This window comes from Medicago truncatula, chromosome 8, assembly GCF_003473485.1.
Source record: "Medicago truncatula cultivar Jemalong A17 chromosome 8, MtrunA17r5.0-ANR, whole genome shotgun sequence".
NCBI classification, from domain to species: domain Eukaryota; kingdom Viridiplantae; phylum Streptophyta; class Magnoliopsida; order Fabales; family Fabaceae; genus Medicago; species Medicago truncatula.
Window position 1 is genome coordinate 28,933,136 of NC_053049.1, and position 57,517 is coordinate 28,990,652.

A 57,517-nucleotide genomic window follows, 5' to 3' on the forward strand; every position below is an offset into this window, starting at 1 on the left:
CATTTATCAGTTTGATGAAGGGTAAAAAATGAGAAAAGAAATCACACTAAAACAATCTATATCCCTTTTTCTTTTTTTTCTTTTTTTTGGACAGAAAGTATACCCCTTTTTTTTTGTTAGGCAAAGGAAGATGCAGCCAAAGAGACTACATCCCCAAAAAAGATTTCATTAAAGGGAAAATAAAGTTACAAAAAATTTGAGGGGGGACATATCAACCAAAAACCCCAAAAATGAGCTATGTAAATCTATAATTCGGAAAGTCTGTCTTGTTCCTAACAAATTCAACATTAACCTGAGGAGGTATAGTGTTGAACCAAGAATAAGAAGGCAAAGTTAGACCTAAATTGACAAGTTGATCTGCACAATGATTGCCTTCCCTATATATATGAGAGACCTTAAAGTTAAACCTGCATAAAAGAAAGAGACAATTATCCCATCTGTTTCTTAGAGACCAAGGAACAATCTTAGATGATTTAAAAGCCAAGAAAACAAGCATGGAGTCTAATTCCAACCATAAGTTAATCCAATTTTTGACATCTGCTATTTCAATAGCCACCATAGCTGCAATAAATTTAGAGTTTAAAGCAGAAGTGATTCCAAGATTAATTGAAAAAGCCCTAGAAAATTTGCATATGCATTTCTAAAAATCCCTCCAGAAGATGCCAAACCAGGGTTGCCTTGAGAAGCACCATCTGTATTGCATTTAATCCAATTGAAACAAGGAGGGAACCAAAGAACTTCCTTGATGATGTGCTACTTAGGAGAATTAATCTTAACATTAAAATACTTCAAAATCACAAACTCAACAATAGATGAACTTGCTGCAAGTTTTGAGTTGTTACCAGAGATAGATGTACCAGAAATAATAAGATTAATAGCAAATGGGACCAAAATTTTCTTATCATTGAATCTTCTCTGATTTTTGCAATGCCAAATAGTATGAAAGCAATGAATTATAGCAGATAAAATCACCAGCTTAAATTGTGGAGATCAGTTTCTGTCTGAAATTCTAATGATGACTAGGAAAGATGTGAAGGTGCAGTTCAAGTTGAGAATTGCAGCTAGCTAAGACCATAATTGAGATGCAAAAGAGCAGTCCATAAACAAGTGTCGAGAGGATTCCTGAGCAGCACTACAGAGATTGCAAATGGATGTAGTATGACAGCCTCTAAGAGAGAGGTTATCATCTGTAGGAAGCTTGTTATGCAACAGTCTCCAAACAAGCAAGGACTTAGAAGGAGGGATAGCAATGTGCCAAATGACTTTGGCCCAACTGATGTTCTGAGGCTGATTGGAAGTCAGGAAGAGATATGCGTCTTTAAAAGCTAAATTTCCATCATGAGAGGCTTTCCATATTAGTTTATCTTCTTTAGGGACAATAGGTATAGTAGTCATCAATAGTTTTTGCTCCAAAGCAGAATATGCAACCAAAAAAGCTTGAGGAACATTCCAATTTGAATCTTTGATGTAGGTATCCACATTAGATTGCAGAAGATGATGTAAATTCTGAGGGATGTCCAGAGCAGTGATTAAGGGGTCTCCACACCAAGAGCCAGTCCAAAATTTAATAGACTAGCCATTGCCTATCTTCGAAGAAACATCCTCCTCAAGAGTGTTAAATTTGTGTTTAGCACCACTCAAAACAGAAGATGAAATATAATGATTAACAGTGTGATTTCCTCTCAATACTCTACTTCTGATTAATTGTGCCCATTGTAGATCAGACTGCATAATTTCCCAGCAATTTTTTAAGTTACCTGCTTCATTGAGATCATAAAGTTTCCTAACACCAAGTCCTCCTTCTTTTAATGGTTTACAAAGCTTGTGCCAAGCAACAATTACAAGTTTCTTTTGGTTTGGGTCTCCACTCCAGATGAAGTTTCTCATCCACTTTTTCATATCTTTTAACAGTTTGACTGGCCAAGAGTAGATGGTAAGATAGTGGAGAAGCATACTTTGAACTACACTTTTCACTAACTACACTCTACCTGCAATAGAGAGAAGGGATGCTTTCCAAGCTGAGAGCTTACTTTTTACTTTGTCTGCAAGAGGTTGAAAATGAATGTATTTTGGCTTGCCTCTAAAAATTGGAACACCTAGGTATGTAAAAGGGAGAGTTCCAATTTGAAAACCAATTTGAGTAGCAATTTGATGAAGTCTTGAATTTAAAATTGATCCTGAATAGATTGAAGACTTTTGGGGGTTTATCATCTGACCTGAAGCTTCAACATATTTCATAAAAAGTATATCCCTTTTTCTATTCTATATATGTAAGATTATTATAACTTAATTTTTTTTTTATAAAAGTATAACTTAGAATTTCAATCACACACGAAACAAGCAAACTATTTATATGTTTTCTTAGGCAAAAAGAAAATTAAATTAAATAAAACGAAAAAAGCTACAATATTGGGGTGACATTAAACCCGATCCAGGTACAACTCAAACGGGGATACATCGTGATTAAACAGACCATGAGGACCAACCCTAATATATCCTTACAAAAAATTCGCTAATCACGATGCAATCGAGCGAACCTGCGTACGGGCGCGAAACCCAGTTACAAAAAAGATGAAGAGCAAACAACTGTAAAGAACGATTGGGGTTTAAATTTGACGAATGGATTGACCGCCAACACAAAAAAGTGGTTATAAATTATTCATCAAAACTTGAAATTTGATTCGTAAGTGGAACAATTTTCTATCTGACTTTATTTACTTTTCAACGAAACTTTGGATTATTCTATTGAAGTTTTAACACAAAAATTATTTATACATTTCATTTTCAGTTCTTCTTTTCAAATACGAGATTCATGGACGAAACCATCCTAAACATCACCTTGTTTGCATCGGAAGAAGTCTCAATCTCGAGTGTATTTTCCATGTAAACTTTCTCTTCAAGATCGCCATTTAAGAAGACATTCTTCATTCTTCACATCTATCTGAATTGTATTGAGTTTTACTACACATGCGAACGTCGCCTAATAATTAATCTGCGTACCTTTGCAACCAATCATGCCTTATATGTTTTGACGTTGTCGTTTGAGTCTTATTTAATGATAAAAATCTATTTACATCTTACTTGATGGATGTTTTCTTGATGGCAAATCAAATAACTCACCCGTTTATGATCCTAAAAATCTCTTTATGCTTAATTTTATTTTTTAGAGAAATGTTTTTTTTTTTTTTTTTAATTTGACCAATTTGGAATTTAGCTTAGGAAATAATTCACTACTAACACTACATAGCTTAGGTTCACATTAAGAGGGTAGCATAGTGCATAGATCACATGTTGAGAATTGTTCTTCCCACATTTGATAAGGTTGTGGCACACGAGTAATTTATTTTTTTGCCGTAGTTAACTGCTGAGGAATTAGAAATTCGGCTGTAGTTAACTGCCGAGGAAAACCTCGGTAGTTAACTGCCGAGGATCTTCTGCTACAAATCTGGCAGAAGCTCTCTCATCTATTATTCATATCATCTTCTTCAATTTTCTCTCACAAATCTCTCTAAAAAACACATTCAAATCCAACCAAATTTATTCAACAAAATCACAGGTAAGTAATTATTATGCTTTTAACTTACATTTTAGTTGTTATAAATGTTTTTATTTTTAGTTTTTGAGTACATTTATTATTTTTTTAGTTTTTGACTAGATTTACATGTTATAATTAATTTTCAGGGTGGATGTTAGTTGATTAATGTTGTTAAAATATTTGCATGATGTTTATGTTATAATTTAGAATTTTAGGGTTATTTATTATTTTGTTGTTTTATATTTATTTTTTTATTTTAGTTTTTAATTAGATTTACATGTTATAAATCATTTTTAGATTAGATGTTAGTTAATTAATGTTATATTATATGATTAAACATAAGTTGAATGATTTATGTTATATCATATGATTAATTTTTTTATTTTAGTAAGAGTATATGATTTATAATTTTAGGGTTATTTTTATGAATTTTAGAGTCTATGTATAATGTGCACATCAAGTGTTTGATGAAATGTTTGAATGAGTTTTTCATTGATTGTTTTTAATTTCTTATCGTGTAGATTTGAAACAATGGCCGGGTGGATCGACGTTCATGCGCAATTCAACGACGGAGAACCTCAGAGGTTGAAGGTTCGGTGCCTTGGTGTAACGTTAAGAGATCTCAAGGATCAACTGACTGAATTCAACCAAGAATTCAACCCCAGAGACACAAGGAGGGTGGAACACCTTCGGTATAAACGTCCAACGCTCGACGAGGGGAGAGTTTCATTCACTTGGGTGGAATTAACAAACGACGAAAACGTGACGAGCATGTTTTGGGAGCACAACATGTTCCAGTGGATCGATATGCGGGTGACGTTGCTGAGATCAACTGAAGATATCATCAACAACTTGATTCCGCTAGAAGATCGTCATTAGTTAGGGTAAGGTGTATTCCAACTGCAACAATTGTCATACCTTTGAATGAGATAAATTCAAACCTGCCAAACAACAGGACTCAAACATTTCGCTCGACATTTATGTTTTTCCTTTGAAAAGATTAAATTCTTGTTAGGCTAGTTTAGATGAAGGTATTAAGTGTCAAGAAATGGACCTCATTTCGTTGGCACTTGAATATCATCATCTAAAGCAAGCCTAACAAAAATTTATTCTTTTCAAAGGAAAACATGAATGTCAAGCGAAATGCTTGAGTCATGTTGTTTGACAGGTTTGAATTTATCTCATTAAAAGGTAAGACAATTGTTGCAGTTGGAATGCAACAACTGTCTTACTCTGGATGGGGCAATTCAAACTTGTTAATCGGCAGGACTCCAGCATTCGATAAGCGTCTTGAACGCTGATATTCAAGTGTCAAGGAATGCACCTCATTCTTTTGACACTTGAATACCAGCGTTCAAGATGCTGATAGAATACTGGAATAATTAACTAATTATCCTTCAAAATTCCACAACATAATAATTAATACTTTGCAGCGGAATTTATTCAAGCATATAAAACAGTCTTATTCTTGGGCACGAAGGCCTCATCATTAATATCTCATACAAATCCAATCAACATCTTATTTATGAAAATTCATTAAGCAATACGTAAGGAATAGAAAAGCATGCAACAAAGTTCTCATCCCGTTACGTATCAGAGCACCTAAAGACACACGTGGAAGATAGTCCACTCACGACAGCAATCTAACAACAACTTATTCTCGATCACCTGCAAGTTACTCATACGAAGAGCAACATTTCCAAGCAGAAGAGGTGAGATTTCACATTCAATAATAATAAGCATATAATTCATCAAAAGCATTTAACGTCTTAAACTTCATCAATTAGTAACATTAAATTTTCTTATAATATTTCATTAATAACTCAATAAACTTCTAATCATTATTAACTTCATATTCATCGCATTATATACATCATCACTTAGCACATAATAATCAAATCATAACCATCATCATATAACATCATAAATCATCACATCATAAACATCATCTTATAACATAAACGACACATCATAATCATCATCTCATAATAACATAAACAACACAACATAATCATCATCTCATAATAATATAAACAACACAACATAATCATCATCTTATAATAATATAAATGACAACATGATCATTAACATTCCATGGTTTGTCATCAACAACAACTTCAACGAATCGACGACGACAACGTCAACCTGTCAATACAACTACGTGAGAGTACACCACCTCTTATAAAACAACAACGTAAGACTCCAATACTTTGGAACGACAACTTACAACTTAGCCAACTTAAACCAACATCTGCAACTTGATCAATATTCAACTGCAACAGAAACAACACAAGCAATTCACAACATAACAATATTAATGAAAAGCATCAACAACTTAAACATCATACATTTTTCACATAAGACATATAATTATTTCACATAACCAACAACATTAATCATCTTAATTTCAGACTCTCTGAAGAACATTAATATTATAAACAACCTCGTTTCTACCCCCAAGGACCAACTTACAACATAGGTTAAATACTCTTAAACACCTTAATTGAACTCATAATACTTCTAGTTTTGATGTTTGAAATTATTCCATAAGTTTTGGATTAACTTAGAAATGGTTATGCTGAATTTTCATAAGATTTCACTAAGACCTCCTTGGAGTATTTTCATTATATCTCAAACACCAAAAATCATTTTCAAGTCAAACCAATGCCACTGGAAAGCTAACACAATTATCTACAACTTTCATGTTTACACCAAAAGCCAATTCAAAACAGAAACGTGTGAAAAAGATGCAAGAACGCGAAACAGGGGATGCTGTCAAAGTGCAGCTCGCGAGGCGAGCAAGTTTACTCGCTGTGGCGAGTTACGACGGACAAATCTACGGGAACAGACCAGATTTCACTCCAAAAGCCCCAATTTCATCAACCCAAATTTGATAGGAAACTCAACCTATGTTTATTCTACAGCCTGAACTTTAATTCTTATGTTAATTCATTGAATTACCTACTCTTTAACAATCAATTCCAAACCAAAACCTAATATTTCTCTAATAATCAAAATTACCACCTACATCATGTTAAATCCAGTTTTCAGAATTAAAATACTTAGAATTAGAGAAAGTTAGTCCCACCCTTACCTTAGTATTGATGATCGGCGATCTTTCTCCCTCTTGGTTCTCCTCTTCTCTTGTTTTCTCCCTTTTCTCCAAAACTGGTTGTACGTGAAAAATAATTCTAAACCTAGTTTCTCCTATTTATCTCTTCCCATCTATTTTATCTTATTTTCACTTAATCCACTAAACTCTCTAAATTCTCAAAACAGCCCCAGAATCTTAATCTTATTTCTATTTTCAAGATTTATTATATTAAATAATAAAATAACACTACTTAATAAAATAACAACACACCACATAATCATTTAAATCACATAAATACTAAAATAAGCCACTTAATAAATCACATAATCATATAAATATATTTTAAACCTATTAAAATAATCAAATAATTCAAAGAGGGCGTTACATGCCACGTCATAGACGATTTTTCTTTGTTTCTATCATCACCCTGAACGTTACCTTGATTCTGATTTTGAGACATATCTACATTAAAAACAAATGGCGATCAAAACCTAACTAAACAATAATGCCATAAAATCATAAAATCAAAAACTAAACATAAACTTAAACTATCATCAAAACCTACACCTAAACCTAAACAATTATAACAATTCTACAACGATTCATCAAAACCTAAACCTAACAATTCAATAAAAGTTCTCTAACAATTCTAACCATTCTAACCTAAACTATCCTAACATATCATAAAATCAACAAATCAATATAGTCGAACCTATATAATCGAAATTTAACAAAAAAAAAAAAACAATTCAACCGCAAAACAACAATGCAATAGGATTAAAAAAACTTACTTGTTTTTGTGATTGAAATTGGCTGAGAATGACTTGAAATAGCTCAAAATCGCACCTTGGAGATCAAAAAATGTAACAATGGAGTTTTGGAAACTCCTATGCCTATTCTGTTCTTATAACATTTTTCTCGGCAGTTAATTGTCGAGGTTAGGTTTTCCTTGGTAGTTAATTGCAGCCAGATTTTTAATTCCTCCGCAGTTAACTGCCGAGAGGGTAAAACCGTATTTTACTCGTGTTTCTCAGTCTTATCAAATGTAGGGACAGCGATTCTCTCACATATTTGCATAGTTCTGCCTGCACCAATGCTGCTTTTCACTTCATCTTCTTCTTTCCCAACGGTTACTCTTTCTTCCGTTACAAAACCACTACCCTCTAAAACCCTTATCCTACGCACACCCTTCCTTATCCTGCGCCACTATCTCCAATGCCAACTTTCTTCTTCTTCTTCTTCTTCCCACTTTGCGAAGCCCATTTCCAGAACAACCCTCACGTGCATTCTCGGAGACTCGCAGAAGCACGTGTACCCTGACCCAATTCCCGAATTTGCAGAATTTGAGACTCAAAAGTTCAAAGTTCAACTGTTACAGAAGCTTTCGGACTCGGAGGATGTAGATGAGTTTGGTGATGAACTTGATGCGGTTGTTCACGTTTGTGGTCAGGTTAATATCGTTTTTTCTTTTTTCTTTCTAAGAACAAAACTTTGTGGGTTTCTTTGAAAGTTTACTTTGAAAAATATGCTTGCATTCAATGCTTTGTAATGTTCTAGTTGAGTGCTAGATGCTTGAGAAAAAACTTGAACCAAATTTGTGATTGATTCATTGGAAATATTATTAGAAAAAAGGTTAAATATGTTGTTATTCGCTATAAATCAATGACACGGACAACAGCCACATCAATACTGGTTAAAAATTTGAAAAATGAGTTAATTGAACGCAATCACATGTATCATTGTCTCAAATTTGATTTTAGTCTCAATAGTCACTTTTTTCGGGGAGATAAATTACAAGAATGCATGCATCTAGTCATGTGAAGGGATTAAAAATATGTAGTTTTGTAATCTGTAGGGATTAATAAAGGGATAGACGGTGTTTAGCAGACGAGACTAGTCTCAAAACTGGTGAACTAAACTTAAAATTTGAGCTAGGAGAGGTGTTCATATTTAATGTTTATCAATGGACTAAAAACAAATAAAAAACGTTAATTTTATAGAGACTAAAAATATAAGGTTAAAGATGCTTTCGCCCCCTACCACTTGGGTGAATTATGGTTTTCCCCTTGTAATTTTTTTGTTGTAATTCCACCCTTGTAATTCAAAGATTCATTGCTTTTAGACCTTCAAGGCATTAAATTATGAGATTAAGGGTACTTTCGCCCCATGCAACATCAGCTGTTTTGTACAGTTGGATGCCTCAAAGGTCTAAAAGCAAATAATTTTTGAAATACAAGATTGTAATCCTAAAAAAAATAAATAAAATATAGAGGATAAATCAAAATGCGCTCAAATGGTAGAAGAGAAATACTTATTGGGCACAACCCCAAATCAAAAGCATTTGGACACATACATAAATAATAAAATTTAAAAGAGAAATAATTTAGTTACATCACTTGATATTATTTCTCTTTTAAACTTTATCATTCATGTGTGTGCCCAAATAATTTTATTTGGGTTGTGTCTATGCAAGAGTTGCTCATGGCAGGGGCAGAGGTGCATTTAACCCAAAAATATACTTAATCATAAAAATAGTACGATTGAATTATGTAGCACATGTGTGCAACTTTGTTGTTTTCTGTTTGGTCCATTCGAAGATACTGGTTATATGATTCAATATTGTAGAGTCAATGATTGGGTTTTTAGATTTTAAGTAAGATTTGATTGTGACAGTTCTATAATAAAGTTGCTTACAGCTTACTTATTCAAATCCGGCTGAAATCTAGTCTTTAACATTAAAATGTCTTCACTTTTCGTTTTCATAGCAGTTGTGATGTCAATATCTTGTGATGTTTACACATTCACTTGTATAAGTACTATTTTATTGAAAGTTTAACTGTTTAAATAATTCATGCATTTAATGCCATTGCTTTCAGTAAACTATTTTAGGACATCATATATAGTGTAAGCTGTTGAGGGCGGCTTGGCGCAACGGTAAAGTTGTTGTCGCGTGATTGAAAGGTCATGGGTTCAGGTCTTAAAAAGAGTTTCTTGTGTAAAAAAAAAAGAAAAAATAATAGGGTAAGGCTGCGTACAATACACCAATTGGTGGGACCCCTCCTGACCTTGCGTATGAGGGAGCTTTAGTGCACCGGGTTTCCTTTTTTGTATATTAATACACAAAAGTCAATTAGTTTCTCTATCTCCCTCTAAATGTGAGGCTAGTTGTCCAGCCCCCAAATTAGATTTAGTTGCACGTTGAACACTTTGTTTTGACTATGACTCATATTCACTTCATTGTATTTTGTAACCCTGAGAATTACATTATTGAAAAACTATAACAACCACCCTCCTTTCGAAGACTTAGGTACAATGGGCCGAACTCCGTGATCAATAGTTTGTGTTTTTGTGTGCGTTTACTTATCAGTTCACTTTAAATCGGATTTACTCTTTAAATCGGATTTACTCTTCGAACACTTTGCATTAATTTTATCAATCAACATAAAAGTGTGCAATAACTATCACTATTGTAGATAACATCCGACTTTCTTTATTTATAATTTATATACATTTTTGCTGGAAATCAGTTGACAATTTGACTCAGTATGCATCTGACCACTCTTGTGTTCTTCCTTATCTTTCTCTGTTTGTACAATCAGGCTATAAACAAAAGAAAATAGGTCTACACTTTCCTGTTTTACGCATTGAACATGAGAAAAGTTTTTGTTGATTAAAACAATAAATTACTGCAGTGTTAGTAATGTATTGTAGTGTATACAGTAAAAGATGAAGCCTTGAGACTGAGTAACCGATATGTGTTCTATGGTAGACCAATACTTGAAAGTCACTCAAAACTTTGGCACGACAGTCACCACATTTGAGTAGAAGTTTAGGGTCTTCCACGTCCTTACGGCTGAGACAGTCATCTAATTGGTGTTGTTTTGAGAAAAACAAAAGAACACAAACATAAGTTGAGTTTTGAATACTAATTTCTGTTTCCGAATCGACACCGATTGGGTCATTATCTTAGTCGTGAGGGCGATTAATGCTATGATTTTGTACTTCCGAGGAGTGTTCATCGGTTGTTGTTGGAGTTTCAAACCACTTAAGCATTGATCCACACAGTAGATCATATGAAATCTTTTCTTCTCTAGACATCGCGTGTATTCCCTTTGAATCAAATAGTCTTTTTGTGAAAATAAGCAAATATATAAAAGACAAAATCATTTGCTGCATTTTTTTTTTCCATCAAAGAATTGTGCCGTGTTTATCGCCTGCAAACTAACAATGAAGTTGAAAGATATACACTTAATACTCTGATAATAGTTATTGTGTTTGTAGCCATTAAATGATACTATTTGATAGCAGCACTGGCTTAATCAGTTTCATAAGAATTCACCTTGCTTGCAAGTTAATGTTAAGGGCATTCTTGTTGATTGATTATTGATATGTCAGGTCTGTGCAAGTTTTTATTGGCTACTTACACGTTTATGGGTTATGACTTCATGGGGTACTTGTTTGTTTCAAGAGAAAGAACTGGTTTTATTTTATGTCTCTTCTTTATTTTGTTGTTAACACAAGCAAGTAAAAATGCATTATCTTATTTCTGTGATTGATCACGAGTAACTAGTGATGAATGTTTCCCAAGTCATTATGGTTCCAAACTCTTTAAAATCAGGTAGATAAGTGTCAAATTCCTTTTGACTGCCGCTATCCGCTACAACTGCAGAATAGAACCAAGGACCAACTCTGGAGACGTGGGAAAGTCAAAATTAACCAGAATATTTATTACCTTCGGCTATAAAGAAACTTCTTTCCTTTCTTTTCTAACCTGAACTAGAATGATACAATTATTAACCAGCTTAGAAAGAGGAACAAACAGAAAACTCAGCACAATTTTATAGGCACCCTATATCAGATCATTTTGTAGTTTTCTGACAGATTTGGCACAAAACAGACCATGTTTTGACATGCAACCTATATTTGATGCTTCAGACTTTAATCTATTGTGTGCATGTTTGAATTGGTGGTGAATTCGAAAGAATCATGGTGCTGCCACCCCGATTTTTGCAAAAATTACACTTTGGAACTTCAACAAAGCCCCTGATGGTAAACCATGAATTTGTCAAATTCACCGTGATTCAAACTATATTTTACTTTGAACTAATGATTAAATGAGTCGTAATAGTAACCATTCTTTGATGGAAAACAGATATTTAGTGAGTTTTTGCACAAGGAGTATGGAGGTCCTGGGACACTGCTGGTGACACCGTTCACTGATATGTTTGTAGCTTTAAAGAAGAAAAAATTACCAGGAGCACCTCTGGCAGCCAGAGCATCACTATTATGGGCACAAAATTATGTTGATGAAGATTGGGAAATTTGGAACTCAAAACTGAAATGACTTGTACTTTTACATTTTTCTCTCTTTTACAATGTAAAGATTTATCATTTTCTTGTAATATTTTTGTATGCTTTAAATAAAAAGAACTTCAAGTAGATTTTGATTTTGCATTCACTATTTTTTTTCCTTTCTTTCTTTTTGGTGCTATACAAACTTGTTGTAACTGAACACGGTTACTGAGATTGTGACTGTAATGGAAGAGAAATGAATAATTTGAGCCTCTATTGAACTTCCTTTCCTATGCATGTATCAGGAGTTCAACCTGGAGGAGCATCCGACACAAGAGGCAATGAATAACGTTCCGAGACACGGTAGTACACATTTCACAAGGTATACAACCACTCAACCGGAAAACTCTGAGATGCTTTGTAAAGACGGGCGCCATGATTTTGGTCTCGGTACAGCAGGATTTACTGATACTACCCTTAGCCTCTGTCTGTCTGCTCTCATTGCCTGCAGTTATAGCATCGGTTCTCATTAACAATTTTTTTACATAGTTATCAAATCCTGGTCTGATAATAGTTTATGTTGATATCATTATTCATGAAATAGTACTTTACCAAAACGAAAAACTAAAAATGACAGATGAAGATCTAAAAGAAACAAACCTGATACATCCTTCCTGTGTCCAACATCCCTTCACTCTCACAGGCTGAATTTTCCTTTTCCAGGTGCATCATTTCTACATCCTCCACTGTCTTTCCCCGTGCCTTCCTCTTCTTTGCTTTCATTACCTTCTCAACCTCTTCCAACCAAAACACACAACAAATTTTCAGAAACGCAGACCAACACAACAACACTGTAAACATAAAATAAAAAATACAAGGAGAAAACAAACACAGACCATTGAAAACAAAGAAACTACCTTGAGTTGTGATGAGCCTATAAGCATGTCCTAAAGTGAGAGTGTCATCAGGCTTAAGCAACTTAACACGAGTGAAAAGCACAGGCTTCTTCACCTCATTATTACTATTCTCTCCTTCTTGTTCTTGAGGCAATGGCATGATGAGTGACACATAATAACCAGGATTTGCTCTCATGACATAACTTGCACTCACTGACCAATACAATCTCTCAATCTTCCCACTAGGGTGTTGGATCACTAGTGCTGCAGCATCTATTGTTTGACAATTCCCCATTTCTCACTCTCTTTCACAACCTCAACAAAATATGAAACTGTGCACTAATGAAAATGGGTATATTAGCATCCCATAGGGTCTTCCTTTTTAAGAAGGGCTACTCAACTAACTTATGGTTGTTATGAAAGTCAATTTAAAGCCAAGTTTACATCAATATAGGTGGTGTATAGAAGAATTATTGATTGGGGACCGTGTGCTAATAATTAATATCAAATCTAGTAAACTAATGTAACAAGTTATGTGATATTTTGTTTGTATTATTTTTATTTTATTATTATTTTAGTATATGTTTGAGGATGATGACTAATCGGAACCGGCATAGGCCTATGAATAGGGTGTAAGTGCCACGTGGAGAGATGAGAAAGCTAAGAACATTGGAAGGATTCAGTGGCCGATGTTGAGGGGGTCAAGGATTTTTAGTTTAGATTTAGATGTAAGTTAAAGTATGGATTGTTGTTGTAACAATAACTTCTTGTTAACAAAAGACAAATTAATCACCAATTATAAAATTGTTTTAGGTGGAAACTGACCCATTGAGAAGGACACTGACTTATTCTCGATTAAGAAATGTAGTTAGATTTAATTTAATCTCAATAGATGTCCATAAATTTGACTTACAATAGATGATGAAGTTAAGTGTTTATTCATCAAATGTTCTTAGGTACATATATTTTGATAATTTGAGTTATAACGTTCAGCGGATATTATAGAGTAAAAAAAAAGTCATGTAGTATTCAAATATTTTAAATTAAACAATTTTTTAAAAAAATGTTAAATATTTTGATTTTTAATGTATTGAACACATATATTTTTATAAATACTTATAACTTATGATTTTTAAAGAGTATTCAAATGCACTCGTTAGTATTTTTCTAATAATTTACTCAAAAAAAGTATTTTCCTTATAATAATAAAACTGTACCCATCTAAAATTTTAGAGACGTTGTCAATCCACTCATCATCACTGCTGCCTCTCTGATGATACCACCGCATGATGTTGTTCTCCCTTACAATGTATTCAACTTAACCTATCCCTCCGGTAGAGGCTTCAAAGTTACTAGAGCAACCTTATGATGATTTCTTAGAATACCATCACTTTTTCTACCTTATGAGTTTTTCGTACGTCCTATTCAAATTATAAAATCTGAAATGTTTCAACGTGTTTTGAAAGTTTTTATAAGATGCTTATACCATTTATATTATATAATCTAAATAAAACAGGACATCCGATAAATCAATAGAATGAAAAATAACGAGTCTTCTTAAAATTACTTTGTTTAAAATTACTTTGTTCGGCATCCCCGCTTGATAATAGTCTCAAATGAAATTCATGACATGATACACATAATTTGGTCTATGAAAGTTCTCTACATGCACCTCTTTATTCCTCCAAAATCACAAACAATGACACAAGGTGGTCCAAAAATTCGTCCACCTCACTACCTCATTCCTACTATTAATGCACTGCTAAAGTTCCTCCATAAAAAATCTGTGTAAAACTGTCATGAACCGTGTTCAACAATCAAAGGGGCGTTACTAGAAGACTATCTCTCATGACTTGTAGCTCAATCTCATTAATACTACCACAAAAGACAAACACATAGCATTATCAATCCCTATTCTACTCTTGTATAATTAATCAATAATCTGATGTGCTTGATTATTCTAATGAAACGTCTCACTCTGCAACTTTTAATTTTCATATCTTCACCCAATCTGCCCTTCCATCGGATTGATTAATCTAGAAGTTTATAAAAATATGCGGGTATAGAGGAGAAATATTGTACCTATTTTTGGAACCTCAGACGTCTCTTACATGTATATAGGTGTAAAAACGAAATATCAGATATCTTAGGCTGGTTACATGTATTTATCACGCTAAATAGGTGAGCAAGAACCAAACCAATGATTCGATGAACGAATCCAAACCAATTAAGTTGGATCGATTATTTTCTACGTTCGGATCCAAACAAAATCAAACAAAATGAGGGAATAATAACTAAATAACCATATCAAACCAACTCGTTCTTCATCAATTCAGTTTGAAATTCATGAGGGAAAAAAATTGAATCAAATGAAACCAATCATTTTGTAGTAGTTTGGATTTTTTCCCATCAAAAACTTAAACCAAACCAACTCGATACACCCTTAACGCTGCATAGAAAAAACTAGATTTAAATATGAACTCTGAAAAAAGTAGTGCTTAGGTTGTTCACATTAGAGAAAGTGCCACTGGCAACTTGCTTGCTCATGGTTTGTTTGCTCCAATTATCTCATTTCAAAACCAAACAAAATTTGGTTTGTTGATTTTGGTTTCGCAGAGGTGTTTACCTTTCTCTTTTAAATTATGTACACGATGAAATGCTTTTTAAAATCAATTAAGTGTGATCAAAGGATTATACAATCATTTATCATGTTCTTTGAAAACATTTAAAAACATCAAATATATTTTAAAATATCGCCTTAGTCTTCCAAAATCCCCTCCCAAACAGACCCTTAGGTTGTAGTACTCTGAAAAGAATGTCAATTCTAAAATAAATTTATTCTCTTCTTACAATGCAAGTCTAGAAGCACATTTGCTAGTGTCTGGGTAGGTCACATAACAATATTAAAGCTCAAATTGAGAGAGGTATCTAACATGCATATGAATCGTCTCTTTCATTTCATTCAACTGGTTTAAATCTAAAATAGTCAGTGTTTGCCAAGAAAGAATTGGAATCAACAAAATAGATGCACAATAAACTTTTCTAGATTCCAGGGCATGCATGTCCAAAACAATCCATATGTTGTCGACAATAACAGCTACCAAATTACAGAACAAGACAAGACAATTTTCAAAATTTCCCTTAATTTTGGAAATCAACCTTTTCAATGGTTCTAGATATCTACAATCTGTTCCCTTCCTCACTGTTTCTTTTGTTCGCTACTGTATTCAACTTCAGCGTTCTTTAATGCTTTCAACTTTCTGTATCCTATATCAGTTCCAAATATCCTATTATAATGGACAAAAATATCACATATCATTGTCAGTTTAGCAAGCAGGATATCCAATTTATAAACCAACGTTACTAGGAAATAGATTACCAGTCATCGCGCATTCACGCTGCTGATCTACACAGTATGATTTTGATCTGACAGTTTATGTTTTGACTTCATTTTTGGATATGTTTTGTAAAGTCAAAATACAAACCGTCAGATTAAGATCAGGAAGGCTGAGATCACGTGACTGCGAATATGAGGTTATAACAACAGCAGGGCGTCCAGTCCAATGTTGCTTAGCTCATCTTATTAAGAGGAATATGATAAAAAAAAAAAAACTTACCGGTCCATGTATGTAAAGGTTGATGAATAGTTTCCAGACTTAGTGTACAACAAACGATGATGATAGTCATGAAAATCGGATCTGAAAATGGATATATAAATTTTAACAACAGAGAAATAAACAAAATAACCGAAACTAAAAGGTTGATGTCAAGTAAAGGAAAGGGAACATGAAACTCACCCTCCATAAAGTGGTAAGAAGTTTGAGGGGCTCCATGGGAAATGATAACCACAATGTGCCTCAACTGTCTCAAGGACTCTAAGAACCATCCATAGCCAAAGAGTAATCAAGTGAGGACCAGTGATAGCAGGACCAACAATGGTCGCAAATCCAAGGAATAGTATCTCAGCAGGATGAGCGTATTCAGAAGTCAGTCCAAATGGTGTGGCATACCTTCACAACATAGTTAAACAATAAACACCTTTGAGCTTCGAGAAAAACCCAAAACCACTTCACAGCTAATTGATAATTGTAGAACATGTATAAAACTTACTCGTGGTGAACACTATGTACATGTTTGTACAACCATTTTGTGTGCAGTATCCTATGTCCCCAGTAGAATACAAAATCCTCCAAAATGAAGTAAAATATTATCTGCGTTAAAACTACTCTCCTGCGAAATCGAAAGCAAGTCTTGCTAAGCAATCTTCATGGAAAGATGTATTCTAAATGTTTATAGGAAAAGTTCCCATCATGAAACTCATAAGCGAACTAGTGTTCTAAAGAAACCTGAAAGTACCAGGACGGCAGAGGAAGGCTACTTTGCATGCCCATGTATTTGAAAACAGGATATGAAAAAATCATCACAGGTAGATTGACTCCAAAATGATACACCAATAAGCGAATAATACATCTCTCCTCAGATTCACGGCTGTTAGTTTTTGCCTACATGAAAGTGAGAATTAGCAATCTAATCTTACATATTGATCATACTATACTCATAGTATGATGATACTATGCTCTAAATTGATGGATGACTGGAAAAAAAATTAAGCTACAGGAGCAATACTCATATATAATATATGCTGGTGTAGGAAAAGGACCAAGAGAGATGGGAATGATGACCAACACACCAGATCTCAAACACAAGCAGAAACAGGATGCACGAGTTCAAAATATTGCTATATAACATTTTATATAAAATTGGTTGCTACGTTGATGTAAATAAATTGATATGTTTTGCAGGATTACAAAAACATCTATTACTGTTTAAAAAGGAAAATCCACTATAATTTTCGCTTTTAAATACCATGACACATCGTTTAAAATCGTTTTAGTAAAACACAGAAGACAAGGAAAAGTTGAATGATTGATATCAAGTAAATGGAATTGCTCTAATGATTATAAAAGCATGACGATAAGTGTGTCCTTCAAACATGCCACAAGTCCTTTAAAAGGAAATATGGGGAAGAAAACATAAAGTGGCTAATCCAGTATTGTCAAATAACTGCTATAGCATAGCGTAATTTGAGCAAATCGCTATCGTTCAACAATAGGATATTTAATACTAAGTGTTGTCAAATACCTGCGCTATATCATTGTAGCATAGTGGAATTTGAACAAACCGTTATTTTCCAAAATCTATGATTGACATCCCTAACTTAATCTAGATTGAAATACAAAAATAACAATAATAAAGTTTAAGAAGGCAATGAAATTGAAAATGGGTAAACCTGAATTTTGTACTTTGAGAGCCATCCTGCCCTCTCAAGCCAAATAAATGGAAGCCCGGATAAAAAGAAAACACTTTCATGCAGAAAGAAACTCCCCAAACATGCCAATTGAAAGTCACTGAAATTTGTGATCAAGTACTGCACCAAAAAACCAAAAAGAAACAGATAATTATATATCTAACTAAAATTTGAGTACAAAAACGAACAAACATCATTTTTATTCTAACATAAATAGCCAATTCAATTCTAAGTTTCTAACCAATGCTGTCAATTAATTGTATGCATGTACAAATTGTTGTTAAATATTGGCACTATTAATGACATATATGATTGCATTGAATTATCTTATTTTCTCAAATTATTATCGGTGTGGCGTGTGTGTGTCGTGTTTGGTGTCCGTGTTTGTGCTTCATAAACCATTATTTTCTATGATTTGCGCTTAACATGACTGATTTTAACTCAGGTACTCTTCAACCAAACAATCTACTGGAATATATATACAAAAGAACATGCAAGAAAACAGGGAATAATCAAAGAAATGGAAAATGAATTTAGTGAAAATTGGTATCAAGTGAATCTGCTTAATTCGTCTGCAGAATTTGGACAAGAATGAAGTGAAAATCAGAATAATAAAATAATCCAATTCCATTACATCAAAATGAATAATCAAGAAAAAACAGAGAATAATAATAACAATAAGTAAGATTGTTTATGATAAAAATAAAATGCATGTAATAATTTGGAAATAAGGAAGAGAGTAGAGAAAACGAACGAACCTGCCAAGCAGATTCGATGATGAACGCCATAGCGAGAGCAGAGGAGAGAAAAGGAACGGTTGAAGTGCCACTGCCAAGTCACACTGAGTTCCAGATCGATAGACACTGTTCTATTGTATTTATAATAAATCTATGATTTTTGATCAAAAATAATGATAATATCTCGATTTAGTTCATATGCAATTTAACTTTTTGAAGAAAAATATTCTGCAAAATTAAAATTTAGAGTATTTCATATTTTATTTAGTTTACTTTTTTTTGTCAAGTAGTTTAGTAGTTAAAGTTTACTCAATTTAATTCTGGAGAAATGGAATGTTTGAGATTTGAACCCCAACCCCCTGCATATAAAATGCAATATTCCTACCAACTAAGTTAAACTCACAGAGATTATTTAATTTACTTTCTTTTTCTATGTATTCAACTTTTGTAAAAAAAATTTGTTGACCTATTTCTCTTTTTGTAAAAAGGACCGAGAGGAGTATAAGCTATCAGCTATATGTTATTTTTATCAAAATGAGCCTAAATTTATTTGATACGGTTCGCATGCAAAGAATGATTATGCATTCATCTTTTTAATGCTGCCTTTAAATATATGAGGTTTTCGATTCAGTCCCTCTAAAAAACTACTTCAATTTTTAGTCTAAAAAAACATTTATTATCATTTTTTTTTTCATATATTTAAGTCAATTTTATATTTTTAAATAAAATTTTCCAGTAATGTTTAAAGTATCATTAGAATATCTCTAAAAAAAAAATTCCGTGTGATTAGCTCAATTGGTAGGGACATTGCATAATATATGTAGGTGTGAGGGTTTGAACCTTAGACACCCCACTTCTCCGCATTTAATAGTTGTAAGCTCAGCCACTAGGCTACTTGACGAAAAGAATACCTCTACATTTTTTTATGAGTCATGAATTAAATATGAATTTTTTATGTTTTTGAAGATAAAAATTCATATTTTTGATTCATGTTTCATTAAAAAAAAAATTGGAAGAGATTCTTACAATATTCTAGATATTGATAAAAAAATTCATTCTAAAATATAAATGGTATACATGAGTTGACTTAAAAATGAGATAAAAATGACGACTCAAAATTAGGACAAGGACAATAAATCAATTTTTTTTTTTTTATAATGACTAAAACGAAAAATTTATATATTTACAAAAATAAAAACATATTTAACCCAAACTTTTTTACATAGACAATGTATAAAATTAAATAACATTAACCAAAAGTTGATGGGGATTAATATGGGTGGTCATGATTTGTCCACATTTCAGAATTTTTTTAAAAAAATGAATACGGCGTATTTTAGTCATGATTAGTTATTTTTTCGGGTGCTATGCTTAAATGATTAGATGTGAATGTGATACACAGATTTTTCTTTTATGATAGATGTGATGATGGTGATAATGCAAATGAGAATCTCTATTTATAGCGCTTTCACCCGTCAAATTATGGTGTTTTATGATGTAATGTAATCTCGTAAGAGCAAAAGGGGATTGCGTAAAAGTTAGCAGGGCCAATCAAATGGCTTGTAGTGAGTCATCGTTTTAACTCTTTTAATCCGAAACGTCACCGTCATGGAATTTTTTTCCTATAAAAAGAGAGATCAGAAATTGTAATTATAGTATGATTATATCTTTTTTTTTATAATAAATATAATATTATCTTTTGTTTGTGAAAAAAAATTAAAATAAAAGTAATTTTGATACAAATTATTTAAAAATTATTTTTAGAAGACTTTTAAGAAAAAGTATAAATCAAGGATGAAAAAACATTCAAGTTGAAAATTATTCTGCATGTTAAAACAATATTTTTAGTTAATATGGTCAAAAAGACATTTGTTAAAAAAAAAGAAGGTCAAAAGACATGGACATCATAAATTATAGTTTTTTCTCTTTTATTTTTTTACAAAAGCAAAAATGATATTCATTTATTCAAATTAATGTAATACATCATATATAATAACATGATTAACATTGCTAAAAACGTAAATGGTGAATCTGTAAATAAACTCACAACGCCTAAGTTAATTATAACGACAAAATACCTACAAATAATATGATAAAATCTAAATCACCAGAATACACATGCATTCAGATGCACAACGTTGACGCCCAAATCATTGATTGAATATGCGATTAACTAAACTTGATCTTTCAATAGGAACAAAACGAACACTACAACAAGACGTGATATGTGATTAACTAAATTTGATCTTTCAATAGGAACCAAACGAACACTGCAACAAGACATGAAGTCAAACAACGTTGCACAAGACGATGAACAACATAACGTCGCACTTGGACAACAAAATCACAAAAAACTTGATATATGTGAAAATCACTTATTTAGATTGAAAAGAAGGAAAAAAATTCAGATGGATGATTCTAGGTCAAAAAATGACCTAAAATCACTCATTCCTCGTGAATGAAAGAGAAGGTGAAGTTTTCTTTCTCTTCTATTGAAAATACTTTTCTTCAACATCTAATAAAAATAATTCTTAAATATAAAAATTATTTTTTAACAAAATTATTTTAAAAAAAGAGTTTGCTCAAACATAAAAAAAAAACTAAAACAAACAAGCCCGTAATAGCTTTTAAACAAATACGTTATTAAAAATAATATGTTAACAAAAAAGATGTCAACTTTTTTAAAAAATTATTAGTTTTCAACATTTTTTTATTTGTTTGACAATTTTTTGGACCTACCAAAATTACCAAACGACTTATCTATTAAGAGATAGACAACTTTTCGATTAAACATCATATCAAACTCTAAATTTATATCTAGTTCACAAAAGGAAGGTATAGGAAAGAAAGACAAAGAAAAAGAGTAGAAAACAACATTTGATGGTCTTTCATATAAGAATGGTTGGAAAAAATCATATGAAACAAATGTATCCCTCAATTTAATTTAATAAGAAATTAACGGCCAAAATTAAAAACGACAATAGTTTCACGAACTTTTAATTATGGACATTGTTTTCCTACTAGAAGAAATGAAGGGATAAGATTGTTCAATATATCCCAAAAAAAAAAAAAGAATGTTCAATATTATTTTCTCTGTGTTAGTTCTGGTCTAGTTTGTAAAAGAATTCAATCAAAAGTCATAAATGATCAGAAAATGGGAATAAGCCATGCAAATCCATTTGAACGAGACAACTTTGTAGCTCTGTTATGTTTTTTACAAGTTTATCAATGATTAAGCTTAAGACATAATCACCACGAACGTTCTGGTGAGAATAAATGGAGCAAGGAGTGAAGAAACCAAGGAGTCAGCAACTTCCTACCTCACATCCGGGGCTATGAGCTCCGCATCACAATAATACAATGGGAAAAAGGATATCGCTATTGTCTATCTCACATCGCGAGATAGAGCAATAAGGTCAAAAGGAAATGCTCTCTTCCTACCTAGCATCGCGAGGATTAGGCGCACATCGCAAACCAATTTCCCTAAAACTTAGGGAAATAGGCGCCTATAAATACTATACCCATAGGTCGATAAAAAAAACACCTTCTAACGAGCAAACAAAGGTAGAAATGCGATTTCTGAAGGATTGGAGCCAATGAATCATCAACGGGTGATCCTTTTCTCATGCTATTTTATTCATATGTATTTAGAAGCTATAAGTATCTAATCATCTCTAGGTTATGTCATGTAGAGGAACTTCCTTGTAATTAGTTGTGCATTTAACTTTAAATGATTATCTGAATATTAAGTCGATTACTTTGTTATTTCACTTGGTTAATCCATTCTTAATGCTTTTTATATGACCATGAGTAATAACCCTAACTATATTCTATAAATCGATTATTAGGTGACAATGAAGACTAACCCTTGCCTTGACCTAGTTTAACCATTCAATAGTTGGTTAGATTTAAACATAAACTAATAATAATTGTTACTCACTTTGGCGTTCTTAAACCTTCGATCGGTTAGGGCTCCGATCTAAGACATTATGGAGTAGTAACCGTTGAAGAGAGTTAGCGACAAAGATATTGGCCTAGTAGTAGTGTAGTACTATATTCAGAGTTTGTAGTTACTTTTTTTTTTTTTTTTTTTTTAAGGAAGAGTTTGTAGTTACTTAAAACCAATCACTTCGCCAATTTTACACATCCTAATTACAATTGACATTTTTTAGTAGAATTTTCAAAATCCATGCGGTTACAAGCTTTATAAATATTACTATTCAACAACAGTTTAGTAAACTTGATAAATTACCCACCAATACCACTTATACTACGTTCCAAATTGTGGAAGTAGTACCACTTATACTCTTTTCCATTTTCTTTATTAATAAAATTCTTTGCAATTAAAAAAAAATTATAAATTATTTTTCTCAAATTACTATCGATGTCAATGTCGTATCCGGGGTGCCTAACAGGTTTCTGTTTATCCCATAATTTGTATCTTATCTTTGCCAAGTGATGTGCAGCCAAGAAGTAAACGAAGAGAGGTAAATTACTAGAAAAGAAATAAAAGTAATTTAAATCACAGAAATAACTATGATATTCTTCAATAAACAAGCATCTACAACTACAACATGATATTGTATTCAATATGACAACATTCTTGTGAAAAAATGACAATATTCATATTGCTACATTAAGAATGAAGAAAATTGTGTTTCTTCAAATTGAACATCACCATCCAAGTTCTAAGAGCATGGTCTAATTACACAGAAGGGAAAAACTTGTTTAGATTGAAAGGAAGAGAGTAAAATTCTTCACTCCTTGTATCTGTCTTGAACGAACGGAACTTGTCCCACCAATGCATTCCTCTATCTTTACGTGTTTGATTATCTTTCTTGTGCAACGTTACGTCCAAGAACATTGCCAATAAACTAGCAACAAATGCTTCTGATGCAAATGGGACATTGATCATGTCATTGAACTGTCAAAAGGAACAAATTTTTGTCAAGGATCCACTTTTCTATAGAATTTGAATCTCTAGTTGAAAGGTCACTCTTAAGTTTCTGAGTTATTCTTTGTTTACATCGGTATCTATATTGCATCAAAGTTAAAGGAGAAAGATGAATACCCATCTTGCGCGGGTGTGTACCGGACCATAGCTTTTAAATGCAGTGTACTCATTGAAATATTGTGGTATAGAGAATCCCATGAAAATAGAGAAGCCTAAGATGAATTTTGTTCTAAAGCTGTTTAAATTGCAAAATTGAAGGAAGCTAAGACCTGCAGAACCTGTGTAGTGTCAACATAAAAAAGAAAAAGAAAAAGAAAAAAGTAAGCAAATAATACTTTGAATGAAATATCAATATTAAATACTCCAACTTCTTTAAATTGATAATACATACCCACATAGGCAAAGAAAAGGCAATATAAAGCTGCAACTATTGGTGCTGGAATTGAAGCAAAAACAGCTCCGAATTTTCCTACATATATATTATGATCCATAACAAATTTTTAGGTTCATGTCCAACAAGAAACATCAAACAAAGCACACTAGAACTGTCGTTTATGTGGTTACTTGCACTTCAGACTGAAATTGTGTTTGTTATCCGATGTGTAAGTCTCACTATTATGGTTACTTTCAATCACTTCCATTTTTATTTTTGTTTTTAGCGGTGTTGATGTGTCGGTGTTTCATAGATATCTGGCATTAAAATCTTACCAAGAATTGAGAAAAATATCATGAATCCAGCTGATATTTGAACAACCCTGCGGCTACCTACACGCGTCAAAGCTAAGAGTCCTGCATTCTCTCTGAAGAAAAACCAATATTATGTTACATAGAATTCCTACACTATTAGAAAGGAAAAAAAAAAAATCCATTACAGTCGCAGAAACATAGAAACTCCTAATGTGCGGCTGAAGTGAGAGTCAATTATTGATTTAAAATCTCGCAAATAACATGAAATTATCTAGAATTGAAATCTTACACAGAAACTGATGATCCATTCCCCGTCCCGAAGATTCCAGATAACATTATTCCCACTCCCTGATACATAAGAAATACAATTATAGATGATCATAAAAAAATTTAAACATTGAAAATGTGACAATATCTAAAGCAAGCAAAGTGAAAATAAAAAATGCATGGTTAGTGAAGGTGAGTCATAAGTTTTGTTTACCTGCCAACCTACACCTCTGCTAAGAACTGAAGGTGGAATTGGTGTTGCACTCGCATACCTTGACACAGCAATGAAAGCACCCGTTGACTGTGGAACAAGAAATACTAAAGTATTAGATGCAATAAAGGCTTTGACTCGCATACACTGATAAGTGGACAGACGATCAGGTGTAGAAAACTGTATTAATTAAGCATAATAAAGTATAAACAAACTACAATAGACACTCAGCTCTCGGAGACAGTGTTCTTTTGTGTTTATCTGTTTTATATTTAGAGTTGAGTTTGTTGAAATTAACAAAGTCAATATACTAATGAGTAATCATAACTACATGAGCTTTTAGGTAGGGTATAAGTTCAGTGATTTTGCTCAACAAAGCATATATTAATTACCAAAATAACAATAAATATACCTCTACTAGAGCAACTAATGAAGCAGCCATCATAGCAAAAGTTTCGCCAGCATCAAATGTTGGAGCTCCCCATTGAAAGGGATAGGGGACTCTTATCCTGCAGAATGTATTTTGTAAGCGTCTGTTTGGAATAGCTTATCGGAGTTTATCTATTGGCATAAACACTTATAAGACAGTTTTAGAAAACTTATTAAAACAGTTTATAGATGAGAGCTTATGAAAACAGCTTATGACATGTCTATAAGCTAGTTTTAACTTATTTTCATAAGCTCTCTAGGATAGCTTATGAAAACAACTTACAACTCATATGAAAAACAACTTGAATTTATTTTATCTTTTATTACAAAAATTGCTTAGATGATAAGCGCTTAATTAATTTGTCTATCCAGACATGACCTAAGACATTAAGTAAATTGAAATCCCGTTGTTTTTTATCATTTAAGATTGTTCATGAAGACACCAAATTTCCAGTGTCTTCAACTATGTTGATTGCAAAATACCGTTACCTAAAATAGATACCACATTTCTACATATCATCGGAAAAAACACAAGATGTCCTTACCAAGGAGCGCCGCCTATAATTCCGGCACGATCTGTCCTACACGTAATTTGTGTTTTAGGTGCTGAATTTTTATAAGCTCCACCAACAGTAAGAAGATAAGCATAGAGCCACACAATCGCCACCGAGAATATAACTGCAAATCGATCAAAGATAGGCTTTTCTCCTTTCATCATGTGAGGAATGTACTGCAAAAACATGATGTTAGTAGATGAAAGGAAAACAAAGAACTAACAAAAATATATATAGATGAAATATGTCTCTCTTATAAAACTATTATTTAATATTATTACCTGTGAAAATACTACTAGGATGATGATTTCTGGCAGTCCAATTTCCACGCATTTTGCAAGCTATAATTTTACAGCCACAATCAAAAGAGTGAGAATCACACATTATAATTATAAAACATATGGCAAGAAAATAAGGATTAGTTCTTGTTGCAAATATGCATACCACAGGAAATCCAAATTCATACAGTCCAAAGCCTGAGAGAGCAACCAATGGAACAGCAGAGAGAGGACTTAAGAACCTAAACATAGAGTTATTCATTAATATGATAATATGAGGCTAATAAAAAACAATCTTTAAGATTAAATTAACCAACATACATTTTTTTGAAATTATTTAAATTTCAAGGAAAAATTTGCCTATGTACTAAATTTGTGATGATGTTAAAGTAAAATGTGAGAAAGAGCAAAATGATCAAGTGATTTAGATAGGACATGTTCAAGAACCTCACTACATTGCGCCAAAGTCCACTAAAGCCAAGAACAATTTGAAGTGTTGAAGCAACTATAAGGGCACCCTGTGTTCCCCTCATTATCTTCTCAAATTTCTGCATATTTGTCAATTAGACAACAATGATTACATAATAGAAAACAAAACAAAAATAAAAATGAAGATATAATCAACTTAAATTTGCGAGAAACCAACCTCATGAGGATTCACAATGTCACTATATCTACCAGCCAAAATAATTGAAATAGTTGTTGGCACAAAAGTGTAGGATCCTCCAATAACCGCAGGTAGACGAGTTCCAAATGTTGTTTGGAAAAATGTGTTAATTCCAGCCACAAATAGTAGAGTCTGAATCACTTTTGCTTTCTCTTCCTATTGAAACATGATTGAACCTTCATTAGATTTATGAACCAAACAATAATATTAATAACCACTTGCTTCTTCCTTTTAGATTGATTCTAAGACTTACATTTCCTCCTCCCATCTGAGGAACTAGAGAGCTTGGAATTAGAACAGTTGTACCAAGCATCACAAGGTAATGTTGAAAACCAAGTAGGATTGCCTCGGCTTCATTAACATATTAAAAATGTCAGTGCAATATATGATGAAGCATATCATATTATCAGTAATCATTAATAAAATGAGCAAACCTTCAATTTGCTTGCTGAACTAGTTAAGTTTAAAAATAGTTGCTAAACTATTCTCGATTAATGAAGTTAGCACGAGTTACTTTCAAAATAGAAGAAAAAAAGATAGTTCACGTACTAAGTTGATAGATGGAGAATAGTTTAAAGACGATTTATTATATTTAATCACTTCCATTTTCTCAAATCGGTGTTTAGGTGTCAGTGCCTTGTATTTGGTGTCTATGCTTCATAGGTCTAGGGACCAAACCGAAAGTTTACTCTTGATGAAACCATGTAATGTTCCAAAAGATGTGACATGAGGAAGAAAGAGGCTCAAGTACTAGCCAAAAATTATACTCAAAATGGTTCCGATGAAAAAGTTAAGTAACTTACGCCATGGAGGAGGACTTGTAATGCAAAAAGAAACATTTGGTAATTGATCTTTAACCGGATGTGGAAGAAGTTCATCTAGCTTTGGTTGTGGTGCAGCTCCACCTCCTGCCATTCTTCTTATTATGAACTTAACAATGCAACCAAAACTCAAACTTCTCAGAACCCAAAATTGCAAAATCAAAGCTTCACTAGATGAGTATTTTGTGAATTGTGAATGAAATATGAAATGATCAAAGTAGAAGCTCAAGTCACCCTCTTAGAGAAGAAAAACAAAAAGAATGAATAATTTCTTCACTCTTGGGAAACAACTTGTCAGCAACGTAATGCAATGCAACAAATGTTGAAGTATATGACCCACATGGAGTCTATGGAAACATAAAAAGTGAGTGTGAAGATGTGAAAAAAAGGAAAAAGAGGTAGCCAGCTCCTACTAAAGCAACAAAGAAAATCAAAAATTTAAAAGAATCTCTGATTTCTTACATTGCTTTACATTTTATTACAATATTGTAATCCAATATTTAATAGTGTTAAGTGTTAACAATAGTTAATAGTACTTTTCTTTTTATTCAACACGTAAAGGTAAAGTAATGCATAAAAGCATCTTGACCTTCACCTTTATTAATCTCAGATTTACTATACCAATATTTTTTCAACAAAAATAAATTAAATCAGTGAAACATTTGAAGATTTTGACACAACAAAAAGTTTACCATATTATTCACTTTTTGCTCTTATTGAATAGTACTATTGACTGCAAATGAACAAAAGTTTCTTATTTTTTACCTTGACCCATTATCTAAAAATTAGTTGGATATATCACATTGTTGTAAATTCTGATTTTTCTTCTAGCTTAAGTAATTTATAAAATGAGGTTTTTGTTATGTAGCTGCAGGTTCAAAGTGATTGTTTAGGCCATGGTTTGTTACTTGCTGATCAAACCGAAATTTCGTATAGTCATTACAGTTGAGTTGGTCTATCTTACGTCGTTGATAGAGAACAGATGGCTCACATACTTTGACAGATCGAGAACTTGAAATCTCAACCGACCAATCTCAGACCAATGATTGAGATAACTGACAGGAGTGATGGCTAATTGCAAGTGAATTAATTTTATTATATCAAAGTGTAAGTTGATCTACTGTCAGGATCGAGTGCAAGTGCTTGGTGCGCAATGTGTGAGTGATCTACTAGTATCCTCCTACTGGAGGCTATGGTGTTTAAAACAACAAAAATTTATAATCTTGGCAATCTATGCTTTTATTATTTCTTTGACAGAACGCAATCTAAGATTTTATTCTTTCAGTTGTTTTTCATTTCTATATCTTTCACATCACGTGGATTTCTTCACTCATTTCACAATTATATAATCTTTTCCATATTATTAATAAACCGTGCTTAGAACTTTCACCATAACTCAAACCACTTGATTTTTATTTTTTTTTAAATATTGTTATACTTTTCTTTGGCATGAAGAAACGAAACGGTTCTTTCTTATATATACACTTCATCCCACAAGACAATTTGTATATTCAATAAATTTTATGTGGCAAAATTCAGAATCTTCTTTTTCCGTTAATAGATTGACGTCCTTCTGTGTGAGTTGATATATTCCAACTAAAATAACTTTTGCTTTATTTTAACAAAATATTTTTATTCGTAAATGTTTCACCATAAAATGTGTGTAGTCTAACTTTGATGTATAGTTTGTGTTTGATGTATAGTTTGTGATGTGTGACTGCAACAAATGGTGAAAAATGCGATTGTATTAAATTCCACTCCGTTGGACAGCACCATTGATAATGATAAAAATTGAACATGTACAAACTTAACCTTTCCATGTATTTTGCAACTTTAACCAAAGGTGCTTTAGATTCCTTTCGGCTACACATTGTTTTGAAAAAAGCCATATTTGTTTGACCAATCATTACTCTTCATTTTTGTCAATGTTCATTCATGGTTGTAGAAGAATATAATACTACTCTATAGAAGAAATCCTTCCACCGTTGTTATGTGGACTAAAAAAATGTGGTGGTGGTAAAAGCTATAACACACACCCCCATATGAAATAATGTCAGGTAAATGCTTAAAAAGAGTATACGCCAGAACAGGTTTCTACCTTTAACTTCATCAACTCACATGCTACTGCTACACAAAAGATATGTACCAAACAAGAATGGTAATTTATACATATCTTTTAGTCACATGCTACATAAAACTAATAATGGAGGTTTTATTTCTTTTAATAAATGGAGTGGAGTAGATAACCCATTAAAAACAAACAAATCAAAATCAAATTGATTCAGTTTTAGTTTTGCCAAACTCGAAAATACACCAATACAATCATCAACTTACGAATAAGAGAGCTTTGAATGTGAAGTTTATTTTTCTTCATAAAGTTATTAAAACTCTCTAAGGCCTCATTAGTGATGAGGGAACTCAAAATGTATTGATGGATGATTTTGAAAGTTTTCGCAGGACTCTCAAATTCTTCAAAAAAAAAAAAAAAAAATTGTTTTACAATTAGCTCGTAAGCTTCCACTTCTCTCTCCCTTTTAAAATTTTGTCCCAAACATGGTGAAAAATTTCCCACCTCTAAAGCCCTTCTCTACCTTTCCCTCCTAACTCTCAAACAACTCTTAAAAGATCAAGCCAGCAAATCTAAGAGTTTGTTTGCCTTCTTCTCAACTCTAAAACAAGCATTTCAAGACAACACAGACGAGTCCTCGTCTGATAAAGGAGGTGAAGTTGAGTCGCATACAAAGGGAAGTAAAGAATGAAAACTAGATGCAAAACAAAAACTAACCAAAACCTCCAAAATACACCGAAACTTAAAGAACAAGACAATAAATAAGGATTTTGGATATTTCATCTACTGAGTAAAGATAAGATGAAGGAGTGGATGTAGCATTGTGGCAAATATGGCATATCATTGGGTTCCAAACAAGGTTTTAGAAATAAAAATAAAATATGTCAAAGCGGGGTCAACCTAATAAAACGAGTAAATAATATCACCAAAAGTTTTAGAAATAATGAATAAACAAAACTCAAGAGCTTCAAGGTAGAAATGTTTGATTATATTTTCATCGTGTTTTTCTACCTTGGAGTTTCTTTCTCAACCATTATAGGATGCAAATTTTGTAATTCTATTGACCACCAGAACCGCGAAGTTGCAACCTCTTCCTCTCGAACTCAAGCTGCAAAAAAGGAACAAGAAAAATTAACATCAAACCTAGGTGGCAAGAATAATTGCTGAACGTGAAAAGTTTAAATTTTTAAAAAACCAAAAGGGCTAATGATATACTACCGAGCAATAAGTTGTATCATTTTCTATCAACTATCATAAGAAATCACCGAAACATGTCGTAGTCAATAGAGTCCCCCAAAGTAATGAGTCTCTCTTCATACAATGAAGGGACCGAGGTTTAAACTTATAACCCACAAATTATTCAAATTCGTAATAACTAGCCCAGTTCAAATAAGACGGGCTTAAATGTGAAAATAGTCCCTGCAAATATTTGACATTTTGGTTTTAGTCCCTGTAAAAAAAAAAATTGGTTTTAGTCACTGCAAATATAAAAATTTTGGTTTTGGTCATTGGTATTTTGTTTTAGTCCTTGTAATATGTAGAATATTTGATTTTAGTCCCTCAAAATGAGGACTAAAATGAATATTATAGGGACTAATTTCAATATGAAATGATTTTACAAGGATTAAAACAAAATACTAAGGACCAAAACCAAATATTCTATATTTGCAGGGACTAAAACCAAATTTTTTTTTTTATAGGGACTAAAACCAAAACGCCAGATATTTGCAGGGACCATTTCCATATTAAAGCCAATAAGACGATGTTTGGATAAACAGCTTAATTAAAAACTTTTGTATAAACTAGTTCTATAATCAAAGATAAAATAAAATCAAACTGTTTTTATATATGATATAATTGTTTTCAATTTTCATAACCTATTCTGGAGAGCTTATGGAAATACGCTGAAAAAAACTTATAGACATGACATAAGTTGTTTCCATAAGCTCTCGCAAATAGTTTCACAAGTCCTTGTGTCAATAGATAAGCTTAAATAAGTCAATCCAAACAGGACCGCAATGGACGTAATAAAATTTTTAGAAAAATAAAATGTAGTAATATAGAAGGAGAACACAGATTCTGTGCCCAAGTTTTCATTTTTCTGTTCATTTTTGAAGGAATGATGAATCATAAGGCCACAAGGACGAGCATATTACAAGCCCCTGATGTTTATACAATTCCATTTGCTATTAATACAAAACAAATTTACATGCCATATATGCATTTGAGACTAAACAAATAACAAAAGAAAAATATTTACCACTTTCTTCACCCGGTCATTTGCAGCAGGAGTACCACCAATCACACATTCAGAGTGATAAGGACTGCTGACGCGCACCTCATTCATCACGACTATGACGGTCTTGTCCCAGCGGACTGGAAGCCTGGTTACATGACAATGTCATCAGTTAAAAAGAAAACAAATATGTAGTACAAGACTACTAGTTCATGAATCAAATTCATATCGATCAAGACAAATATAAAACAATTAGAAAGCTGGTGATTCCAGTTAAAAAGAAAACAAATATGTAGTACAAGACTACTAGTTCATGAATCACATTCATATCGATCAAGACATAAACAATTAGAAAGCTGGCGATTCCAAGGCAAAAAGCACCAAAATGTTTGTGTCGTGCAAGAGAAAGAGGTTAACATTAGAACACAAATAAAACATAAAATAAAAGGCTGCATTGAATCAATGAACAAATCTCCATTGTCCCATGATATGTTACTTAGTAAAAATATTGTCAGATAAAGGCTATAACAGCACTATAGCACTGAACAATAGTGGAATTTGAACAACCCGTTATTTTCCACAATCTGTAATTGACAACATTGTTTTTGGACCAACAAAAAAGAAGTTCCCCTGCCCCTCACATTTTGTTTGGACATCCCTTCACATTACTCAAGTGTTGGGACTTGGGGAACACTTCTAACACGTTTGTGCCAAGTTTTATCATAAAAAATAGTCAAACATATGTTTCATTCATAGCCAAATGAAAATCCAGATAGAACATATGTGCTACTTTAGCCGCTATCGAGAACACTTTTCCACTAGCTCATATTCATATATATTGTTGTCAATCACAGATCGCAGAAAATAGCGGTTTGTTCAAATCCTACTATGCTATATTGCTACTATAGCCGCTATTGCTAACACTCTGTACTATAAATAGAGTATCACGGAATAATAGCAATTTATTCAAACTACGCTGCGTTATAGCTCCGCCACTATTTGACAACATTGCTCTTATAGAAATTAAAAGACGAATTGATTGTATGGTATGATAACCAAAAATCTTCTATTTAATAACTTCTTGTTCTCTCAAAAATTCACTTAATTCTAGGGCATGGGAGTTGTCACCATAAAATAAATTTTAAAAAAAAAACCTACAAAACAAAGGTCTACCCAGTTTTCTAGCATCCATATTATGATAACCAACACTAAGCATATGCAAAACATACAATCAGGTATATTTCTTTCTTAGATAGTGTTGTCAAATAGCGGCGCTACAACATGGGGGAATTTGAACAAATCTCTATTGCTTCACGATACGCCGTTTAGTAATAAATAATTGTCACATAACGGCTATAGCTGCGCTACAGTACTGCAGCACAGTAAAATTTGAACGAACCACTAGTGTCCACAAACTGCATTTGACAACATTGTTTTAATACCAACCAAAAAGAAGTACCCCTACCCCACATTTTGTTTGGACATATTCACATTATTCAGTCGATACGGTGTTGGGACTTGAGGAACCCTTAGAACATCTAACATAACTAAACCCAAGTGTGTATCAAGTTTTATGGTAAAAAGAACAGTCAAACATGTCCATTACAACCAAAGAGGAATTGCCTTCCCCTAAAATGAAATCCCTAAAGTCACCCTAAATAATGCATCCAGAAAGTAAATTAGGAATAAGGGGAAATCCAGATTGGAAAAAAACATTTGAGCTCTACGACAGGAATAAGAAGCGTATAAATATGAACAAGTTTGCATACAATTTTCCACAAGCTCTTATAGAGTGGTGTAAATCTCAGATCGCAGAAAATTGTAATTTGTTCAAATTCCGCAATCCTACAGGGCTATAGTGCCGCTATAGCCGCAATTAGACAGCATTTTTTACTAAATAGAGTATCTCGGCGGAACAATAGCATTTTGTTCAAATTCCACTACACTATAGCACCGCAATTTGACAACATTGTTCTTATAGATATTAAAAGATGAAATGGTCGTACGATAACCAAAATATTCTATTTAATAACTAACACTCTCATTTAAGTTCTCCATAAATCCCTATAAACTTCTAAAGCCATTATTATGAATCAGTAGAAACTAATCCAATCCAGGGTAATATCACAATAAAATAAAATTATTTCCATTGATGACCTCGAAAAGGGACATGGTAATGAGCATGCTCCGATCCGCGTTAAGCACTTACGTTTTAGATAATGCATCAAAGATGTTCTGTGCTTCACTTGTAACACCAACCCCAATCCTCTCAGCATCTGCTTCAGCTTGTCTACAACCCCAAAACAAAAATCACTTAAAATAATCACACATCAACATCATTAAAAAAAACAACATAGGATTCGGATTCGCTAACTAGTCACGATGAATATGTGTCTATTTCTCTCCTATATTGTTTTCTCTCTTATCTAATCTATTATTTCTCTTGATCTTTTTCTTTCATAAAATACAATAGAGTCGCAGTGACTTTTCCGCCACAAAGTCACTTAATCCATCTTAGAAATCGTGATTGGCCTAACACAATCCTAAAAAATCGGCTTGTGAGTTGAGGATTGCCCCACTTATAAACTCAAGGTCAGGCCATATTTTTTCCAATATGGGACTCTTTAACGATCCAAATCTAAAAAAAATAACCATTTATACAAAAATATTTTTTTTAATGGGAATAGTTTTGTTCTTTTCATCCGGGTTTGAACTTAAATCCTCCAATTACTCAAACTAGTTGAACTACCTAACCCCATCAATAAAAATGTTAAAATTGCTAATTGTAAAAAACAAAATAAAATAAAATAATTGATTTAGAGAACGAATACCTAATTGCAAGTTCTTCTCTAGATTGAAGAGCATTAATATCAAGAAGACAATGATTTGGATCAAGTGGGTCTTGACCTTGACCTAAAAAGGTGAAATCTTTGATATAATCAGCTTTCAAAAGCCTAATATTTCGACGAGGACCATGTTTGGAACCTTCTTGAAGTACGAGGTAGTTGGAATCACGATCAAAAGTAACAACTTGACCTTCAAATTCATCACCTAACGTTGTCCTGATCGAAAGGAAACAACCCACCGCAAACTCATCTCCGTTGTTGTTGTTGTTGCTTCCACTTTCCATCGTCATCGCCATGTTTTGTTTGTTTTGACTGATGTTGTTACTTCGAATTATGTTACGTTTGTTTGTTTGTACGGTTTTTCAAATGTTTTTATTTCTCTTACTAGTTTACACTTTGAAAATTGATTTTACGACGTACTCACTCCGTCCTATAATATAAACAAAAAAATACATTTTCTTTGTACCAAAATATAAGAAAAAACACAAACTTTTATTTTTTTCAAGATTTTTTTTTGTTATTCTCGTAAAATTAAATGTAAATTACATTCAATTTTCTCTTTCTTTCATTTTTTCCATAATCAATAGCCAATGAAAATTGTTTTTACATCTCCCTATAAAACTTTTTTCAAAGAAAACACAAAAAACTATACTTCAAATTCTTATGTTTTAGTTTTCTTAATAAGTGTGATTTTTGTTTTTTTCTTATAATTTGGGACGGAGGGAGTAGAATACTTCCTATTGACATAAATAAATGACACTTTTATCTCAGTGGCAGTTAACTACCGTTAGACTATGCACCGACAGTTAACAACCGCCAGCCTTCTAGCGGCAGTTAACTGTCGTCATGTTCGTGATATATTCAAGTCAGTAGCCAGACACTCACTTACTCCATCATCTTCACCATTTTTCTCTCAAATTTTCACTCACTCTCTCTAAAAAAAACTCTACCAAATCATCCAAAATTTCTTTCACTAAATCACAAGTAAGTTATCACTTATGCTATTGTCATACATTTTAGTTAGTATATGTGTTTATATGTTTATAATTTTAGTTATTGTTTAATTATTAAATTTTGAATTTTTGTTTTTAATATAGTTATGTTGTAGATCTAAAATGCTATTAACATATATTATGAATACATGTTATAATGAAGTTATATGCTTAAATTTTTATTTTTATTTTTTAATTTTTTAATGTTTGAATTTTTGTTTTTAATATAGTTATGTTGTAGATCTGAAATGCTATTAACATATATTATGAATATCTGTTATAATGAAGTTATATTGCTTAAATTTATATATATTTTTTTCAAATTTTTATAAATTTTTTAGGGTTTGTTTAGGATTTTTAGGGTTTATGTCAAATTTTCACTACAACCGTTTGAATGAATTTTTCATTGATTATTTTTAATTTCTAATTGTGTAGATTTGAAACAATGGCCGGGTGGATCGATATTCATCCACAATTCAACGGCGGAGAACCTCAGAGGTTGAAAGTTCGGTGCCTTGGTGTAACGTTAAGAGGTCTCAAGGATGAATTAACTGAATTCAACCAAGGAGTCAACCCCAAAGACACAAGGAGGGTGGAACACGTTCGGTATAAACGTCCAACGCTCGACGAGGGGAGAGTATCATTCACTTGGGTGGAATTAACGAACGACGAAAACGTGACGAGCATGTTTTGGGAGCACAGCATGTTCCAGTGGATCGATATGCGCATAACATTGCTGAGATCAACTGAAGATATTGTAACGCCCTAATTGTTTTATTTAACTATTTTTGATTTATGTGGAGTATATATATAGTTATATATGATGTTTGGTGATTTATGTGGAGTATATGTATATATTTATATATATGCGTGATTTTTGAGTGATTTATGTGGTGTATTATTTTGTTAAATGGTTTATTTGATAATAATTAGAATAAGTATGAAATAATAATTATTTTGGTGTTTGGGGAGTTAATAGAAGTTAATAGAAATTATGGAGAGTTAAGTGTAATTAGAAGGAAGTTACTTTTGAGTGGGAAGTTATACAGAGAAGTTAGAATCAGTTTCACGTAGAACCAGTTTTGGGAGAAAGCAAGAGAGAACCAAGGAAGAACCAAGAGTTGATTTTTGTTGTGCATTTCTTCTGCAAATTTAAGGTAAGGGTGAGGTTTACTTCAATAGTGTAGATTTTAAAGTCTGATTTTGAGTTTAACAGGTTTTAGAGTGAAATTGAAGAATTGGGTATTAATTGAATTAATGGTTTTTGGGGTAGATATTGCTGTTCTGATGTTAGAATTTGGTTTTGGTTTTGGTTGAATAGAAACATTCATTTCTCATTTGTAAATTGATTTGGGGAGTGATTGGAAGAAAAATGGGATTTTTGGGAAAAACCAGTTTTCTGCCCGTACAGAAGTTCATTGCTCGCCTCGCGAGTAGTCTTGCTCGCCATGGCGAGTGAGCAACTTCATAGCTCGCCTCGCGAGCAGACCAACTCGCCATGGCGAGTAGCCCAGATTAAAACTTGATTTTTGAAAAGTTGTTATAAGATGTTTTGGGGATGGTTTAAGGTACCTAGATGATAATAATGAAGACTGAAACAATTTTCAGGTTAAAAAGATGATTAGGGAGCTTAGTATAGAAGTTTGAGTGAGAAAATGTCATTTTTTCCGAGAGCACCTAATTTTCACTCGCCTCGAGTTCGCCTTGAACTCGCCATGGCGAGCTTGTGATTTTGTGAACTCGCCATAGCGAGCAGATGTGCTCGCGAGGCGAGCTGTGCAGTTTAGGGTGCAGTTTTCCTTGCATGAATGGTAGTACTTGGTGTTGTTGTTTTTGAGCATGGTTATATGTAATTATGCATTATTTGGGATGATTGGATTGTTGGATTGATGATTACTGATGATGACTGAAGTGTATGTTATTTATTGAATCATACATGTTGTTTAAGTGGTGTCACATGGAGTTTGCATTGCATGGTCAATTGTATGTAGATATACACAAGTAGGTCCATTGCATATGCATAAAACAGTGGAGAGGACTCATGTCCTGGAGTACTAGTTGCTCAACAGCGGTGAGGGCTTCGGTCATGATGAATGCTTTAACCATTCAAAAGCGGTGAGGGCTTCGGTCCTGTTTGGTACCACATGCATATTTGCATCCATTGAGAAGTCTAAGGTGTTGTCTTAGCAGTGTTGTCATGTCATTTGCATGAGTCTTAGTTATTGATTGTGGTTGTTACTTGATGATGATGATGTTGTTGGTGAATATGTACATTGTATACATACTTGTTAAGTGGGTTATGATGATGATGTTGTTGCTTGTGAATTAATTATGTATATTTGCAAGATGATGTATTTGATGTTATAGGGTGTTAGATTCAATTAAAGATTTAATATCTATATTTATTGTTGTGAATCTCACCCCTTCTGCTTGAAAATGTTACCCTTCCTATGGGTAACTTGCAGGTGATCCTGAGTAGTTGGTGGTGGCTCAATGTCGTGTCTAGGGCTTTGATACGTGGGATGAGAATTATTATTTATATCATTGTTGTTTTTCCTTTCCATGTATCAAATTTTGGAATTGTGATGTGGAGCCTTTTATTGTCTTTTGAACAACGTTGTTGACTTATGCTAAGGCCTTTAATGCCATAGACTGTTGTTGGATGTTCATGAGATTATGGATTTGAAAACTATTCCGTTGCTATGTTTTCATATATATCAAGTTGTTTTGACTAAATAGTTTTATTTTCTATTTAAGAAATTTTGAAATGACGTGTAGCATGCCCGTTGTGGAATTACTCTGACGAATATTTGTTATTTAATTGCTTTTGGGTAACGGGGTGTTACAGATATCATCAACAGCTTGATTCCGTCAGAAGATCGTCATTAGGTACGGAATGAATGCATCTCTTAGCTACAACAATTGTCTTCCTTTGAATGAGGTAATTCAAACTTGTCAAACGGCAGGTCTCCAATATTCGACCGGTATTCCCATTGTTCTTGTCAAAAGATTAAATTCTTGTTAGGCTGGTTTAAATGAAGGTATTGAAGTTTCAAAGAATGGACCTCATTATTTTGACATTTGAATACCGTCATTTAATCCTAGCCTAACAATAATTTAATCTTTTGAATGGAACATTGGGAATGCCTGTCGAATATTGGAGTCCTGCTGCTTGGCAAGTTTGAATTTACCCAATTCAAAGGTAAGACAATTGTTGCAGTTGGGAGGTACAAATGTCCAACTGCAACAATTGTCTTCCTCTGAATTGGGTAATTCAAACTTGGTAAACGGCAGGACTCCAACATCCGATGAGCATCTTGAATGATGATATTCAAGTGTCAAAAGAATCTCATTCTTTTGACACTTGAATATCATCATTCAATTCTTTTGACACTTGAATATCATCATTCAAGATGCTCATCGGATGTTGGAGTCCTGCTGTTTAGCAAGTTTGAATTGACCCCATTCAGTGGTAAGATAAATGTTGCAGTTGGAAGGTACATTCCGGAATGTAATGTAATGCAATGTAGTGTGATAACATATATAGTTGAATATGCATAATACATGTTGTTTTGAATGGAACAATAATTATCTTATTTATTCACTTTTCGAATTTATTTATTCATTACGCAATTTTAATTAGTTGAATTAACGTTAGATTTAATTAGTTTTTATTTGAATACGCAATTATTCAAAACGCGACTTTAATCGAAATTATTCAAAATGCGATTTTAATTGAAATTATTTAAAACGCAAATTTATTCAAAGTACCAATATGTCAAGCAAAATGTACCATAAAAACAGATCCAAAACAATTAGATATTACAACCCATTACATTCAATCATCTTCCTCATGACACAAGTCAATTGGGTTGTCATTGACAGTCCCTGGGGCACCTGCTTTTGGCTGAGGACCAAAATAGCATGTCCTCCCGCTCCTCCTCAACCTCGAATGATTATACACCAGCACCTTCGAATCATTCTTTTTGACGGATCCATCACATGTGATTCCGTGCCATGTCATCGGCGATTTTTCTTTCTTCTTGTCGTCACCCTCCTTCTTCTTGTTCAACTCAACGTTTCCCTGATTCTGAGACATATCTACATAAACAAATCGGCGATCAAAACCCACATCATGTCGTAACAATTCTACAATAATTCATCAAAACCTAAACTAATCCTAAAAATTATACCGTAACTAATCGTAACAATTCTATCACAAATTCATAACAACAAAATTTCATAACAAACCTAAACTAATCGCAACGATTATACAACAATTCATCTAATCCTAAAAATTCTACCATAATTTCATAACAATTATACAATTCTAACAATCTAAACAATTCTAACCTAAACCTAACAATTCAAACAACCTAAACTATCGTAACATCATAAAATCAATAAACCTCTATAATCACAATTTAACCAAAAAAAAAAACTATCAAATCAATCACAAAATAGCAACGCAATAGGATTCAAAAAACTTACTTGATTTTGTGCTTGAAATTAGCTTGGAATGACTTATGGTTTGTGAATTTCGCACCTATGAAAAAAAACTATCAAATCAATCACAAAATAGCAACGCAATAGGATTCAAAAAACTTACTTGATTTTGTGCTTGAAATTAGCTTGGAATGGCTTATGGTTTGTGAATTTCGCACCTATGGAAGCAAAAAACGTAACAATGGAGTTTTGGAAACTCCTATGCTGTTTGGTTCATATCACGAACACAACGGCAGTTAACTGTCGGCGCATTGCCTAACGGCGTTAACTGTCGTTGGGGTAAAAACGTCATTTACTTATGTCAATATGAAGTATTCATTGTCAAAAAAGCAATTTTGCTATATTTCTCCTATCTTGTTTGGGACTTGGATGGATCCTTGTGTATATCCCCATCTGGTTCATTATTTGGGCCAATTTTTTTACGAAAATTGCTCTTCTCACACCAAAAAATACTCACTCTCAACTGAATAGACGAAAGTACTCATACGTGACCTTAGTCACGTGCGGTACATTTAGCGTGGGTTAACTCACGCAGGTTGTAACCTAGCGTGACTTAACTCACGTTGCGTGCTGTTATTGAACAACAACTCAAAAACACAACCATTCATTTTTAAAAGTTCCAAAAACTTTCCAAAGTGCGATTTCCCCCCTTTCAAATGTGATTTTGCTCATTCTTGCGTCATTCATAGTCAATTTCTCCCACAAAATCAAGTAAGTGTTTGAATTGCCTTTTTTTTGTTTAAATTTTAGTATTTTTGGAGAAATTTTAAATTTTTAGTTTTTTAGAAATTTGGTTTACATGTTAGTTTTTAGGATTGTTAGTGATGAATTAAGTTAGGAATGGTAGTTTAGAAGTTGATTAGAGTAGGTTTAATTGATATGTGGTAGGTTTCAGTTATGTTAGAGCTAGAAATTATTATAAATTGGGTTGAACTCTAGGTGTTTGATAAAATGTCTCAAAGAACATTTATTTGCTTTTTGCATTGTTAATGATGAAATTAGTTAAAAATTGATTTGTTAATGTTGATTATAGTAAATTTGAGTGAAATGCGGTAGTTTACATATTGAAATTACACTGGCGAAATTTAACTTTTTGTTTTTTGCATTTTTAGCTGTGTTTTTTTTTGTTTTGTTGTATTTAATATATAATGTAGTTTTGTTGCATATTGAAAATCAAGTTTAGCCTCTATAATCAATTAATCTTTTTGGAAGCCAAACATATTTTTTAAGATCAAATTACGTTGAAATGTTCTAAACGTGCGTATTTAAAAATCTACCGGGCAACCAAGTAGACACTTAAGATCAAACAAAGCGAATAGCGTTGGAAAGAGGTATCAAGACTACCTTACGTTTGCTAAAAAAAACACTCCCTCTGTTTTTAAATATAAGCAAAATTTATTTTTTAGGTTCATTGAATTAATAATGTATGTGGTCCATATTATAAACCACATACATAATTAATTGAATGAACCTAAAAAATTAATTTTACTTATATTTAAAAACGGAGAAAATATTTATATTTATGATCTACCAAAGTGAATAGCGTTGTAGACACACCTACCTTACATCTTACCTATAAATACCTACCTTACATCTTACCTATAAATGGAATTAATGAATTTGTTGGGCATCACTGTTTGAATTGCATTGAATTGATCGCCAAACTTTTGGCAAAGTCTATTTCTCGTCAATCAAGTGATTGAGTTTACTTGTCTATCAGAGTTCAATTTTCGAAATGAACAATTTTTGCTAAAAGTATCCTTACATTACAATTAGATTGATAATCGAATGGTTAACACAAACAAAACAATTTATTACTACTCTATTAAATAAGCATCGTTTAAAATTCAATTCTTACATGTAAATTGATAATCAATTACTAAGAATTAAATATAACAATTTTCATAATGGCCCTTATTAGTTATTGACTATTAATTGCTATAAATGCGTAATTACTTCAAAGTGATGCATACAAAATTAAAATTAATATAGGGTAAACTTTGACTAAGCCTATGTTTGAATGCCCGTTTGCACCCTTAAAAGCACGGCAATTCATTCCAAACTCACTTCTAATGTGCTAAAAAGATGTTTGACTCTTTTAGAGAGAAGCAATTCTTGTTGCTAGAATTGATTCTAGCCAACACTCCAATTTGTAGCTTTTGCGTTTTTGAGAATCAATTCTCCCATAATTTTGATCTCTGATATATCTTTTTTAATTGCCTTTTACTTAATTGCCCATAGACTGATAATCAAATAAATTCAGCAACTATTGTCACGTTGTTTAAAAGAAATTAATGTTCCACTGGTATAATGCTTATTGGCATACACATGAATTTTGTAATTTAACTCTAGTAATTATTTTGTAGTCAACCAAAAATTTCTTTTTTTTAATATAACTCTATATAATATTATTTAACATTTCTATATCATATATAGACATTTTGGCTAAGCTTTGTGCATTCATTAATTTTTAAAATTTAATGATCGACTCTATGAAAAAATTTATACCAACAAAAATTAAAATAATTATCTATAGTAGAAAAAACATATTTAATATTTAATTTCTATTATGGACAGTTATTTAAATTTATGTTGTATATTTTAAAATGTTTAAATTGAAACAAAAAATTGTAAATATATTGTTTAAATACACCCCTTTTGGTAATTATACCTCCAAAAGCAATTTTTATCTCAACTATCTAAACAAAATAAATTAATAAGAATCACTTCTATATAAAGGTATCCAAACACAAATCAATTTACACTCAACTCACTTTTAACCAAAATCAATTCTACCAAAATCAATTTTGACAGAATCAATTCTAGTCACCGCCACACCAAACACACACATAAATTAATTTATGTTGCATTGCAAAAGTAAAATAAGAAAAATGTTAACATGTGTCACACATAATAAAGTATCAAAAGTAAAAATTATGTATTTTTTTTTACAAAAAAAGTAGAAATTATGTATTGAAAATTAAGTTTTTCCTATAAGTATTCATTATTTGTAGAATAATTAAGATGTGTGCTTACATGTTAGCCTAACCCAAATAACAATAATTTTACAACAAAAATTCTATACTAAAACAACATTTATTTTGTACCGGATGGAGTATTATCTACGCCATCTATCTATATTTACTATAAAAGCAATTGTTTTGTTCGAATTTTGTTTAAACAAAAAGGTCTTGTTAACTAGTGCTCCAATAACACTAGTTAAAGAATTATAAAAGGAAATATTGTATTGGAAATTGTGTGTTCTACTTTTTTGAAAGGTAAACAAGTGTTGTTTTCAATGCAAAATTTGACTTTTTTTTTCTTCTACTTTTAGTTCCTTAACTAGTGTCCTGGGGGCACCGGTTAACATTTCCCTAAACAAAATTACTTCTAATATTTCAATTTGGTTCAAAACTTTAAGTTTACTTCATACAAAAACCAGAAAACTAATTACATGTCTTAGCCGAACATTTTTCTGTTATAAATTTGGTAATGTCTGTCGAAGACAATAGCTTAGAAATCAAGAGAGAATCCACTCTAACTTTCAAATGAGAAACTCAAATTTTATATATTTCAAATTGATGATGATGCAGGAAGGAAGTGACCTTATTTATAGCAATCTTAGAGGCCAGATTGTAGTTGATATAGTAATTAATACATCAATTGAAACACAATCTAGTAAAAATAGACATTGTCAAACATGGTGACTTGTTTGCCTTAAAATCAACAGTAGGGTGGTAGAATGAAAAATGGTAGGATGGTGACTGAAAAGTCTTGATCTATATCAAACAATTGGTGGCATTTAGGGTGCACAAGTGTTAAACTTGTGCACCATGCACAAGTTTTTTCTTGACCCTTGGATCACATAAAGAGTACACTATTACAATAGTCTCTCAACACTAGATTTTTATGTCACCATCATTCCCAACCATTCTCTCTCCATGAATCTTCCAACCACTATCTTCATCTTCTCTTTTCCATTCCATGGTGTATTTTTCATTCCAGTTATGTCAATAAAATGGCACATAAAGAAGATCGCTTCTGTTATCCAAATTATGCATTCCATCATACTTCGTCCGTTTCTAAATATAAACAAAATTGATTTTTTAGGTTCATTCAATTAATGATGTATGTGGTTCATAATATGGACCACATACATCATTAATTCAATGAACCTAAAAAGTAAATTTTGTTTATATTTAAAAACGGAGGGAGTACTAATTTTGGTACTATCTTGCTCTCAAAATAAAAAATAAAAATTGGTACTATCTTCAACTCTTGGAAACCATGTGTTTTAATTTTTGTGGGTTTTGTTTTAAACTACTTAGGTATGAGCAAAATTTAGAGTCTATTTTTCCAATTTAAGTCATGCCTTCCAACTTCCATTTCTCCCAACAAAAGATTAGATCTACCCTTTTCTATCTGATGGATTTTATGGGACTCAGATAATGAAGATTGAAAAATTTGTTTCTTTTTTGTTGATTTTTTTATTTATAAAAATAAGATTTAATTATGGAAACAAAAAAATTAAAAGATCCCATATTGCGTTAGGACTTAGGGTAAATATATTTGAGTTTTTTTCTTTTAGTTTTGGTAAAATAAATAAATAAATATATTTGAGTTTTTTCAGTGGAATATATATTTGAGTTTTAATAAAATTAAAAAAAGTCTTGACCAAAAGAATAAAAATATATATTTAACTCTTGTAATACAAAAACAAAGACATAGAGAGAGTCATGAAGTGATTTGATCGAGTGTTGAATGACTATTGTAATAATGTACTCTTTACGTAATTCAAGGGTCAAGAAATTTTTTTGTGTATGGTGCACTTGTGCCCCTAAATGTCACCCAAACAATTTCGTAGATGTAGATGTTACGAAGTACAAATTTTGTCTCTCCTAAGTTTGGAGCTAGAAGTTTGTGGACCAAATCTTCACACGAGAGATCCAAATAAGGTACTACTTATAAAAAAAACAAAATCCGGTAGTATAAGGAGCAATGATAGATATATGCCCTTAATGTGTACACTTTTTTATACCACTTTAAAAAATTTTACTTAATCAAATATATGGTCTATGTGACCACATTGTTTTAGTTGCGCGACCATTAATTTTTCAGAATTTATTTGATTAACTAAATGGAAAAATAGTTGTCACGCGCATTTAGTTGCGTGACCACATTTTTCAGCTTCTAAATAGTAGTTACACAACTGAAAAAATGTGATCACACAAAATATATTTGGTTAATTGAAATTTTTAAAAGTGGTACAAATACATGTGTCTCTACCAATCTTTATTAGTATAAAAATAGCATGAGATCACCACTGAAACTACAATATAACAAACCACATGGAGGCAATGGCATGGTTCATAATCACTGCATTACTTGTTCTTCTTCTATGTCTTATAATATTAAGATTAAGATCCTCACAATCCATTCACCTCCCTCCCGGACCCCTCTACCTTCCTATCATTACAGACATCTTCTTGCTCCAAATATCATTCTCAAAACTCAAACCAATTATTCGCAAACTCCATGCCAAACACGGCCCTATTATCACGTTCCATTTCTGGTCTACTCCTCACATATTCATTTCCGATCGTTTACTTGCCCACCAAGCCTTAATCCAAAACGCTGTTGTCTTCGCCGACCGCCCCAAGTTCCTTAAGAATCACCAATTTAACATAGCTTCGTCTTGCTACGGTCCCACTTGGCATGCTATCCGGAATAACCTCGCATCCATCATGCTTCAACCATCTCGATTCAAATCATTTTCCAAAGCTCGTAAGTGCGTACTAGACGCACTTATAAGCAAATTAAAATTTGAGGCAAATTTTTTGAATAATTCAGTTGAGCTCATCAACTACATTCGACACGCCATTTTTTGCTTACTATTTTCCATGTGTTTCGGGGAAAATGTGGATAGTAGGAAAATTGAAAAAATAAAAGACATCCAGAGACGTTTGATTTTGAGCTCCGGACAGTTGGGTGCTCTAAATTTCTTCCCGAAAATTGTATCTCGCGTGTTGTTTAGAAAACGTTGGCAAGAATTTACGCAACTTCGGAAGTTGCAAAATGATTTGTTGGTTGAACTAATACAAGCCAGAAAGAAAGTTATTGAAAAAAATAACGATGATGATGAATATGTTGTTTGTTATGTGGATACTTTGTTGAATTTGCGGTTACCTGAGGAGAAACGGAAGCTTAACGAAGGTGAAGTTGTTGCACTATGTTCCGAGTTTCTCACCGCAGGAACTGACACAACTTCAACTACACTAGAGTGGGTTATGGCGAATTTGGTGAAAGACAAACACGTGCAACAGATGCTAGTGGAGGAAATTGAAGAGGTGGTTGGTGAAAGAGAGGAAAGGGAAGTGAGAGAGGAAGATTTGGAGAAATTGCCATATTTGAAGGCTGTGATTTTGGAAGGGTTAAGGCGTCATCCTCCTACTCACTACACAATTCCACGTGTAGTGACGGAGGATATTGTTTTGAATGGTTACTTGGTGCCTAAAAATGGGACTGTGAATTTTATGGTGGCAGATATAGGATTAGATCCAACGGTTTGGGAGGATCCTACGGTGTTTAAGCCAGAGAGGTTTCTAAAAGATGCAAAAAATAGAAACGAATTTGACGCATTTGATGTTAGGGGTATAAAAGAGATAAAGATGATGCCGTTTGGAGCAGGGAGGAGGATTTGTCCTGCCTATAAATTGGCAATGCTCCATTTAGAATACTTTGTTGCTAATTTGGTTTTGAACTTTGAGTGGAAGACTTCATTACCAGGAAGTAATGTTGATTTGACAGAAAAACAGGAATTTACAATGGTGATGAAATATCCACTAGAAGCTCAAATTTCTCTCAGGAATTAGATTCAACAATTGGAGACATTTTATAGGACATGATCAGGATTGTGCACCATTGCAAAGTAAAACAAAAAGTATATCAACCATAAAACAATGGTGCAAACACATTTAGATATAAATGACACATTGATGCCATAGAGCAATGATACAAATATAGCAATGTATGGTTAGTTTACAACATCAATCAACCATGGTGTAAATATATGTGTGTGTCTGTGGTTCTCCCTTGGCTGGTGCTAGGTTCAGTTTCTTTATTAGTTGAATAAATTAAGTCATCACAACCTCACATGGAGCCAAAAAATGAAAAATCACAAGTAAACAACTTTTGTTTTGTTCCTCTAATTACAAAATAAGTACAAAGTGCTCTCCCTTGCATGCTATGAGGCATCAACACAGACACGAATACAGTCACTAGATACGACACTGACACGTCAACATCAACAATAATTCCAACACGTGTCAAACAACAAACACAATCTTTAATTCGAAGTGTTAGTGCAACATAGCTTGCATGTATTTCACAAAACTTTTCTTTTGGCTCACATCATTCATTTGGGTAAATAAACAAATTCAACAACTAATTCCACATTGCTTAACATCAGGCCCCTTAGTTTTCAACACAAAAGGGTCGATTCTTACCCAAACCAAAGAAAAGATAGAAGCCAAAAGCACAGACCAAATGACAACAAGAGTTGGTGTTCTATTCTGTCTTCCCATTAGTCCTTTAAGGAAAGGATAAAGATGAGCAATAACCCATGAAGAAAAGAACAGTTTCCCAATCAATGCTCCCCATTCATGTTCACCACTATTTATAGCATCTGTGAAACCAGCAACAATACCGATAATGTTGAATATAGTCACTGTGGTTGGAGGTATTAGTAGTACTGTCCATCTAATGGTGTACAGTTCGTTAAACTCGCCATCATCGTCTGGTGCCTTCGATACAATGTTGAAATGTGCATTAAATCTACCAAGGAATCTTCCCATTAGGCCTTGTACAATTGCAAAGAGATGTGCTGATATACTTCCAATGACCCAAAATTGTTGATTTCTCCACCATTCCTCAAGACTAACTCCACTCCATCTCAATTCAAGAATAGAAGAGGCGAAGATTGATATGAATAGAGAAATGAATACCAGACTTGCAAAAGTTCCTACCTGAACAAACAATATCATTTGTAAACACAATGAATAATGGCTTCATTAGTTAATAATAAGAGATTCAGGGCCTATTTGGATAAACTTAATTGAACTTATAGCATAAGCGCTTGTCATATAAGTGATCTATAACAATGGATAAATATAATCAAATTGAGTTCATGAAGTTATAAACTGTTTTCATAAACTATAAGCTGTTTTCATATAATTTATAAGCCGAAAACAACTTATGTAGGTGTTATAAGTTATTTTCATAAGCTTTTCCAAAAAACCTCACAAGTATTTATGAGAAGTATGGATAGCACTTTGTTATATTAACTTTTAAAATATCTCAACAAATATCTACATCAACATTATTGAATCCATCATGCATGTATAATTTTTATTTTTTTGCAGTGACAATGTATAAAATAGAAGGAAATTGATTACCGATGGTGTGATGAATTTATCAGTGAGCAAGCAGACAGCCGGAACGATACAATATATTATGAGAGGCAATGCACTAAAAGGATAGACAGTGCTGTTAATATAGGCAATCCTTTGGAGCAGCTTGAGTCTTCCTTCTTTAAAACCATACCATATTGGACAGTGGTGGCTGAATAGAATCTCAAGTGATCCTACTGCCCATCTAAGAACTTGGTTAAGTCTTTCTGTAAGATTGATTGGGGCTGTTCCCCTAAAAGGAGCTCTTTTCGGCATGCAGTATACCGATCTCCAACCACGAGTATGCATCTTTAAACTTGTTAGAATATCTGATGCTATAGATCCATAGCTCATACCAACCTGTTGATGGAAAAAGTGTATTCATAACAATTTATATGGTTTAACAGTTTAAATATACACCTAAAAGGTCTTAAGACACCTAAAAATTGTATTGAACTTGTGTTTGAAGTTGCTTAACCATTCAAAGTGTTGTTGAAATTTGTTATCAAACTTGTGTGTTAAAATATTACTTTTGTTCTATAATATACCTCGTATCCCCACAGTGTCCGGTCTTCGTAGCTACAACTCATGACATGAATGGCCTCTTTAAGCAGGACTTCTTGAGTTGAAGAAGGATCTACGCCACCTTCTTCTGTCAATGAAGAATTCATGAAGAGTGTAGACTTTCCAAATTTGTTTTCAGTATCCTTATCTAATTGCAATGGCTGCTTCTCTTCATCAGTTGCTTCTGTTAAAAGAAAAGTAATTGTTATATACATGAAATGGGAAAATAATTTCATTTTGTTAGTTTTTCAAGTGAAATTATTGTCACCTATAATGCTCCCATCCTCTTCATTTTCATCCTGTTTTGAGTGAACTTGTACGACTCGAGAGCGTTTTGACGCCTTAGGAGGATCAAAGCCATTTAAAGCTTTCCTTCTGAATATACAACCTGATCCAATATAAACAGGTCCTTGAATTCCATCTAGGCACCTCAAGTTGATCTGCAGAAAAACAAAATAGAAAGGGTAACATGTCATTGTCAAATTTCATTCACATAAATACAATTAAGGTCGCCTATGAAGCACTGACACTCACAATAATGACACTGACATGTAAAAACTGGTAATAATTTAAGAAAATGGAAAGACTGAATGTAACCACGTAACATGTCAGGTAGCAAATGAATTTAATCTGTGAAACTTACATCAAATAAAATAGTGTTTTTGTTGGCATAACGATCATTCCTATCAAGACTATCAAATCTTAGTGGAAACTGAACAAAGGCAATACTATTCCCAAGTTGAATGTCCATAAAGAAACACATGGCTTCTCTCACAACTTTGCTGTAATTCACATAATGATTGCAGTCCAAGTTGAGCACAAAAGGAGCATTGCTCAATACTGCCGATACACGAAGCTGAATAGACAAATTAAAAAGATTAGTTTGATGGATTTTAATCAGAAAAAACCAATCAATGTAATGTTGAAATTGAAATGTAAATTACCAAGGCGTTCATTGCACCGGCCTTTGTGTGATGTTGAAATGCAGGTCTTTTTTCTCTAGAAATGTAGACAAGAGATGGAAGTTCATTTCCTTCACTGTCTCCTCCATTGTGACCAAGAAGTATTTGTATCATACTTGGATGATCTTTTGTATTGTTTCCCGGCCATGGTGTTTCATCCTTCATACTCCAACCTTCTGATGGAACTCTCATAGATTTAGCCACAAGCGCATTTATTCTCACCTTAAACTCTTCATATTCTCTCTGTTAGAAAAGTAACAGGACAATGAAGCTGCTGTAGTATTGCATTGTATATTGTATACTCTAATAAAACTGAACTGTTGTTGTCCCAAATTGATGTTCAAATAACATTTCTGTAATTTAATAAATGCTATGATACTAACCTTCATAGCACGGCGTTCTTTTACGTATGTGGGTTGAAGCTTATCCTTAAGAAAGTCTATCTTCTCAGAGAAATACTTCTCAGGTGCTCGCGGCTCTGTAGAGAATTGTTTACAGAAAGGTACCCATTTTTGCGCGAATTCAGCTGTTTCTTGAAGAGCTTCAAAGGTGAGCATGGAAGCGCCGTCATCAGAAACGTAACATGAAATTTTGTTTGCAGGATAATCTAGTGCCAAAATTGAAAGAACAGTATTTGCTGTAACAAGAGGTGGTTCCTTGATTGGATCTGCGGTTGTTATAAAAATATCTATTGGAGAAAGCATGTTGGGCTTGTTTTCCGGCTCAAACCTGCATTACAATTAAGTCCAGGTGGTATCAGTTCAATGCTAAAAGTTTGACATTGTAAGCTTAGGAGTCGAGTTCAAATCCCCTCCGAGACAATAGTTGTGAAAGTTAGTTAAACTAGTTAGCTAGTTACACGAGATAGTTGACTATACAAGTCTCATGTACCCCTTGATGTAATTCATTATTTCATAATCAATATAATTTTCATTTACTTTTCTCTTATCTGTGGCTTCTATTGCACATAGCAATAGAGGAATTCTATCACGAATAGTAATCGAGACAGTTATAAAATTGTCATTCAGAGTACAAGTAGTAGAATGAGATCAATCATATGAGAGTAAAATAAGCTTCAGGACCTGACTGAAAGGCGGTCAAGGTATGTCTCGCGATCGATGGGAAACCATTTGGGAATCTGATCAACTATCCATGACAATGCAAGCCAGATTTCACATGATACCGATATAAACCAAAGTCCAATTGCATCAGGTACTGGATGGGAGATTCTGTACTCAAAGAAGAGTAATAGAAGGATGAGCCTAGCCACAACCATCATTCTATAAGGACTGAGTCTTCCTGAAGGTATTGCTACTTTCCTTGATAGTGGCTGTCTAGTTTCATCTTTCCTGCATGCATCATGTTACACAGCACTAATTAGTCATGTTTGAATAAACAACTTAATTAAGTGCTTAAAACATAAGCGCTTATCATATAGTAAGTGTTTATGTAAAAGTTATTTCTTTAACAAAAAGATAAAATAAATGCAGCCTGTTTTCATATAAGCTATAAGTTGTTATCTTAATCTACCCTGAAGAGCTTATACTAATAATCAGAAATAGCCTATAGACGTGCCATAAGCTGTTTTCATAACCTCTACAAAATAGTCTCACAAGTGCTTATGTCAGTAGATAAATTCAAATAATTCAATCTATGTAGGCCCTAATAGTATTAGTGTAAGATGATTTTCCTGTGTAAATGACATGCTTATTTCTTTAGCAAAAGATAAAATAAAGTCTAAATATTTTCATATTAGCTATAAGCTGTTTCATAAGTTGTCTCGAACAATCTTACAAGTGTTTATACACTAGATAAGCTCAAACAAGTGTTTATGATAATTTTCTAGAGTAAAAGACACAGGCATATATCGTTGTTAAGAGAGTTAGATCACAAGTTTCCTAATTTCATGATGTATGACATACATACATGGCCTTTTCTGGATCAACCGCGTCAGTTTCAATCAACAGATTTCCTTGCTGCTTCCACTCATCTGTTTTCTCCTTGTTATCTAATTTTGCACCATCTGCTTCATGAAGATCAACATGATAGTTATATTTATAATTATAATAAACAAGCACCTGTTTTTATTTTATATATTCTTATTGACAAGAAGAAAACTAGGGTTACTCCTTCCTCATAAAATAGAAGCATAATTTAAAATTGCCAACTAAGAGGGAAAAAAGTTGAAGCTCATTGAATTAATTAATAAATTAATTAAGCTTAATTAAATTTATAGGATAACAAAACATACAATTTTCTCCAATACTGTGAGAATATAGGGGTTGCTCCCTATATTTTGTATCATCATCATCAATGCTATTCATATTATCTTGATGCATAAGCTTGTACTTTTCCTCTTCCATTTTAAATTCTTGTTCAATATCATCCACATCTTCTTCATCTTCATCTCCCTCCACTCTTGGACTTCCTTTTGCATGGCAAGAAATAACAATAAAAAAGAAAATTATATCATTAGAGAAATCTATGTATATATAGTTGTATACCATGCTATATATGAAGCTCATACACATACCAGACACGACACGACACGACGCTGACATTGAAAATACCTTTGATACGCTTGTATCTTGTATGGCATTGAGGGCAATTTTGAGACCCTTCTTTCCTTTCATACTCATAGCATGGCCTGCAAACAGGGAAGCCACACTCTTCACAAGCTACAAATAAGTCTCCTTCTACTGTACGCCCTACAGAATCACCACATATCTCACAATCTTGACCATCCAAGTTTTTCACTGCCTTAGGCTGCATAAACTAAAATTAATTAGAATTGTACATGTTATTCCAAAAAATAAATTAAATATATTGAATATTACAATACACTTAAAAATGATCACATTAAGTATATTATTTATATATATTTTTTTTCCTAGTATGCTACATATAAAAATAACAAAGGGCTTATAAAAAAGGACGTTGGTAATAATTAACTTGTGCTCTAAATTAATTTATGTATGGCTTTAAACAGCCCCCCACGCAAGTGGACGGTGGGATGACAATTGCTTTTTTGACATTTAAAACTTCCTAAAAACATAAGTAAAGTACGAAAATACCCCCAACAGTAGTTAACCCGACTTTATAACTAGAAAATCGATAGCAGTTAACTGCTGTTGGGTTTTTTGATCATTTACTTGTGTTTCTAAGACACATTAAATGTCAGAACAGCAACTGTTCGATGAGATTGGTCCTCTCGAATTAATCGGTCCTTAGATCAGATACAGAATTTAAAAAAAAAAAAAAAATCTGCATGGTTTACCTCATTTTGTTTTTGGATGACCACAAGTTCATTGCTGTTAAGAGACCCTGCAAAAAGACCACTCTTAGCTTCCATGTTGAGTGTGCAAGGGTAGGGAATGGAGATATATTGCTGCAAGTATATATATATGTATGAGTTATTGAGATTGTGATTAATTTACATATTTATCATATATATAATAATAACTCGATCTTGTCGTGAAATAGGGAAAAGCTTTGAGGTGTTTGTTTTAATTTCATGTGTCACATAAAGGTACTATTGTTAGTTGTGGGGTTACAATTGATTATTAATTGAAAATATAGTGCAACTTTATTTATATTGAAAGCAGGATACGATTTGCCTTGATGAAATATATAGCTTAACGCAGAAAGCCAGATACATCTGTCTGAAGTGGACATGTTTTTTGTTAAAAGAGTTTTTTTGTATTTTGGAGAGTTCTCAAACAATACTCATAAGACAGTTGTTATTCTTGAATTGAAAACTTGTTAAGGTTAGGTTTCAGTTTCATAATGTTTATATGTAGGTACACAACTGTAGAAATTGACACGCTGACTACACAAAAATAATACTAAGAGTGAAATGATTTTCTCATGCTTGATAAAAATCACAAAGTTGTTGTAAAAAACAAATCATAAAATCAGTCTTAATGTTTTACTCAAGGATTTGTCTCATAACTAGGGTCGACCCAAATGTAAGGTTATTAAACTCTTGTTTTAGGTCAAGAAACAAAGCATTATTTTTTATTAGGTTTTATAAACAAAAATGTCATACATATAGACAAAAAATGTTCCATATATATATAAAAAAAAATTCTTTAGACATCTCAAAACAAAATTTGCTTTATATCCTACCTGCAAACTAAATTTATTGTGCAGACATTATCTATAACGGATTCAAAAGACATAAATTGTGAAGATATCTTGGGATGTCTATCGAAAGTTAAAGATATTTTGGTTAGTTAGACAAAATAAATTCACAAAACAAGTTAGTATATACTACATCCGTCCCTAATTATAAAACCCTTTTGAAAAAAAAATGTCCCTTTTTATAAGACCCCTTTTGTATTTCTATGTACATTAATTATTTATTTACCAACATACCCTTATTTATTTTACATCTTTTTCTTCAATCAATAAATATTACGTTGAAAATATAAATTAACTCTCTCTCTCTCTTAAGGATAAAATTGTAAAAACAATAGTGATTATATACAAATTTAATAATACAACCAACTTTCTTAATATGCGTAATTTTTACAAAAGACTCCTATATTTAAGGACGGAGGTAGTATTTGAGAAAAAAAAATACACAAATATATTTAGTTCAGACAAAAGTAAATCACGTTAATCCTAAACCAAAATTAACATCGTTTAATAGGAGACAATTTGACGTTAATGGAATTTGTATTATTAAAAGGATTAATACAAAGTTCTTACTATATATAGGTTTCAATCCCATCTTCTTCTCCCCTCAAAAAACATCCCCACGCATTAAATAGATTTTACCTTATCCTTTTTAATCGTGTTTCGATTTTAGTTAATCCTTTTCCATTTTTAGAATATAACTTGATAGTAGGTAAGCAAAACAACATTCCCATTCACTTTTTTTTTGGCAAATAGGATATATTTAATTTAAGTTGGATAAAGATCAGTTACCATTTTCTACCATCTAATAACTTATTAAATATTCCACGGCTCATGAAATGATAAGAATGGATTTCGTATAAAAATTTTAAAAAAATTGGTATGATAAAATAAAAAGGGATAAAAATCAAATGATATTTCTTTGTCGCATATTATTTATAATAAGTAGTTTAAAAAAAGTGAAAAAAAAATCATTTTAATCCCTTAAAAATTTGTGAGACACACAATTTGATCTCTAAGAAAAACAAAAAAAAACTTTTGTCACAGTAAAGAAATCGGGTAGTCCTATAACTATAAACTACGGTAATACTTGTCAAAAAAGTAAATATCAACCACGGTAACAAACGAAATAACTAGATCTAGCTAACAATATTTTTTTTTTAAGAAAATAAATCTAACAATAGTTTTTTTTTTTTATTAACAATAGTTAAAAATAGATAATTTGTTCAATATCAATAATTAAAAATCTGGTCCTATAAAAGAAAGGGTCTTTAAATAATATTTTTTTAAAGAAAATAATATTTTTTTTCTTCAAAAATCACTCTTGTTTATTCTATTTTTTCTTTATCATCCAAGCAACCATCATCATCATGCATGACATATCAATGTACATACGAACGAACTAACGTGTATTCTATTTTTGGGGCTTTTCCCCTTTTAGCCATACAAAAATATGTATTCTATTTTTGGTACATTGTTGATAGTACCATTTTTTTGAATATGATACTATAAATTTGTTTTAGAATTTCCAAGTGTTGTGGATTTTGTTAAAACTTTTAATGTTGACTTAATATCGTTGACCATTTTAAATCGTTGATCTTTTTTGTAATTATGCGTATTTTTAATTTTATTTATAGGTTATGTATCTTTTTTTTTTTTTTTTCTGAAAGAATGTTATGTATCTCTTTTAGATTTGCCAAAGTATTGTTTATTCAGGGGTAATATTGTTGATATTTAAATACTGAAAGACTTTGTTTGAATATTAAAGAAAAAACAAAAATAAATGATTTATTGAATAAAAAGTTATTTATGAACTTGTTATCTCTTTTTTCTTAGCGTTATCCTTGGCTGGATGGTGTCTCACTGCAAGTTAGTTGTCGTAGGTTATTTGAGTTAGCAGATAATAAAATGACGACGGTAGCTTAGATGTTTGATTTGGGTTGGGTTGTGAATGGTGAGGTGTAGAAGTGGCGTAAGATGTTATTTTTCTAGGAGGAGGATCTGGTGAGGGCGTTTGTTCAGCAATTAACCTCAGTTGTTTTGCAAGTGTCTCTGAAGGATCGATGAATGTGAAAATTACACTCTTCTAATGGTTACACGGTTAGTAGTGCTTATAACACTAGAAACAACGCCTCAGAGAAAAATATTATTAAAAATTGCGATAGGGAACAAACATCTTATGGGAATCACTAGACGAAAATCCAAAACAACAATATGTATAACGATGAAGGGCATCTTAACTTGTATTCACTTTTGGAATAGAAGAGTATTTTTTTAATCCTTAATTTTGTTTTTTGTATATTTGATTTTTCTATTAGATTTGATTGTGGCTCTATAATTGATTTTAATTTTAATTTATTTTTATACCTTAAACACATTTTAAACAAAAATCAATTTTGTCAAAAAACCAAAGATCAATTTTAAAAAACCATCTAAATTAAAATCAATTTTCCTTACCCTAAAATTAAAAACACACATGAAGTATAAGTATTGTTGGTTCGACGAGTTTAATGGAAGTGTAAATTAAAATTTCAAAATCCAAAAAGAAAAAAAGAAGAAAGGATCTTGCAAGCGCAATAGTAGCGATAAAATAAACATCAATATTTAACGTGAATACCGTCTAATAACAAGGCAAAACCACAGTACAAACTCCAAAAAATATTCAACTATAATAAAAAATATTACAATATTCTTTCAACTCTCTTTCACACATAAAGTATACAATATCATGGTGAGATCCATTCTTATTTAAACACCATGCTATATTTGCAGTATTCTCTCAACTCTCATAATTTACTCAACACTCTAAGCTTTGTTTCTTCCATATGTCAACGCCACTATTTATATAGGAAATAAGGGCAATGTGAATCCAACACATCTTTGTCAAACGTTGCTGCAAAGTAAACATGAAATATGCATCACATTGTCTTTCAACAATTGTTTTTCAACAATATCAGCACCACAAGTTGTGTCTCTGCACCTCAAGTTACACAAAAGCTTCACTGTACATGGAAGAAAATTCAGCC

The 57,517-nt window shown here is 32.5% G+C and overlaps 7 protein-coding genes across 7 annotated transcripts; 2 read left to right on the forward strand and 5 right to left on the reverse strand.

Moving 5' to 3' along the window:
- The first annotated feature begins 7,687 nt into the window (after positions 1–7,687).
- LOC11407460 (protein PLASTID REDOX INSENSITIVE 2, chloroplastic) lies at positions 7,688–12,087 on the forward strand. The gene is made up of 2 exons (XM_003628613.3): positions 7,688–8,079; positions 11,782–12,087. Exons 1-2 carry the CDS (start codon positions 7,723–7,725, stop codon positions 11,971–11,973), a joined length of 549 nt encoding a protein of 182 aa, XP_003628661.1. The 5' UTR covers positions 7,688–7,722; the 3' UTR covers positions 11,974–12,087.
- LOC11411027 (uncharacterized) lies at positions 11,959–13,264 on the reverse strand. Its single transcript, XM_003628614.3, has 3 exons — positions 12,839–13,264; positions 12,582–12,718; positions 11,959–12,426 (listed from the first exon to the last, which is right to left on the reverse strand). Exons 1-3 carry the CDS (start codon positions 13,110–13,112, stop codon positions 12,316–12,318), a joined length of 522 nt encoding a protein of 173 aa, XP_003628662.1. The 5' UTR covers positions 13,113–13,264; the 3' UTR covers positions 11,959–12,315.
- Positions 13,265–15,746: 2,482 nt separating this feature from the next.
- LOC11410003 (methylsterol monooxygenase 2-2) lies at positions 15,747–19,015 on the reverse strand. Its single transcript, XM_003628615.4, has 7 exons — positions 18,884–19,015; positions 18,108–18,245; positions 17,174–17,319; positions 16,928–17,047; positions 16,615–16,827; positions 16,435–16,515; positions 15,747–16,104 (listed from the first exon to the last, which is right to left on the reverse strand). Exons 1-7 carry the CDS (start codon positions 18,911–18,913, stop codon positions 16,017–16,019), a joined length of 816 nt encoding a protein of 271 aa, XP_003628663.1. The 5' UTR covers positions 18,914–19,015; the 3' UTR covers positions 15,747–16,016.
- A 4,409-nt stretch (positions 19,016–23,424) lies between these two features.
- LOC11411028 (nucleobase-ascorbate transporter 6) lies at positions 23,425–27,824 on the reverse strand. Its single transcript, XM_003628616.4, has 14 exons — positions 27,713–27,824; positions 27,163–27,260; positions 26,889–27,065; positions 26,690–26,790; positions 26,409–26,484; positions 26,246–26,305; positions 25,956–26,140; positions 25,394–25,490; positions 24,985–25,071; positions 24,793–24,851; positions 24,525–24,616; positions 24,208–24,285; positions 23,934–24,094; positions 23,425–23,786 (listed from the first exon to the last, which is right to left on the reverse strand). Exons 1-14 carry the CDS (start codon positions 27,822–27,824, stop codon positions 23,568–23,570), a joined length of 1,602 nt encoding a protein of 533 aa, XP_003628664.2. The 3' UTR covers positions 23,425–23,567.
- A 2,771-nt stretch (positions 27,825–30,595) lies between these two features.
- LOC11407143 (protein LSM12 homolog) lies at positions 30,596–35,239 on the reverse strand. Its single transcript, XM_003628617.4, has 4 exons — positions 34,866–35,239; positions 34,244–34,324; positions 32,059–32,182; positions 30,596–30,906 (listed from the first exon to the last, which is right to left on the reverse strand). The coding sequence occupies exons 1-4, from the start codon at positions 35,174–35,176 to the stop codon at positions 30,856–30,858; spliced, it is 567 nt and encodes a 188-aa protein (XP_003628665.1). The 5' UTR covers positions 35,177–35,239; the 3' UTR covers positions 30,596–30,855.
- A 10,492-nt stretch (positions 35,240–45,731) lies between these two features.
- On the forward strand, positions 45,732–47,448 carry LOC11410707 (cytochrome P450 89A2). The gene has a single exon (XM_003628620.3). It carries the CDS (start codon positions 45,736–45,738, stop codon positions 47,248–47,250), a length of 1,515 nt encoding a protein of 504 aa, XP_003628668.2. The 5' UTR covers positions 45,732–45,735; the 3' UTR covers positions 47,251–47,448.
- Positions 47,449–47,814: 366 nt separating this feature from the next.
- Positions 47,815–53,758, reverse strand: LOC11410708 (cellulose synthase A catalytic subunit 7 [UDP-forming]). The gene is made up of 12 exons (XM_013590458.3): positions 53,629–53,758; positions 52,922–53,117; positions 52,603–52,779; positions 52,278–52,377; positions 51,434–51,700; positions 50,735–51,080; positions 50,334–50,594; positions 50,033–50,245; positions 49,658–49,829; positions 49,374–49,573; positions 48,832–49,185; positions 47,815–48,402 (listed from the first exon to the last, which is right to left on the reverse strand). The coding sequence occupies exons 1-12, from the start codon at positions 53,701–53,703 to the stop codon at positions 47,815–47,817; spliced, it is 2,949 nt and encodes a 982-aa protein (XP_013445912.2). The 5' UTR covers positions 53,704–53,758.
- Positions 53,759–57,517: the final 3,759 nt, after the last annotated feature.

What these genes read in the sequence shown, in the direction of transcription:
- LOC11411028 (XM_003628616.4), bottom strand. Translation starts at nt 27,824, where the DNA reads ATGGCAGGAGGTGGAGCTGCACCACAACCAAAGCTAGATGAACTTCTT. An exon ending in GCAGAGGTGTAGGTTGGCAG is followed by an intron (nt 24,852 to 24,984) that starts GTAAACAAAACT and finishes CTTATGTATCAG; the next exon opens with GGAGTGGGAATAATGTTATC. An exon ending in GATATTTTTCTCAATTCTTG is followed by an intron (nt 24,286 to 24,524) that starts GTAAGATTTTAA and finishes ATATATATGTAG; the next exon opens with GAAAATTCGGAGCTGTTTTT.
- LOC11407143 (XM_003628617.4), bottom strand. Translation starts at nt 35,176, where the DNA reads ATGGCGATGACGATGGAAAGTGGAAGCAACAACAACAACAACGGAGAT. An exon ending in TTTGATGCATTATCTAAAAC is followed by an intron (nt 32,183 to 34,243) that starts GTAAGTGCTTAA and finishes TCATGTAACCAG; the next exon opens with GCTTCCAGTCCGCTGGGACA. An exon ending in ATGACCGGGTGAAGAAAGTG is followed by an intron (nt 30,907 to 32,058) that starts GTAAATATTTTT and finishes CCTTTTTTGCAG; the next exon opens with CTTGAGTTCGAGAGGAAGAG.
- LOC11407460 (XM_003628613.3), top strand. Translation starts at nt 7,723, where the DNA reads ATGCTGCTTTTCACTTCATCTTCTTCTTTCCCAACGGTTACTCTTTCT. An exon ending in TTGTTCACGTTTGTGGTCAG is followed by an intron (nt 8,080 to 11,781) that starts GTTAATATCGTT and finishes GATGGAAAACAG; the next exon opens with ATATTTAGTGAGTTTTTGCA.
- LOC11411027 (XM_003628614.3), bottom strand. Translation starts at nt 13,112, where the DNA reads ATGGGGAATTGTCAAACAATAGATGCTGCAGCACTAGTGATCCAACAC. An exon ending in TAGGCTCATCACAACTCAAG is followed by an intron (nt 12,719 to 12,838) that starts GTAGTTTCTTTG and finishes TTTGGTTGGAAG; the next exon opens with AGGTTGAGAAGGTAATGAAA. An exon ending in ACACAGGAAGGATGTATCAG is followed by an intron (nt 12,427 to 12,581) that starts GTTTGTTTCTTT and finishes CTATAACTGCAG; the next exon opens with GCAATGAGAGCAGACAGACA.
- LOC11410707 (XM_003628620.3), top strand. Translation starts at nt 45,736, where the DNA reads ATGGCATGGTTCATAATCACTGCATTACTTGTTCTTCTTCTATGTCTT.
- LOC11410003 (XM_003628615.4), bottom strand. Translation starts at nt 18,913, where the DNA reads ATGGCGTTCATCATCGAATCTGCTTGGCAG. An exon ending in TTCTTACCACTTTATGGAGG is followed by an intron (nt 16,516 to 16,614) that starts GTGAGTTTCATG and finishes ATCCATTTTCAG; the next exon opens with ATCCGATTTTCATGACTATC. An exon ending in ACCTTTACATACATGGACCG is followed by an intron (nt 16,105 to 16,434) that starts GTAAGTTTTTTT and finishes CCATTATAATAG; the next exon opens with GATATTTGGAACTGATATAG.
- LOC11410708 (XM_013590458.3), bottom strand. Translation starts at nt 53,703, where the DNA reads ATGGAAGCTAAGAGTGGTCTTTTTGCAGGGTCTCTTAACAGCAATGAA. An exon ending in AAGATACAAGCGTATCAAAG is followed by an intron (nt 52,780 to 52,921) that starts GTATTTTCAATG and finishes GCCATGCAAAAG; the next exon opens with GAAGTCCAAGAGTGGAGGGA. An exon ending in TCACAGTATTGGAGAAAATT is followed by an intron (nt 52,378 to 52,602) that starts GTATGTTTTGTT and finishes ATCTTCATGAAG; the next exon opens with CAGATGGTGCAAAATTAGAT.